The sequence below is a fragment of the Schistocerca piceifrons genome, chromosome 7 (genome assembly GCF_021461385.2).
Source record: "Schistocerca piceifrons isolate TAMUIC-IGC-003096 chromosome 7, iqSchPice1.1, whole genome shotgun sequence".
Classification (NCBI taxonomy): Eukaryota; Metazoa; Arthropoda; class Insecta; order Orthoptera; family Acrididae; genus Schistocerca; species Schistocerca piceifrons.
Window position 1 is genome coordinate 457,176,052 of NC_060144.1, and position 72,089 is coordinate 457,248,140.

A 72,089-nucleotide genomic window follows, 5' to 3' on the forward strand; every position below is an offset into this window, starting at 1 on the left:
GACATTCTGGTGTTACTGCAAGTACAGAGTGTTGCTGTGATGGATCAGAAGCTGCCGATTCCTCAGAGTGCCCTTATGTTTTTCACTCCAATATAATTTAATAGCTAGTGGTTCAAAGCACTTAAATATTAATATAGAACCATCAATAGACAGTGACTGGCGTGCTGTGTTAATGGTCTGAAACGCATAGACAAATGCTAAAATGCTATTTACGGAGCTGGAAAGGGATGAAAAGAGTTGTGCAGAACCTCTCATCGTCAACAAATGACCTCCGCGTATTGTCCATCTTGTTCACCCCTAGACATTTGCTATGCTGGCCTGACAATATCTACAACCTCACTGTACGGTGGAGAAGCACTTATGGTGAGATATGCAGCACTCCACTATTACAAACCTGTTCAGCATACGTATGGTGCCATCTGTTGAGTTGGAAATGATGAACAGATGGCTGCCTTTTGTTCAGACTGTGTATAAAGACATTGTTAACCATATGTGTATGTATAGTGTGCCTGCAGACGATTTAGAACACTGAACCAATACGAGGTCAAAAGAAGCAGCTAAAGCAACACCCATCAGTTTGAGAGAAATACATGCTTAATTCTGTGCATACAAGAAAGATTTATTTGCTAAATTCTGTACAGGAGTGAAGATAAAGACAGATGCAATTGGTTTTTTAAATGTAGTATGCCCAGAGTATGGCTGTTGAATAACCATATGTATATTACCCCATTTTGTTCGTATCTCTCATAATAATGTTCCTGCTTTGAGTATTTTCATAACAGTGCGTAAATGCCACAGCAGCACCAACCTGTCTGAATCATATCATCTCCATAGTCATCATCCTCAGTCATTGTTAACCAAGTGATAGACCAACTTTCACGTGTGTATATACCGTGGAGTCTTGGTGACATACATACTCGAATTATCAATAAAAGTTCATTGCACACCAAAACCAGATGCAGTTGGTATCGTGATGGATTGGGTGAAGCATCCTCAACACGAAGACTTTGTTGGAAGCGACTGATCATGTGATGGGTAAGAAGACCAAAACAAGAAGAAGAAGAAGAAGTAAACTAGAATAGTCCTACCCGATAATATATGGGCCATCATTCTAGGTTCATCCAGCTGTGGCAAGACAAATGTTTTAATGCCATTGCTAACTTACCCAGGGAGAGTCTGCATTGAACATGTATGCATATTTTTAAAAACTCGGTTTCCGCCCCTGTTTCATAATGTCGCTGTAGAAAACCTGGATCAGATTCTATAATTTCTTCATAGAATGAAGGCTTTCAAGGCAGATGTTGTCATCACTTAACATTTCCGGGCTCAGATGCCGTGGTCCATACATAAGACTCTCCCCTGACGTTTCGCCTTTGACTGCGGAAGGCATCCTCCGCAAACAATCGCCGAACTGCAACGAGAGCGCGACTGAGCGCCGTATATACATGCCATCCATGTGCTATGAGCTCTGATATTGCCCACTTTCTCAATTGAAATTAATCGGTTGTCACGCTGTTGCTGCAATGTTGACATCCATATCCTATCCAGCTTAATGCCTTCATCTTATCTATTACAATTATTGCAGTGTTTAGCAATCTCAAAGGCCTCTCTGTACATTCGCGCTTAATAATGCGACGATCACATGAGAGATGACGTATTTTAATTGAGTCAAACGATATAATACAAATTTCATTGCAGCCTTCAAACAAGACTGAGTTTAAATCCCCTTAATCAACTGGCAAGTCATTCAATGCTGCACGGAGTGGCCGCGCTTTTAGATGCGCCATGACACGGATTGCGCGGTCCATCTGACCAGATGTTCGAGTCCTCCCTTAGGCATGGGTGTGTGTGTTGTTCTTAGCATACCTTACCTTAAGTTAGTTTAAGTAGTGTGTACGTCTAAGGACCGATGACCTCAGCAGTTTGGTCCCACAGGACACATTCGAAGATTTTGAACATGTCATTCAATGTATTTGTAAACATATATGGGGATTGCTGGAATCACACACAGTATTGGTTTCTTGGTATTGACAACACGCCAAAACATGTATAGACCCAACTTCCTGACTTATAGCTATGAAAGACGTGGGTACGTTAGTATACACAGCACCATGTACAAGTCTGCACACATCCGAGGCACTCCCCCTGAGGGGATGGGTTCTCAGAGAATTCGTTGAAACGTAGATGGAAAATTTCAGTCTCTCAAACGTAAAACTAAGAATCTAGAGATGGATACTGAGTCTGAGCAGTGCCGGCTTTAGTCGTATAGATTCTCCTCCAGAGATCTTACCCTTTCAGCACTCGAGATGCGGTTGCGAAGTGACGCGCAAGGGGAGAGGTGATCGGCCGGCCAAACGTGAAGAGTGATAGGCAGTGTATAACAGCGTGTGGCTGGTAATGGATACGAGAATCAACCTTGGCGCCGAATACTGTCTCGATGACAACGTCGGCGTTGCTGAATTGGGCTCCTTTTGGGATAGACTGCGTAGCGAAGGAGTTTGGTGATCGTTAGCCGATACATGTTGTCGGAAGTCCAGACTCGTGATTTACATTTCCGGTGCTGTTGGACACAGACTTCCACCTACGTAATAAGGTGATATCGTCGTGATTACGTCATTCATTTTTTGCCCTCCGTGTTGCAAATATAGTGAATCTGAGGCAGATTACGGGCTGATTCTCTATAACGAAACTTGGTGTACAACTGATCTCGTTGTGCCATTCTGACTGTAGTAATTCATATTGGCGTCTGTTATTTCGATATTCTGGTTTAGCGTTTAAAACTTGGGGCTTACTATTTTTATTTCCTGATTTTAGTGTTTTGTCTGTTTCAGAAAGCAATGTCTATCACTGAACAGATCGATGCACCGACATACGCTCATTGAGCCAGATCTTTCTGCGGTCTTGAACGTTTGGGTCCATCATGAACGTGTAATTAGTGAAAGTATAATTTACCATTTTATTCCTTTTCTTGAGGTAATATCACGTTAGTGTGCTTTTAATTGCTTCCTTTAAGTACCTGGGGTTGTAGCGTGATTCTGTTACTGCTTGGAGGCAGTGAAATTCTTGTTCGATGTGTTTTGGTACTAATTTGATGTGGTTTTATCCAGTATTGTTCTAAGTGCACTGCCATTGGTTCATGAGGATAGGATTATTTATTTAAGGACTTTATTGGGACGTACCATTTATTGGATCATAATTTCTTACGATTTGTTGTCTCTTTGAGTCCGGGTTGCAGGTTTGATCTAAGACTTTGGCACCTCGCTTGCTCTCCTCATTTAGTAGGCTCTAACGTTCCGTTTACGTTCCAGGTACACCCAACAACAGTTGCCTGTTTTGAAGTTAATACTGTTTGAGGGAGTATACGTGATACAGTACAACGTCGGTGCGAGACTTGTGTACCTCGCTATATTCGGCATTCCGACAGTTAGTGGTCGAGCGGGACAAATGGCCGACGTCCACGCTGTGTGTTGTGTACGGCATTCGCATCTCTACCTGGTTGGCGCCTGGAGCTCAGATTTAAGTGTCGTTTACTCGTCCAAGATTCACAAACATAAAAAGAAATTTCTGTATATGTAATCATTGCTTATCGTTTCCTGGCGATGGCTAGCTGTTTTTCAGATGAAAGACATGCATGTTTAAAGTTTCGTATTCTATTTATTCAGATACGAATGCACTTGTCAAACATGTCATTTACTGTATGTAAGCCAGTTTTGTCATTGTTCTGTTTGTCTTATGTTTAGTCTAAGAGATACTTGACACTGAAAGCATTTTATTGTAATCCTCTTACTATAATATAATGTAAGTTCATTCAAGCTGCATTAGCGTAAATCGGCTGCTGCCGTCTGAAGGGTAACTAGTGATCACTATAAAGACAAAGTGTGTAGGGAACTGTTATTTCATCCTTGTTTGTTGCTTTTACGGATTGCATCTGTATCAGAATTATTGTCTAAGGGCAAACTTGTGCCAGTTTTGGTATCTGGTACCCACTCATTTGGTAAAATTTTTCGTTATAACTGTTGAATTAATTGTTGACATGAATAAAACATTGTGTGCAATAAAAAGTGAATGAAGTTATCCCTCCCCAATGTCCAGTACCTCCGCTTAGTCATTTATGGGCTTTTACTGAGTATCCCATGTATCCCCTTATACCATTTATTGAAGGGATACATCGGCGCCTTTTAAAACGCCCATTAAGGGCTAGGCGGAAGGACTGAATCTTGGGGTAGGGAGAACGTCATTCATCTTTCATTGCACACACTGTTTTATTTACGTAAAAAAATAATTCAAACAACAATTATAATGAAAAATTTTGCCAAATTTGTTGGTACCAGATATCTAAACAGGCACAAGTTTGCCCTTGGGACAATAAATCTGGCACAAGTGCTTCCAGTAAATCCAGTAAAGATTAAATAACCGTTCCCTGAAAAGCTTGTCGTCATAGTGATTATTAGATACCCATGAGACGGCAGCAGCCGATTTATGTTAATCCAACTTTCATTGGATTATTGTACCATGATTAATAATGGAATGATAGGGATCAATCGTTACAGGTAAAACGGCAGGAACGAATTTACGTTAGTGCAAATTTCATGGGATTATAGTAACGCGATTACTATAAAATGTTTTCAGTGTTAAGTATCTCGTGCACTAGACTGAAGACAAATTGAACGGACAAAATTGACTTACAGACATTAAATGACACGTTTGGCAAATGCATTCGTAACTACATAAATAGAACACGTAACTTTAAACATGCAAATCTATCATCTGACAAATAACTTAACTACGCCTGAAAGGGTAGGCGATAATTACATCTTGTAAATATATCTGACCTCGAGATAAATGATTGTCTCACATCGTAGTTGCTCTGGTTTAGTAGGTGGGGGCGGGTACTCCTTTCCTTGCTAGTTACATTCTTTTCTGAATTGTCTTTTGGTATTTTATACGGATTTCTAATTTTTCACTGTTTGAGGTACATATTATGGAATTATTGATGCCACAACGTGCCCGGGAACGTCTTTTTTACGCTGAGAACATTCGCTGTATGAATTGAGGATATGCCAGAAATCTGGTGAAGAAAGTGAGGCTAACCTGGCAGGTGGATTACATATTGTTCTTGACCAACTGCACATTCTTACGTCTGATTGCACGGTGACGTAAGTCCAACGATGCAATGTTATTCTTCCAATATTCTTGAGTTGGGTAAGGCCGTGGGCTTCCTTCAGGATAGTCAACCTACCCTAAACAGTCGTGAGCAACAACTTACGCATTGGAGTAACCGTCTTAAGGACTTTAAGCAATTGCACTTAACTAAGGAATTCACTGGTGTAGTGGACCGGTTCATTAAATCACTTCAAAGAGGTACAGGTGGCCGTGACTATTCTCGGCTTAGATCAGGACGAGGAAAGCAGTGACGTACCAGACGCGTCTGTCTGTCAGTTATCGCAAGGGCATCTATGCTATTGCGGGAAAGGAAGTGAGTTGTGTGCCACGTGACCACTTTGACAGATTTCATAACCCTATCGTTCATTTATTGCAAGGAATTACCGTACATTCTATTGAAAACATTCCTCAAATTGAAATTTTCCTGTGTTCTACGGTTCGTTTTCAGCATCACGCTGACGCCTTAGGTGTTTCGGAGCAGGTTATTATTCAATAGTTGTACCCTCTAAATCAGCGACGATTGAATAGAGTTCTATCCGAAGTATTGCAAAACTACCGTTCGCTGCAAGATTTGAGGAACCGAGCTATCCAGCCTAAACTGCCGTCGCGTGTTAAAAGGGAGCTAGAACAGAAGCGCTTTTGGAGTGTGTAATCGTCCCAGGAGAATTTCGCCGACTACACTGAGAGCCCACAAAGCACTTAGTGGCTAGGAACTTCAGATAGCTGACAGTGATATCGCGTAGAATTTCTTAGAGGGTATGAAACCGGAGGACCGCTCCTAGGTGATGTTTTCTGGTAGATACACGTCCCTTGTGGAAGTAAATGATTTGGCGGCCGCTATTGAGGGATTTGCGGTTCGCTGACGAAAGGCTTAGTAAACTTCGTGCGCCAGGCTCTTCGCGCTAGTGCAAGCTCGGAGAAGTGTGGTAAACCTTTTGCCCAGTCGATACAAAAGCTGATCATGGTACCGATGCGATGATGGTGGGCGTTTAGTGCTGGACTACCCAGTTAAGCGGGGGGACTCGTCTGAATAGCTGACGCAATAAGAAGCGGGCAGTGGCCAGTGGGTCATGACCGCCCAAGCTTTGTAACCATATTGCGTCAGTTACAGGGCAGACACTACCTTATGTTTGTGCGTAACTAATCCAGGACGCCGTGTGTGTCTTGCTCGACTCTGGTAGTAGTGTTTAGTTGTTGACTATCAACGGTACCTCGAATTTAGAGCGATTTGTCGACTGCCTCCCTTGCGTGTGCCAGAGATTTCGGGCTGTTAATGGACATAATCTACCTCTGGTAGACGAAATGCGAGGTAAATCAAGCATTCTGGTGTTCTCGTGGCACACTAATCTTTTGGTGGTTAGGGATCGTCGGTTAATTTATTGTTAGTTTGTGATTTCATAAGACAAAGGGGGCTTGTTTTGGATTACGCTGGTGGTATTGTTTTCTTTTTTTAAATTTAGTCCTAGTGTCCGGGTGGCGTTATATTCATGCCAAAGTTTTCCCAGAATTAATGCTTTGCAGACCCAGTATCTGGTTTTGATGTCCGTCATCTGGGGGCTGTCGAGTTCAGGAAAATGTTGGGTTTTCTTCAGCGTCTTCGTGATGTTCTAACTAATAAACTTGGCGTCACTAATGAAACTGAGTGCGAGATCAGTTTGATAGATGATGTACCTGTGCAACTATCACCGTTTAGGCTCTCGCCTCCCAAAATGAAAATCTAAAGTGGGGTTTATTAATAGCATCATGTGACATGGGCTCATTACGCCCTCTACATCTCCATAAGCCTCTCCCGTTTTTCTGGTTCCTAAGAAGCAGGAGGGAAAGTACCGTCCTGTTGTTGATTATAGAGTATTGAATGAGAAGATTATGTTGGAGTCCGTTCCTTTGCCAGATCTTCACAACTGTTTTACCTGGTTTTCTGGTGCGTGGTTCTTTACAGTTCTGTATTGAAATCAAGCATATAATCAGATCCCCTTAAGTTCGAAATATGTCACTGCTTTCTGTACTGATTGGAATATATACGTATTTAATAGTGTCCCTTTTGTGCTTTTGATCAGAGCTGCTGTGTTATCTCGCCTTCTGTATAATGTCTTGGGTGACCTCAAGTTAACATCTGTTTACAATTATGTAGATAATGTGTATATTGCCACCTTTGATGAACACTAGGATACCTTCAAGAAGCCTTGTGTCGTACGCAGGAAGCTGGGCTCACAGAAAAGCCATCCAAAATTAGTTTAACCTATCCTCAGATTTCCTTCTTCGGGCATTTAGTTTCTGCTCAGGGTGTCAGGATCAATTATGTGAATACACGCGATTTGCACAGATTGCCTCCCCCCAGTAACAAAAAGGGAGTAGCCCATTTTGTTGGAGTGGTTAGTTTCTTTCGAAAGTTAGTGCCTAATTTCGCTCAGCTGGCGGCCCCCGTAATAAATTACGAAAGAAGGGAGAAGCTTTCGTTTGGGGTGACAGTGAACAAGCCGTGTGAAGTGATTATAGAAGCCTTAAGTAATCCTCCAGTGCTAGCCATTTCTAACTCTTAGTTGCCCTTTATTTTGCAGACAGATGCTTTTACAAGTATTTGAGGGACAGCGACGCCCGATAGCTTATGCCTCTAAGAGACTGTCGCCGGATGAACTCTAATATTCTGAGTGGGCGGTTCCTGCAGTCCTTTCCGGCTTAAAGAAATTTTTTACCTCGAGCAGAGACGGACAACTAGGCCTCGTGCTAGGTGTTGGGGAGGATATCATCCATTGGGCCGTCGGCATTTCCGCGTTTCGGCTTGTGGTTAAGCACTCAGCGGCACAGAGAATGAAATTGCCCAAGCCCTAAGTCGCGTGTTTGAAGAAAAAGCTCTAATCACAGCCGTTTTGAAACTCGGCCTGTAGGTTGCTTTGAGACTGTTCTGGATGACGTACCATCTCTATTTGCAGATCTGAAGAAGAAACAAGTGGGTGATCTTGAACGGGAGCAGGCTGAAGGACACATACTGCACAAGAAACAGGTATGCCCTGAGGAAAAGAAATCTCAAGATTTGTTTACCGAAGGAGTTGATACCGGCCGTCTTTTACTATTTCCACGATTCCTTGGTGGGTCGGCATTTAGTTGTGTATAGAACCATCGCGAAGTTTAAGCACGTGTCACACGGCTCTCCTCGTAAGGGATGTTCGGAGTTTGGTGGAGGAGTGCCGAAAATGTAAGATGGCGAAATCCAATCTGAACTCACGAGAAAAGCTTTTGCATTCACCTTTGAGGAACACCCTGTGCATAAGTTGTACACTGATAATATCGGCCCCCTGCCTAGGACCAAAAATGAGAGGTGTTATATTCTGGTGGTAATCGATGCCTTCTGACAGTTTACCATGTTGGTTCTCAGCCATGAGGTTACCGTTATCTTGTCCATTAAACATCTGACAGGGACACATTCCATGTCTGAAGCCCTTAAACCTTGATATGTGACAATGCCCAATCCAGAGAATTTAAGAAGTTTTGCTTTGAGAATGAAGTGCAACGCATGCTAACCACTTCATATTATCCTCAGCCCTTCATTGCCAAAAGAGTTAACTAGACAGTCAAGCCCGCCTTCATTATCAAGCGAAAGACCAGAAAAGGTGGGATGCTTCGGCTCCCTGGCCAAATTTTCCCTTTAACTCAGCTCAACATGAAGCCATCAAGGCGACATCAGCGTCTTTAAGGTGTGCATAGCCACTCAGTTTTGTCTAACTTGTGGTCATTGGACGAAGTTCTGCTGGGTCCCATCAGTCCCGAGATTATTCAGCGTAACTGGAAAAGGGCGAAATGCAGGATTGAGCTAGGGAATATGAGTAGGATTTATCGCTATCATAAGGGCAGGTGTCCTACTATTAGAAAAGTGGGGATTGCATGTTTTTGCAGAGTTTTGGAAATGGGTCAAAGGGACAGAACGGTCAATCACTGAATTAGCACCCGTGTTTTCTGGAAGCCTGTTGGGTGCTCAAATACCTGAGGCCTGTTAATTTTCTGATACGCAATCTGGCCATGGGGAACACCTCCAAGGATCATATCATCCAGGTTAAGGAAAGTGGTTAAGCTTGGCTTCCATAGCTCCACCGGTTCGGGTAGATGTTCCGGTGGGGGAGGCTGAGCCATGCAAAACGTCGTACCTATTTGAGGCTCATGATGCTGTCACCCGAGCTGGCGTGCACAGGGTGAGGTGATCGGCCGAGCGAAGGTACATAGTGAGATGCAGTGAGTAACATCGTTTGGTTGGTGATGGACATGAGAGGCAACTCTGGCGCTGAATGTTGCCATGATGAAAACGTCCACTCGGGTTGGCGCTGGTAGTATTGCACTCGTTTTGGGACGAACTGGGTAGCGAAGAATTTAGGTAGTCGTCAGACGATACATGTTGTTGGAAGTTACTTCGATACTCATGCTGCTCCTACACCACTACAAAGATCTTTTAAACACTATTGGCCTGGCGTTTAATCATTTAATTCTGTTCTTTGAAATTTGTTTTATACGTACTTGTATGAACTGAAGGGTGCTACTTCTGAACGTTCTGGGAAGCCAGAATGTTAATAAGGGGAGGTGTGTGAGGTAAGGGGCGAGCTGTGGCAGCCTGGAAATATTCTAAGTTCAGAGTTGGCACGGCCGCACTAGCCGCCCGGCAAGCAGGGGCCCGGCAACAAACACGTGGTGCCAAACGCTGGCTGGAGAAGAGGGGTAGCCACACAGTGCATGGTCCAGGCCAAGCATGTGGCTGGGAATTCCTTGGTGACGCTGTGCCGATGAAAGAGACTTGTATGCCGAAAGTGTCAAAGATGGCAGACTTTTTGAAACCATCATGGCAGAAATTTTACAGTTCATACAGAAATTAATGGTAGCCAGATGAACATGACACCTTAAAAAGAAACATCTACCTCACAGGTTTTCAATATCTTTGTTAGTTTAAAGTTTAGTATCTGATGATAAATTATATAAGTAACACCCAGCAACGAATTTCCAAAACCTAAACGGCTCATCCGATTTTGTCGATCAATATGTCTTTAGAAAGCTATTAGTGTGTACCTAAATTGGTATAAATTACAGGCAAGTAACATGAATAGTACATGAGTTATTGGAAATCAAAGTGGCCGATTACTATCGATCGCGTCAGGCCATAAGTATTCCACAGCTACATGGAAAAATGGTAGCAGCATGCTTATAAATATATTTATTCATCTATCTCTTTTTTTATATCCGATACATACTATGCATGAAGAAGTTGGTTAAATATTTACTGTGTTGTAGAAAGCACAGAGACATTAGGCTACTGGCCTACCTTTTGCTTGCTATTTCTTTGATATATCTTTATTTGATTTGTTTATGTATTTAATAATGTGTGTTAGAGCATGTTTGTGGTCCAGCCGTGGGACTATTTATTTAATTTCAGGTTATTCAAATGTAAATCCTGCATTTGGAATGTTTTTCATTATGTTTGTGAGTGTACGTTGGCTTGTAGACAGGGCGGGATCACTCTAGCCAATTACAGCGATCGTTTCCAAAAAGGGACCCATGGAGAGAGGTATGGAGGTGGGGGAGGAGCATCGTTTTCGGAGAGGACAGGGACAGTGGTGAGGGTGGCGGGAGAAAGTTCTTGACGGTACGGCGTGGGACACGGGAGGTGCTGGACGCGACGGCGCTACGGAAGTATGGTCGCAGGATAGACTTGGAGAGTGTGGAGCGGTTTGCGCGTGATCGCGGGAGATACTTCGGAGTGCCGATTTGTGAATGTGTGAGATTTCCGTGGTTTCTACAGTGAAGACGTAGTATGCGTTTATAAGTGAATATCTCGCGAGTTATGTTGTTCATAACTAGTTACGTGAAGTAGGAAACTACTGAGTCCCTGTTATTCAACTTATATTTTATTTAATTGCTGGACCAAAGACACCAATAAGTGTTTTGCAGAAATATACCGCATCCTCAAAAGTAATTCTACTATCGTACTCATCATTTAAAGTCGTTAAGATAGTACCTGCAGATTTTATTTAATTGCAATCTTTTAGTTATAAATATCTAAGCTACATTCGCAGTTGCCAAGTGATAGGAACTTTCGACCATTCGATTCATGTGTATTTTCATATTGTATGCTGTAGATTCAGCAGTATTTGGCCTGTAATGCGGCAACTACGTATCCCAGCCCCTATACAACGAAACCCGCCAAAACATCTAATACTTCAACTCTGAGTCAGAGGATACGTAGTTCAGGTGCACCACAATATCTCATTTATTATTTGAAAGCCTGCGCTAAAAATTTAGCGCCAACTTCAATGCGAGATGCTTATAATAGTTTCTACAACAGAACTTTGTCTCGAAACTGGCAGATAATCCAAAGAGATTCTTGTTGTATGTGAAGTATGTTAGCAGCAAGAAACAATCAATGCTTTCTCTGTGCGATAGCAATGGAAATACTGTCGAAGACAGTGCTGCCAAAGCAGAGTTACTTAACACAGCCTTCCGAAATGCCTTCACAAAAGAAGACGAAGTAAGTATTCCAGAGTACGAATCAAGAACAATTGCCAACACGAGTAACGTAGAAGTAAATGTCCTCGGAGTAGTGAAGCAACATATATCACTTAATAAAAGAGAGTCTTCTGGTCCAGACTGTATACCAATTAGCTTCCTTTCAGAGTATGTTGATGAATTAGCTCCATACTTAACATTCGTATACAACCGTTCGCTCGATGAAAGATCCGTACCCAAATACTGGAAAGTTGCACAGGTCACACCAATATTCAAGATAGGCAGTAGGAGTACTGCACTCAATTACGGGCCCGTATCATTAATGTCGATATGTAGCAGGACTGTGGAAGATATATTGTGTTCGAACATTATGAATTACCTTGAAGCAAACGGTCTATTGACACACAATCAACATGGGTTTAGAAGACATCGTTCTTTTGAAGCACAACTAGTTATATATTCGCATGAAGTGTTGAGTGCTATTGACAAGGGATTTCAGATCGGTTCCGTATTTCTGGAAGGCTTTTGACACTGTACCACTCAAGCGGCTTGTAGTAAAATTGCATGCTTGTGGAGTATCATCTCTGTTGTGTGACTGGATCAGTAGTTACCTGCCAGAGAGGTCACAGTTCGTAGTAATGGACAGAAAGTCATTCAGTAAAACAGAATTGATATCTGGCGTTCCGCAAGGTAGTGTTATAGACCCTTTGCAGTTCCTAAACTATATAAACGATTTGAGAGACAATCGGAGCAGCTGTCTTAGGTTGTTTGCAGATGATGCTGTCGTTTATCGACTAATAGTCATCAGAAGATCAACCACATTGCAAAACGATTTAGAAAAGATATGTGAACGGTGCGAAAATTGGCATCCAAATGAGAGCTAAAAGGAATCCGTTAAACTTCGGTTATACGATAAATCAGTCTAATCTAAAAGCCGTAAATTCAAATAAATACCTAGGAATTACGATCAAGAACCACTTAAATTTGCCGGCTGGTGTGGCCGAGCGGTCCTAGGCGCTTCAGTCTGGAACCGCGCGACCGCTACGGTCGCAGGTTCGAATCCTGCCTCGGGCATGGATGTGTGTGTGATGTCCTTAGGGTAGTTAGGTTTAAGTAGTTCTAATTTCTAGGGGACTGATGACCTCAGATGTTGGCCTGAGATGTTGAGTCTGATCAGTAAAAGAAAACGCACACGGAATTAGTGGATTTCCATGCAGTCTTGAAGAAGTAGTGTTGTCATTCCAACGGAAAGACATTGCTAACTCTTGACATGCAGACAGGTAATGGGCCACAACAGAGCAAACCCACAGCAGAGTCAGTCGAAGTTTTGAAGAATATTGGTAGGTAGGTCGTCACGGAGCAGACCCACTGTATTTCTTGCATAGATGATGGTATTGGTGGGCCACCACAGGTGCAGACCCACTGTAGTTCTTGTAGAGATAGTGGTATTGATGTCCATCAAAGAAGCATACCCACTGTAGTCCTTGTAGAGATGGCCATCTGTTGCGATTGTGCGAGTGCACAATCACCATCGAAGAGTCTTGCGGATAATATAGCAAGGCCATAAACCACCACTTGTGCATCCACAATTTTTTTTAAATATCCTTAAAACCAGCAATGCTGTCAACCAGTCCCTTGCTGAATTATCAACACACATGCGAACGCTAACAGTCGCTTTTTTAACTTCACACATATTATGCATAAACTATGACCAACAGAAACGTGTGCATTGAAATGAAAATACTTAATTTGAAGAACTGGTGTATACACAATTACAAATTTACGACATGAGAATACAATTACAAAGGTCCAAAATACATCATTAAAGAACATAATAGTACAGATAACATTTGTAGTAGTACGGGCTTTACAGAAGAACAGAAATAAACATATTGATCAGTGTTACAGGAATTATGACATAAGTAAATAAGTAAAAAGATTAGAATAGTTTTTGGAACATAAAATTCACACATGAGCAATAAAATAAAACAGAATAAATAATGTTTAAACATCTTTACAAAGTAAATATCATAGTATTAGAAAAATTCTACAACATAACACTTATCAGATAAATACATAAAGACAGGAAGAACACAAATACACAAGGGTACACAAACACATAACGGATTAACTCAAAAGAAAGGACAGGGTATGTTTTAGTGCACAATTTATAGTATTTGATTTCAAACAAAACTTTATTTACTTCTTGGAGATCTCCCTTAGTTCATTATTTCACAGGTCGAAAAACTACAGTAGAAATGCATAGAAATAAAATATCATGAATAGCAGTATTGTGATACATTCACACATGGACGCACATGTCATAACTCTTAAAGTACGATTCTTGGTTTGCAGCATCCTTTTTCACAAACCAGAGTCCCTAACTTCTACTCATTATTCATATACATATACGCACGCAACCACATTCCTCATATAGCATCATCTTATTGATCATAAACATACCTGAAAAGCGTAATAGACATCGTCGTTGCAATAATATCGTAACACCTCAGACAAATCTCAAAAACGTCGTAGCTTTCTTCAATAATTTCAAAACCTAAAAAAATACTCTCTACTCGTTTCAGTAGTGTCAACTAACTACCTGAAACGTACTTCAAAAACTATACTCCCTTACCAAATACTTCACTCAAAGCTCTCATAGTATCACAATGGTTCCAAGAAATATGAACAGTTCACAAAGTACAGGCAAAATATAATTTCATAAGTGTGAAGTTATCCAACTGTGTAATTGCGTAAACAGGTGCCACTGACGTAGTAAAAAAAAATAGTTGTGTCTCTCAGTTAATCTGTGTTAGAGAAATATGGTATCGATGTGTAAAGTTGTATAAGCAAATACCATATTAGCTAGGGCTTCTGGCGCTTGCCATACGTTCAGCAGACAAAACGAACGTGTACCCCAAGAGGATAAATGTAATTATACCCTCAGATGTTACAGATTACAGCAATGAAATGAAGTGTATCACGGAAAACTTTCTTTGTATCTTTGTAATTCAAAAATCTCTAAAAGTAAATGTTTTAACTACAAAAATTAATCACTCAAATGTGTGTCCTGTAGTGCTAAACTGTGCGTCTTGCTGTAAGATAATTCTATCGCAGTGTCGTAGTTAGCGTTCTCTGTAAGCAAAGTTCTGCAGAATTCACTTACCTCATCATAAACAAAAGTGAAATGCTTTACGTTTAGATATCGTAGTTATTACGCTTATTGCCGTGATGAAGAAAATACTGTACTATAATGTATTGTTGTGCTGCGGAAAAGGCTGTTTCATTATAGCTATACCACAAAGTTACTATTAAAACATGTTTTACTTTCCAGAATTACACAGAAAAGTTATGTGGATATAAAACAGATACACTGCAAAAGCAATAATATAAATTGTGTCACTCACTAGTAGCGTCGTGATATAATCGTGTAGCTGTCAAATAAACTAGCCATTGTGTCATCTGGTATCTCTCAGACAGTACATTAAATCCAAAATTTATTTTCAAGTAAACCAAAATGTTGCATTAAAATCTCATTAGCAGTACCAGTATATGTTCTAAGAATGTAAGCCTTCTAGTCGTCACGTAATCGTCCAACGAACAACGAAGACTGTACACACAATAACACTATGTCATCTGTTCACTACAAATATGCATTCGTAATCACTGTCTAAATAAGTTCCCTAGTTTCTTGCCTGTATAGTTGAATTCAAAACATTGTTGCATGTTTACAGTTTCCAGGTGTGACAAAGCATACTAGTAACGTGAAGCGAAAAATCTTATGGCAAAGACTAAGTTAAGAAGCAGATTATCTCTCAATAAATGGTTTTACATGTGAAATGAGGTGTAAACCTTTACTCTTCCTAGTACGCAGAGCTTCGGCTTCAGCGCAATTATCAAGCGGTATACATTGGTAAGGAATGTTCAAACTTTTCTCGAGGTTAGAGTCTATGTTATTTTTCTCTGAGCCAGCTGGCACACGTGGCAGCGTGTGGAGCGAATCATTGTCTGTTACCTTTGTTCTCGCGCGTCATTACTTGGGTTTGGAAATCTAACCTCTACCTTGCCCTCTTTGAATCCCGCCAGTTCTGTTCTTAAGATTATGTCGTCCGTCGTCATGTCGGTTGTTTCTGTAATTTATTTCTTGTCGGTCACTTGGTGGAGAACTTCTCCCTGAGTCGTAACAGCTTGGTGAACCCGTTGCGTCTGAGTTTATTCTGTCTCCCCTGACAATAATTATATTCGTTCCCATATTGTAGGTTTCTCTGAGTATCTCTGCCATAGTAATTACCGTGGAGAGGTGATCTTTCGCTGTAATTATAACTACTCTGCCAATGGTTGTCATACGAGTAGTGTCTGTTTTGGTCATGATTTGCGTTGTAAGAATAGCCTTGTCGTGTTCAGTTATTATTCTTGTCATCGCGGAATTGTGACGGATGTGACCTGTAATTGCTGTGTTCCTCTTTTCACGTACTGCGATTGTCAGCGTCTATTCTCATTTCTTGTAAGAGTCCCTGAAAAGCTTCAATGTCGTCTTTGCAACGTCCTGCCAAAATAATATGTCGTAAATGTTCAGGCAATTTGGTTAAGCAAATGCGAATAAGTTCTGAGGGGCTGTATGGGTTTGACAGATACTGATTGTTATGCAACATGTCTTCAAAATATTTGACAAGACTGGAAAATTCAGATTGTTCGAAATGTTTCATCATTATGTTGCTATATTTTAAGCGAGCTTGAGTAGCTTGAGACCAGTATGCTGAGAGGAAGGCATGATAAAATTATCCTTCAATGTGACAATCATGAATGACCGATCGCATTCTTACAGCTGGTTCATTCTCTAAATGTAGTTGTTATTGTTGTGGTCTTCAGTCCTGAGACTGGTTTGATGCACCTCTCCATGCTACTCTATCCTGTGCAAGCTTCATCTCCCAGTACCTACTGCAATCTACATCCTTCTGAATCTGTTTAGTGTATTCATCTCTTGGTCTCCCCCTACGATTTTTACCCTCCACGCTGCCCTCCAATACTAAATTGGTGATCCCTTGATGCCTCAGAACATGTCCTACCAACCGATCCCTTCTTCTAGTCAAGTTGTACCACAAACTTCTCTTCTCCCAAGTCCTGTTCAATACTTCCTCATTAGTTATGTGATCTACCCATCTAATCTTCAGCATTCTTGTGTAGCACCACATTTCGAATGCTTCTATTCTCCTCTTGTCCAAACTATTTATCGTCCACGTTTCACTTCCATACATGGCTACACTCCATACAAATACTTTCAGAAATGACTTCCTGACACTTAAATCTATACTCGATGTTAACAAATTTCTCTTCTTCAGAAACGCTTTCCTTGCCCTTGCCAGTCTACATTTTATATCCTCTCTACTTCGACCATCATCAGTTATTTTGCTCCACAAATAGCAAAACTCCTTTACTACTTTAAGTGTCCCATTTCCTAATCTAATTCCCTCAGCATCACCCAACTTAATTCGACTACATTCCGTTATCCTCGTTTTGCTTTTGTTGATGTTCATCTTATATCCTCCTTTCAAGACACTGTCCATTCCATTCAACTGCTCTTCTAAGTCCTTTGCTGTCTCTGACAGAATTACAATGTCATCGGCGAACCTCAAACTTTTTATTTCTTCTCCATGGATTTTAATACCTACTCCGAATTTTTCTTTTGTTTCCTTTACTGCTTGCTCAATATACAGATTGAACAACATCGGGGAGAGGCTACAACCCTGTCTTACTCCCTTCCCAACCACTGCTTCCCTTTCATGTCCCTCGACTCTTATAACTGCCATCTGGCTTCTGCACAAATTGTAAATAGCCTTTCGCTCCCTGTATTTTATCCCTGCCACCTTTAGAATTTGAATGAGACTATTCCAGTGAACATTGTCAAAAGCTTTCTCTAAGTCTACAAATGCTAGAAATGTAAATTTGCCTTTCCTTAATCTTTCTTCTAAGATAAGTCATACGGTCAGTATTGCCTCACGTGTTCCAGTGTTTCTACGGAATCCAAACTGATCTTCCCCGAGGTTGGCTTCTACTAGTTTTTCCATTCGTCTGTAAAGAATTCGTGTTAGTATTTTGCAGCTGTGACTTATTAAACTGATAGTTTGGTAATTTTCACATCTGTCAACACCTGCTTTCTTTGGGATTGGAATTATTATATTCTTCTTGAAGTCTGAGGGTATTTCGTCTGTTTCATACATCTTGCTCACCAGATGGTAGAGTTTTGTCAGGACTGGCTCTCCCAAGGCCGTCAATAGTTCCAATGGAATATTGTCTACTCCAGGGGCCATGTTTTGACTCAGGTCTTTCAGTGCTCTGTCAAACTCTTCACGCAGTATCGTATCTCCCATTTCATCCTCATCTACATCCTCTTCCATTCCATAATATTGTCCTCAAGCACATCGCCCGTGTATAGACCCTCTATATACTCCTTCCACCTTTCTGCTTTCCCTTCTTTGCTTAGAACTGGGTTTCCATTTGAGCTCTTGATATTCATACAAGTCGTTCTCTTATCTCCAAAGGTCTCTTTAATTTTCCTGTAGGCAGTATCTATCTTACCCCTAGTGAGATAAGCCTCTACATCCTTACATTTGTCCTCTAGCCATCCCCGCTTAGCCATTTTGCACTTCCTGTCGATCTCATATTTGAGACGTTTGTATTCCTTTTTGCCTGCTTCATTTACTGCATTTTTATATTTTCTCCTTTCATCAATTAAATTCAATATTTCTTCTGTTACCCAAGGATTTCAACCAGCCCTCGTCTTTTTACCTACTTGATCCTCTGCTGCCTTCACTACTTCATCCCTCAAAGCTACCCATTCCTCTTCTACCGTGTTTCATTCCCCCATTCCTGTCAATTGCTCCCTTATGCTCTCCCAGAAACCCTGTACAACTTCTGGTTTAGTCAGTTGATCTAGGTCCCATCTCCTTAAATTCCCACCTTTTTGCAGTTTCTTCAGTTTTAATCTACAGTCATAACCAACAGATTGTGGTCAGAGTCCACATCTGCCCCTGAAAATGTATTACAATTTAAAACCTGGTCCCTAAATCTCTGTCTTACCATTATATAATCTATCTGATACCTTTTAGAATCTCCAGGGTTCTTCCATGTATACAACCTTCTTTCATGATTCTTAAACCAAGTGTTAGCTATGATTATGTTGTGCTCAGTGCAAAATTCTACCAGGCGGCTTCCTCTTTCATTTCTTAGCCCCAATCCATATTCACCGACTATGTATCCTTCTCTCCCTTTTCCTACACTCGAATTCCAGTCACCCATGACTATTATATTTTCGTCTCCCTTCACTATCTGAATAATTTCTTTTATTTCATCATACATTTCTTCAATATCTTCGTCATCTGCAGAGCTAGTTGGCATATAAACTTGTACTACTGTAGTAGGTGTGGGCTTCGTATCTATCTTGGCCACAATAATGCGTTCACTATGCTGTTTGTAGTAGCTTACCCGCATCCCTATTTTCCTATTCATTATTAAACCTACTCCTGCATTCCCCCTATTTGATTTTGTGTTTATAACCCTGTATTCACCTGACCAGAAGTCTTGTTCCTCCTGCCACCGAACTTCAATAATTCCCACTATATCTAACTTCAACCTATCCATTTCCCTTTTTAAATTTTCTAACCTACCTGCCCGATTAAGGGATCTCACATTCCACGCTCCGATCCGTAGAACGCCACTTTTCTTTCTCCTGATAACGACATCCTCCTGAGTAGTCCCCGCCCGGAGATCCGAATGGGGGACTATTTTACCTCCGGAATATTTTACCCAAGAGGACGCCATCATCATTTAATCATACAGTAAAGCTGCATGCCCTCGGGAAAAATTACGGCTGTAGTTTCCCCTTGCTTTCAGCCGTTCGCAGTACCAGCACAGCAAGGCCGTTTTGGTTATTGTTACAAGGCCAGATCAGTCAATCATCCAGACTGTTGCCCTTGCAACTACTGAAAAGGCTGCTGCCCCTCTTCAGGAACCACACGTTTGTGTGGCCTCTTAACAGATACTCCTCCGTTGTGGTTACACCTACGGTACGGCTATCTGTATAGCTGAGGCACGCAGGCCTCCCCACCAACGGCAAGGTCCATGGTTCATGGGGGGGATTCTCTAAATAGCCACACATAAACTCTAATCTGTGCTGTAATGACCAGTTGGGAGGAAAACAATGAGAGAATGATGAAGCCATGCTTGTGGATGAATGTCGTTGCCGGAATTCTTAAATGTTTCTGAATTTACGTGTAGTAATAAACAGCTTATAGTCAAAATCATCATGTCGGCCACTGTTACGTGGTTTCGGCGCTTCCATCTCAAAATTCGGTGTACGATGACAATTTCTGTCGTAATTTCCGAAATGCCCTGTGTTATTATTTTGTGGCTGTTCCGTATATCTACGTCCCTCTTCCCGTATTGGAGCGCGAGTGTTCTCTGAAATATGTAATTCTTGTGTTGTGTATTAATTTGATTTTGATTATGTTTTGTTTCTTAATTTGTTCATACTCTTCTGTGTCAGTAAAGGCTATGGTTCTTGTGTCATTCAGATCATCATTTGCCTTTGCAGATAAGTTAGTGAACTGATCCGAAAGTTCGGCTACTTTCTCTGATAATGAACTGATTTCCTCGGTGTGTTTTTCTGAACCAAGTTTCAGAGTGTCCATATGTGTTGAAAGTGCATCTATTTTGTCTTTTTAAGTTTATCTAAGTTTTTGCAAGTTGCGTATCCGAATCGGTAGATGCAACTGAGTTAATTTTAGCTTGCAAGGTGTGGTGATTTTCATGAACAATAGTTTGCAGCTCTTTTATGGCTGCTTCGTGATTCTGTAATGCATTTTCATGACGCGAAAAAATAGGTTGAAAATGCTCACAAATTTGTTTTTTTTACATTACAGACTTTTTGACATTTAGATTCAATTTTAAGTAACTCTGCAGTTAAATCTTCACGCGTTTGTTCAATCGTTTGTTCCAGTGAGTCTAACTTTTGAAACTGTTGCTGTGTTTGTCTCTGATTTTGTTCCATTGTCTCTAACTTTTGTACCAGTTGCTGTGCTCGCTCCTGATTTTGTTCCATTGCGTCTAACTTTTGAAGCTGTTGTCCCATTTGTTGTATTAATTGTAATAACAATGCACTGGTACCTGAACATGTTCCTCTGTACTTTTCAGCAGTGCATTTGCACCGGCAACATTCGCATTTTGAAAAGCAGAAAATGTGTCTTGACTCGATTGAGAAATGGGTTATGACGCAAAACCTGAATCCACAGTATTTGCAAGATAGTGTCCTGTCATTTCGGGTTCCTGGGGCGAGCTGTTGCCGACCGATCGATCGACAATACTACCCTGAACACTAGCTGTTTCACTGTCTACACCATTATTTATTGCCTGATCCATTCCCCTATGCACAATTACCAAATTACTATGTTGAACATTAGTTAATTCATTACACAGAGCGCTGACACACTTCTCTCGTCTTCACTGTCATTTCTCAGTTTACTTTGGAGCCTAGTATTACATTTTCACATTCCATAATTGTCACAATATTTCACACGACAACACAGAAAAGCACAATTTGAAGACCAAAATAAGATAACACATTAACATTGCACTGAAAACAATATCCAATTAATTCCAAGCACAGCTGCGAAATATTTGGTGCAAATCTACAAGCATGCCACAACTGTTTTACACTACAACAAAGAAAAACTACAACTACAAAGGAGATTCTCTCTACAGTTACGCGCTAGAAATAAACCATAACTACACTAATTACACAAACTACAATTAAAAATCAGAAGATTCAAGTGAGGTATCCTCGGCTAAAGGTCGACATATGAAACGTCCTCTTTGGAAAAATATGTAATACTGTGTTGGTAAACCTTTTACGTTATTTGTTTTTCAAACAGCTGAGCAAAACTGAAAGTACTCAGACATTTCTCTCTTTACTTATTCTGATCATCACTAAACTGACAGACAATATTTTTAGCGCAATGCTATCTGACTTTCAATAATCCCCACAAAGGAATGGCCCTGACTAACAATAACCTATACCTTTCATGAATCACTTACCTCACAAAAATCTTCGTTACTCGAACTACTGCAATACAGCGAGAGCCGATACTGCCAGCTAAATAAAAGATTCTAACTACTGAAGGCACTAACTGCTGATAGGCATAGTTAGCAAATGAAAGATTTTGATAGAGAATAAACAATGTATTTATCTTAATAGTGTTATATATATATGTTGTGGACTGACAAGACAGCCAGTCCACAGTGACGGGTAACCGAAAGGGACGCGCTTAAACTCACGCAGGCTGGCGTGAGATCTGAAACAGGATACGTAATGAATGCTATAAAGAAAGGTACGTAGCTGCTGGAATACTTAACTTTAATCCACAGTTGGTGAACATTCGTCTTGTTACTGTACATGCTTCATTAGATACATAGCAAAGGATAAATGGCGCCTTGCTAGGTCGTACCAATTGACTTAACTGAAGGCTATGCTAACTATCGTCTCGGCAAATGAGAGCGTGATTCCCAGTGAACCTTTCCTAGCAAAGTCGGCTGTACAACTGGGGCGAGTGCTAGTAAGTCTCTCTAGACCTGCCGTGTGGTGGCGCTCGGTCTGCGATCACTGGCAGTGGCGACACGCGGGTCCGACGTATACTAACGGACCGCGGCCGATAAATTTTCTTTTTCTGACGGACACACGTCCAGATCGTCCGCTCTCAAAACTCTGCCATCACTCTTCCCACATCCACCACTGCTGGCGGCTCACCTCCAACTGAGCAACGCTCCGCGCTGTTCACATCCAACTGCCCAACACTACAACTGAGATTATTCCAACAATGCAAACCAGCTACTGCCTGCACACAGCAAAGTCATTGATTTTCATACAGAGCGCTACGTGGCGTTACCAACATAAAAACCTAAACAGCCAATTTGCAACTTGCGCAATGTTAATGGGTTGCGTTGAGGCACATGTAAGTGAAGCTGCACTCTACGTGTTCCACATAAATTGTGTTTCTGTAATCATATTTCTCGTTTTACGTGAGACCTAGCTGTAGAAAGAAATGATACAAATTGTTTTTCTTTAGCTTTTCGTTTTGTGGCAAATGATTTCTCTTAGTCTTCATGAAACCATCTATTTCGTTAGCTATTATTCTGTGAGAGGCTTCTTTCTGGCTATTATTTCGGAACCTATTCTACGTCATCTATATACACTTCTGGAAATTGAAATAAGAACACCGTGAATTCATTGTCCCAGGAAGGGGAAACTTTATAGACACATTCCTGGGGTCAGATACATCACATGATCACACTGACAGAACCACAGGCACATAGACACAGGCAACAGAGGATGCACAATGTCGGCACTAGTACAGTGTATATCCACCTTTCGCAGCAATGCAGGCTGCTATTCTCCCATGGAGACGATCGTAGAGATGCTGGATGTAGTCCTGTGGAACGGCTTGCCATGCCATTTCCACCTGTCGCCTCAGTTGGACCAGCGTTCGTGCTGGACGTACAGACCGCGTGAGACGCCGCTTCATCCAGTCCCAAACATGCTCAATGGGGGACAGATCCGGAGATCTTGCTTGCCAGGGTAGTTGACTTACACCTTCTAGAGCACGTTGGGTGGCACGGGATACATGCGGACGTGCATTGTCCTGTTGGAACAGCAAGTTCCCTTGCCGGTCTAGGAATGGTAGAACGATGGGTTCGATGACGGTTTGGATGTACCGTGCACTATTCAGTGTCCCCTCGACGATCACCAGTGGTGTACGGCCATCGCTCCCCACACCATGATGCCGGGTGTTGGCCCTATGTGCCTCGGTCGTATGCAGTCCTGATTGTGGCGTTCACCTGCACGGCGCCAAACACGCATACGACCATCATTGGCACCAAGGCAGAAGCGACTCTCATCGCTGAAGACGACACGTCTCCATTCGTCCCTCCATTCACGCCTGTCGCGACACCACTGGAGGCGGGCTGCACGATGTTGGGGCGTGAGCGGAAGACGGCCTAACGGTGTGCGGGACCGTAGCCCAGCTTCATGGAGACGGTTGCGAATGGTCCTCGCCGATACCCCAGGAGCAACAGTGTCCCTAATTTGCTGGGAAGTGGCGGTGCGGTCCCCTACGGCACTGCGTAGGATCCTACGGTCTTGGCGTGCATCCGTGCGTCGCTGCGGTCCGGTCCCAGGTCGACGGGTACGTGCACCTTCCGCCGACCACTGGCGACAACATCGATGTACTGTGGAGACCTCACGCCCCACGGGGGAATTCGGTGGTACGTCCACCCGGCCTCCCGCATGCCCACTATACGCCCTCGCTCAAAGTCCGTCAACTGCACATACGGTTCACGTCCACGCTGTCGCGGCATGCTACCAGTGTTAAAGACTGCGATGGAGCTCCGTATGCCACGGCAAACTGGCTGACACTGACGGCGGCGGTGCACAAATGCTGCGCAGCTAGCGCCATTCGACGGCCAACACCGCGGTTCCTGGTGTGTCCGCTGTGCCGTGCGTGTGATCATTGCTTGTACAGCCCTCTCGCAGTGTCCGGAGCAAGTATGGTGGGTCTGACACACCCGTGTCAATGTGTTCTTTTTTCCATTTCCAGGAGTGTATAAAGGCACATTAAGGAATCTATTTACTGGAAATTGAAAGAAAGTCTTTTTATAAAATGTGGCATGATATGATGAAGTAGAAATAACAATACCAGAGGACTAAAGTTTGTGATAAATTTCAAAAACGTATCAATGGTGACTCATAGTAACAGCAACATCTAGGAAATAATAGTATTATCAAACTGGTGCTCAATACTAAAAGCAGTATTGTTAATTTTACTAAAAGAATTAGCAAATTTTAATTTCAGCCACAGTAAAACCCAAGGACGTTTTCCGCATATCATTTGTTGTACAATACCATACGTAGCCAACAAATTCAGTGTGTTCTTTGAAGGATTTTTTTTCCTAATTATTGACAAAAATATCTGCCAGTGAACTACCCGACTGTAATCTATAACTATTCTATACTTATGAAGGGAGATTTGTACAGTTGCCAGTAACTTAATTATTTCAATAATCATCCCGGGGGTGGTGATTTATGTGATAGGAAATTGCTTTAATATTAATGTTATAGTTTAATTTGTAGGAAGTACAACAGGAATTACAACGCTGAATACGCATTAATCAACTAGTCATAGTTACACTTATTAGCTCTCTGAAAGAAAATCAATATATGTGGCCAGTCGCAAAAGCGATAATTCTATGCGTAAGCACGCTTTCTTTGTATTATAAGTATGGATAAATTGAAGAAAAATTTGAGGAAATAATTTTTCGTGACACTGTACAGATATACGATAGTCAGTGTGATTCTGTGTTCTGTGGGTGAATATAAACGAAAATACTGTTCTAACTGGGCCTTGTAGCGGCAGCGAGCACGCAGCGAAATCCTCTCTGCAGTTGTGGCTCTGTTTGTAGCTGCGGTCTCTCCGCCGCAGAAATATTAGCAACGCTGCTCATTTAACCGGTGAGGGCGCAGTTCGCACTGGCCACTCATTTCACCAGACCAGTGGGTGCAGTCACCACACTCATCGTAGCTACATTTTTGCAATCCAGTATTTCAACACGTGTGCCCATCACAAAAGCGTCCACCAGATTCTGCTACGTCTGTCACATATGTGCCGTGCACTGTTTTAGACAACGGCTCTTGCAATTAAAAACGTTTCACTATTCTGACAAGTCGCGAGAACTTTACAATTCGTTTTAAATACAGAACTAGTCTTTTATCATGGTACAACGTTATTCCAAAGTGTATTTATAATTTTACCTGACAAATCTATCAGTTAATTGTATTATTTGAAATAAACTGTACTATGTCATTGAATATATGTTTTACAACAGATGTCAGTACCTAAATGACATATAGGCGCTACGTAGCATTACAAACGGCCCAGTTAAGCATAGTGAACTACAACACTTCATTCATGAAAGCAAAATAAAGAGACTGATGTATAAAAAATGACGTAGCGGTAAAATGCCTATAATAAAGTCTTAGTCTGAAATGTAAGAAGTAACTAGATATCGCAAATCTGAAGCAGTTTGCAGGATAGTAGCATTCCCAGCCTTTTTGTAAGTAATAATGATTATTTCTATGAAACTGATAAAAATAACAAGTAACTTGCATTCCTTGGTCATGAACTTCAACATTTTAGACAAATAAGAGGAAAATTTTGCCAAAACATGAAATAGATGTGAGAGTAACTGTAATGCTTCAAAACTGATTCGTCAGCACTTGCAAGTAATTGCAAACTTGATTTTAATAGTCTGGAAACTACTATCTTCGTAACATATCTGATATATGTATTCGTCTGTGCATGGCACTATTGCCCAGGCTGGCACTATCAGGACTAAGGCAGAGGTGGGTACATTCCTGGTGTCTTGTGTCTACACTCTCTGGTCCCAGAAGGGTGGATCTTGCCACAGTGGAGGTATGGTAGTCTTTAAACAGTCAGAGCAAGGAGACACGACAAAAGGCGGTTACTCTATCGCGGTGGCGGGACCTTGTCTGAAGTTGTGAATGTCGTTTATTCATGAGGCTGGCCGTACACACTGACCGATCGCGAGCCAGCAATAGTGTCGCAGCCCAGCAGTACCGTGGATTCTGGAGGTGGTGCAGTCTTAACTTACGGCAGTGATTGTGCTGTGTCTAACCAAGTGCACTTGATAATGCAAGCCAGACTTAAGAAGAATCAAGATACGTTCAAAGAAATCATAGATGTGATAAAGCGTTTGACAGTTTAAAACGGTGAAAGATGCTCGAGGTTCTGAGGGAAACAGGTGTAGCCTTTAGAGGAAGCCACGTAAGTAACAGTGTGTAGAGTAACTAAGAGGGAAGGATAAAAACAGTAGACCAAAGAGAGACTTTCTAGGGCTAAGAAGGGTGTAAGAAAGGGCTGCAGTCTTTCATCACTACTGTTCAGCCTGTATTCACACTGATGACGTTGCTATCCTTAGTGAAAGTGAAAGAGAGTTACCTGCTCAGAGACGTTGCTGACACCCTCATAATTCCTAATAAAGACTTTGTCAACTTGATGCATGGCCTCCGCTCCACACCGAGCGAGGTGGCGCAGTGGCTAGCACACTGGACTCGCATTCGGGAGGACGACGGTTCAATCCCGCGTCCAGCCATCCTGATTTAGGTTTTCCGTGATTTCCCTAAATCACTCCAGGCAAATGCCGGTATGGTTCCTTTGGAGGGGCACGGCCGACTTCCTTCTCCGTCCTTCCGTAATCCGATGAGACCGATGACCTCGCTGTTTGGTCTCTTCCCCCAAACCAACAAACCAACCTCCGCTCCACGTCACGACATGTGGTTTCCCTCTTATGAGCCTCCTGAATAATCATTTTAGCCAACCTCCACCGTGCGACCATATATTGAGTATGTCCCTTTTCAGACAATAGACCACAAATTTCACAGCGCAGTAACACTGGAGCGAAATGATGTTTGTGGACTGATGATCTTCATTACATGCTGTGTTAAACGCCGTCGTTAACCTAGGAAGTGAGCGATCCCATTTACTTTGGTTACTCTTGTGAGAAGCTAGCAAGGCCAGCCTAATGTTTCTATTACAGCACTCTGCGTAAGATGGTTTAGGATAATAACGTGTTGTTGCTATATTATACCCTCCCGTGCCCAGGAAAATTGCTTGAAACCATGTATGGTAAATGGGGTCGGATCATCAACACAGACTGTAGAAAGTCAAAGGCACCAAAAGTCTCCGGCAAAATTTGGATCATTATTTATGCCATCATCACAAATGCATTAACACGAACCCAATTAAACTTAGTTCCTGCCTTTGATCTGGGAAATGGGCCCACAAAATCGATGTAAATTCTCTAAAAGGGGCTTCCTTCTAGCTTAGACGGCAGTTATCATGTCTGAGTATGCTGGGTCAGTTTAATGACAGTACAACCATCACAACTACCAACTCTTACGACAGTCGTTATCCAGACTTGGTCACATAAAGTACTGTATGATTTTCTCAAACATCCTAATTGCTAAATGTCCTCCCAATCATGGCAGTAATAGAACAGCAATGGAATCAGTTTCTTGAGCACCACTATCTTAAATTCAGTACGTGTGTATCGCATATAGCATACCACATTATCCCCTAAACCATTGTTTCCCTGTTCTGAAGCCTCTCCCTAAATTGCACAGATGTTTTTGTCGTGATGTGACTAACAGGGGATATTTGCGTATACAGAGAAGAGCTGCAGGAATTGTCACAGGTTTGCTTAATCTGTGGGAGAATGCCACAGAGGTACTGAAGGAACTGAACTGTCAAACTCTTGAAGACAGACGTAAACAATCCCGTGAAAGTCTATTAACAAAGTTTCAAGATCCAGCTTAAATGATTACTCTAGGGATACACAACAGCCCGCTACTTATCGCTCCCTACAACTTGTACCACGGGACGTAACTTCAGCCATGCACCTCACGGTGGTTTGCAAAGTGTAGATGTAGGTCTCTGAATTCCCCACTGTCACAAAATAAGTGAGGAATCTGAGTCAGACTCAGAGTGACCTTTGGAACCAAACTACTTTCTTTCACCAGCTGATCGTCTCCTTCGTTATTCTCACGGTAGTCACATGTACGACTCAATTCACCTGTGACCACATCCTCCGAGCCTCAAATGTTATGGACGTCGTATTTAAAGGTGAGAATTCTCGTTGCCCATTTGGCTATACGACAAGTTTTATTTGATCCAGCGGCACCCAGTTAAGCACTTGGTTGTCGATTTTCAGAATGGACATTCAGTGTTCAAGATAATGTGTCGAACAAAACTGACAGAGCTGTTCATTCATAAATAGACTACCTTTTCTCCGATTTACTTAATTCATTCAAGGCATAAGCGCTGCCTTATCCACTTCATGCTACTGCAACGAAACTGCTCCCATCCCTGTAGGTAACACAGTCATCTGAAGAATGAATTCAGTGTTGAAGACCGTTAGTGCTAATACTGGAGCTTACTACAGCTTTAACGCCAAAACTGAGGCTCCCTAGGAAGGACCCTAAACCTTTCTGCATAAACTGTTAGGCGGAGCTGTTTTATCAGCAATATCACAAATGAACGCCAAAACTGAGGCTCCCTAGGAAGGATCCTAAACCTTTCTGCATAACTTGTTAGGTGGAGCTGCTTTCTCAGCAAAACCACTATCGAACTGCCATCCTAACAACTTCCTTGACATTCTGCATTTGTGGGAACTGATGAATGGTTTCCACCCTCTCTGTGTCAATATCAATTCCTTCACCGTAGACTGCATATCCTAGAAACAGAGAGAGAGGAGCAATGACCTTCTAGGGAATGACTGATAATCCTGCCTTTGTTAAGCGTTAAAATGTCTCCTGCCAATACTGTATATGTTCCTGAATCTAGCTACGATACACCACAAAATCATCAAGATAATGATAAGCATACTTAAATTTGTGTAAGGAAACACGGCGTCCATGAGCTGCGAGAGGACGGCAGAAGTAATAGCCAATGCAAAAGCACACAGTTAAGACCATCAGCAATGGTGACAGAAGACTTCCAGCATAATGCGTCACCCTCGTTCTGCCAACAGCCTCGTCAAAGAGAGCAGAGCAGCAGACAGAGATTAAGGACACTCTCTTGCCCTTAAAGTGAGAAACTGCCCCCAAAAGCCAGAAGAAGCAGAAATGATCAACGACATGAGGATGCAGAAGGCAATGGAGACAACTGCATTAAAAGGACACTTGTGTACCCGAAGTATTCCAAGATGGTCGCCTGCACACGCCTGCCAGCTGTCTTTGGTTACGTGCAGGGTTCATTACTCAGTAGTGTCTCCACGTCTGCTGCAAAGCTGACTTCTGTCTTGCGTCAGCAAGGCTGAAAGCTGTCAGTCTCAGCATTTCGCCATCTAGGCATACTCACTTGTCGCCCACTAGCCAGGGCCAGCTTCTGGCTGCAGTTGTTGACCTGCTCTATGATGAGTAGAGAATGCCGTTGTTGAGTAACCATTCATGAGGCCGCACTCGTCGTAGTACTGGATAAACCCATTGCCCAGCTACCGCACACGCCATTCTGGACCAGAAGTTGCCTCCTGCAGCTCCGATCTCTGGAGAGCAGTTAACGCACACTCCACCCTATTACACGTGGTGTCTGATTTCTACACCAGTGTATCAGAACGCAATAACTTTGATAATTGCAGAAGGCATTATACATATCTGGTTAAGCTATTTCTTCAATAGCATTAGTAATAAGTGTTCTGAAATTTTAAAGAAACTTTATGGGCACCTTATAAATCTCAACACTATAGGACTTTTTCAAAACGATTGCAAAGGCTTTACTTTCCCTGAAATACAAAAAAATAGTACGTTGTCGTTACTGCTACGGAATTTAGATGTCAACTTACAAGATAACGTGCTACGTTGTTTGCAGAGCGAAGGCTGCCTCTGCTAATACTTTCAATGCAAAGCTCAAGCAGTGGCTAAATTTGAACCTACGGCTAAAAACGTATCGATTACTAGCCACAGACGGTACTCCCACACCACGGATACCAACACAGTTGAATATGACTGCTAAAAATAGACATATTTCATCAGGCAACTTCGAAAAGCACCTAAGTGATACACAGTCTGGAGAGGCCTACTTGCCTTTATTAAGTTGCTTCGCTACAGCGAAGGTATTTACTTGAAACTTTCGTTATTATTTTCTGCTGTTCTTCATTCAAATTCTGGAATATTTACCGTATATCGTTTGTTGAAGGAATTTATGAAAACCATCTATAGTATCTCCTCTTAAGTAGCGCTGTCGTCGGTACCATTGACATTGCTATTATTCGCAGAGCCGCACGGAGTGGCCGCTCGGTTTGAGGCTTCACGTCACGGACTACGCAGCCCCACCTGCCGGAGGTAGTCCTCCGTCGGGCATGACAGGGGTGTGTGTGTTGTTAGCATAAGTTAGTTTAAGTCTAGGGACCGATGAGCTAAGCAGTTTGGTCCCTTAGGAAGTCACACACATCTGAACATTACTCGCAGAATGTATTGACTGCGCTGGGTAACAATGAAAAAACAGTCCAAGTTCTCCTTATTGATTACTGATATAAAAAAATGACACAGGTTTTGGTCACAGCAAAAATCTGAGCAAATACTATTTTATTTTTTTTTTTTTACAAATTATTTTATACCAAACTTTTTTCAATGCAGACGTTAAATTAACTCAGCTGGAAGATGGTGTAAAAGTAATCCGGATGTACTAGATCTGCAGGGACTAAACAACACACCCTGGTTACTATAATGCAATCGTAAGTGTCACAGGGCGGGCCTACTAGCTTACTTATTATGGTACGCTGACTAGTGACCATGATAAAGCTTTGGTACCACACGTGGTATACAAGGCATGCACGGAGTATATGCGACAGTGAATCAAGGGGAAGAACAGTTCTTGGAAATTTGGAATTCCCATAGTTTGGAGAGTGCCGAGAAACCATGCCACACACAGCTAATTTTGAACTATTGTTGTGACTGCAATGAACTGAAAGAAACGGGACAGCTCCACATAACCTGACCTTGTGTCGGCAAGTCATCCAGCTGCTCATTCTGAGGAAATCCAATTACAGACCTGTGCAGAACTTCCTGACGTCACTAACGAAGATACCGCTGAAAAAACGAATTTGAAGAAGAAATATTAACAAAAGACACAGACCATTACATTTCGTTCAAGGCTCACACTTATATGAAATGGAATTAGCACGCCAAGCTGGTCAGACGAAGAAAAATACCTGTAATTTTCAGACCCAATTTCTAGCCCTGTCCTGTGCCATTCTGTCGCTGGTATACATTACATACGACCAGTATCACTTTGTTTTTTTTCTGCTAGATTTTGCGAAAGAGTTTCGTTGCGGAGGCTCTACAAAGCGCCTCGCTATAAAGTCCGTGCTAAGTGGAAAGAAAGCTTCTCGGTGTAGAATGTGTGTTATCTCTTCTGATTCCATTACATCTTGTACCTACGTAGTTTGCCGCAGTAAATAAAAACAATATCCCTGTTGATATAAGGACGCTGTCAGAGCAAAAATGCTGCTAACTAGTTTCGACCGCATGTAAGTTTTGCAGGTAAAGTGTTCTCTCCAGTCCCAGCTCACTATTTTAGCCACTGTGGCACAACGCAACGAGTCTGGCGCAGTTTTGTCGCTGGGAGCGTTAATGAACTCGTGTCCTGGGTAAGCAGAGGCACTGGTTGGCTGTTGGCTGGCCTGCAGGTGGAAAATACGACCAACAACGGAACACCTGCGCTCTCGCAAGCCAACCCAGCGATCGAGGTGCTGCACGTGAGCGCTCATCGGCCACACGCTCATGCCACCCTGAACCTCGTAGTAAAAAGAGTTTTAACTCCGCGTTCCCCAGGCTAGGTAAGTCTGAGTTGGGAAACGATACAAGCACAAACAGCTGCCACCTGACGTGACTCCAATATCATGTTATACACGGGAGTGGAACAGATGGACATACAAATCAGGTACGCCATTCTAGTTCGCAAGTTGAGCACTGCTACATCCTACACGAGAAAATGGATGAGTTTCCCCGATTTACGTTCTGCGCTACCATGCAAACAACAAAATGTGAAAGTATGGAATACCAGACAGATTTTATGAACGAAACAGAGTGTTCCCAATTCTAGCTTCTGCAAACAACAAAATGTGAAAGTATGGAATATCAGACAGACTTTATGAACAAAACAGAGTGTTCCCAATTCTGGCTTCTGAAAACCAGTTGATTCTGTAGTCTACCAATGCTGATTATCGAACATAAGATCTTACAGCGACGTCAAGCAGCATTTGTGACGGTATACTTCGTTCGATGTACACAACATAGTATCTTGAACAGAGAATCATCGACTAACTTGAAGCGCGCCCATGGGATGTTTGTTGGGATCCCTGCTGTTCAAGCTATATTTTACGGTCCTGGCAGACATTGTTAATAGTAAAATATCAACAGCAGTAGAAAATGTTGAAAAGGGAGTAGGATTCGTTGTAAACTGGAAGGTAGGTTAGAAGGTAGGTTACTATGAGCATTTCTGTGATTTGGACGTTGCCATTAGAGCCCACACTAAAGCAAAGACAAAATACACTGTCCAGTCACTTTAATGTGACTACCTGTCAAAAGCCTTAATAGCCACGATTTGATGCACGGACCACTAAGAAACTTGTAGGAAGAGAGTCAGAGAGGTCCCAAAGGTAAGCACAGGTATGTGAAGCCATGTCGGCTCCTGTGCCGTTAGCCTTCTCCGTTCAAGATCCATGACGCGAGCAGCTCGATCGAGGTAATCTTATTGATACTCGACTGGGTTTAGATGACTAGTGCCTTTCGAACCAGGCGCGTCACTGCAATTCGTGTGATAGATTGCATTATCCTGCTGGTAGGTGCAATTGTTCCGATGAAGAACAAACTGCATTTACGGTTGGACAAGGTCCTTAAACACTGAGGTATACTTTTGTTGATCCATAGTGCTCTCTAAAACGACAAGAACACGCAGAGAGCGCCACGAAAACATTCCCCAGACTATAATGTTTCCTCCTCCGACCTGGACCCTTCTGACGATTGTTACAGTTTGTTTGCATTCAGACGTTTCACGCTGATGGAGTATAAAACGTGATTCATCTGAAAAGGCCACCTGTCACCACGCAGCAACATTCGCTGAACGGTCGTCGACGAGACACTGGGCGGTCAGTATCGCGCTGCTGCTACAGTCCATGCCTCGGCCATGGATGTGTGTGATATCCTTAGGTTAGTCCCAGGTTAGCAGGGGACTGCTGACCTCAGATGTTAGTCCCATAGTGCTCAGAGCCACTTGAACCACTTTGAGTAGTCAGATGCCCAACAGTTGCACGTTTATTCAGCCGTAGAGATATGCGCAGCCATCTTTCACCCTCGTCATGTATGACCCGTGGTGCTCCACAGTTGCCTCGTCGCTAGTTTTTGGATACCGCCATAGGCATGCACGGTATACTTTAGCCATGGCGGCACGCGAACAATTTACAGACTTGGTAGTTTCGGTAACACTTCCGCCCTTGGGCCGAAAAACTTTTGGACATCACATAAATCCGTCTTCGGACTGCACTGTTCTGCACGTCCCTCGAACATGCTTGATGTGCTCTCCACTGTTAGTGCTGCCTCCTACCGGCTGTGAACGGTTATTGCACGTTTGCGTCGAACATAGGCGGTATTTTCACTAGTGTGACTGGACCGTGTAATAGTTCATGTATACATCCCGACGCGGAGACACTGAAAAATTCCAGGTAAATTACATCATGGTCAGACAGATTCCGAAATCGGAAAAGGCATAACGATCAGCATATAGATACACTCAAATCATGATTTAGTAACAGCGAGGAGTAAATTAAAGTCGGAGATAATCGCACGGAAGACCCAGTGAGAAAGGAAGTGGGGTACTGAAGTACTGAGGGATGATGAGATCCGTTTTGAAGTTCTCTCAAGATACCACGATAAGGAATACCGCAGTAGGCACTTCATTTGAAGAGGAGTGGATCTCTATAAGGGGCAGTAACAGATTTGGACAGATAAACATAACTACATGGAAGGTCACTGCGAAAAATCCATAGGCAACTCAAGAAATGCTTCAGCTGAATGACATAAGAAGTCAATGCAAAAATACACAGAGAACACAGGAACACTTAGAGAAAGCTTTTGACAATGTTGATTGGAATACTCTCTTTCAAATTCTGAAGGTGGCAGGGGTGAAATACAGAGAACGAAAGGCTATTTACAATTTGTACAGAAACCAGATGGCAGTTATAAGACTCGAGGGGCATGAAAGGGAAGCAGTGGTTGGGAAGGGAGTGAGACAGGGTTGTAGCCTATCCCCGATGTTATTCAATCTGTATATTGAACAAGCAATAAAGGAAACAAAAGAAAATTTCGGAGCAGGTATTAAAATCCATGGAGAAGAAATAAAAACTTTGAGGTTCGCCGATGAACTTGTAATTCTGTCAGAGACAGCAAAGGACTTGGAAGAGCAGTTGAACGGAATGGACAGTGTCTTGAAAGGAGGGTACAAGATGAACATCAACAAAAGCAAGACGAGGATAATGGAATGTAGTCGAATTAAGTCGGGTGATGCTGAGGGAATTAGATTAGGAAATGACACACTTCAAGTAGTAAAGGAGGTTTGCTATTTGGGGAGCAAAATAACCGATGATGGTCGAAGTGGAGAGGATATAAAATGTAGACTGGCAATGGCAAGGAAAGCGTTTCTTAAGAAGAGAACTCTGTTAACATCGAGCATTGATTTAAGCGCCAGGAAATCGTTTCTCAAAGTATTTGTATGGAGTGTAGCCATGTATGGAAGTGAAACATGGACGATAAATATCTTAGACAAGAAGAGAATAGAAGCTTTCGAAATGTGGTGCTACAGAAGAATGCTGAAGATTAGATGGGTTGATCACATAACTAATGAGTAGGTATTGAATAGAATTGGGGAGAAGAGGAGCTTGTGGCACAACTTAACTAGAAGAAGGGATCGGTTGGTAGGACATGTTCTGGGACATCGAAGGATCACCAATTTAGTATTGGAGGGCAGCGTGGAGGGTAAAAATCTTAGAGGGAGACCAAGAGATGAATACACTAAACAGAATCAGAAGGATGTAGGTTGCAGTAGATACTTGGAGATGAAGAAGCTTGCACAGGATAGAGTAGCATGGAGAGCTCCATCAAACCAGTCTCAGGACTGAAGACCACAACAACAACAACAACAACAACAACACAGGAACACAGAAATACAAATCACTTACGAAAGAAACCGATACTATGTGCAGAATGTCTGCAGATAAACAGTGAAGAAATCGGAAAATGAAATGCTCGTTGGAATGAATGACTCAGCTTCTAAGAAAGTCAAGACAATCTTTCGGTGAAATGATAAGCAATGGTAGCAGCATTAAGAGTGCAGTTGGAGAGCTGATAGCTGGAAGAATACAATGAAAACATATATGAGATGGAAGAATAGTCTGATGACATGATACAGAAAGAATCTGAGAGAGAGTAGAGGGGTTTTTGAGCGCACGACAGCAAGGTCTTCAGCGCCCGTTCAGTAACATAGGGAGACGGGTGTCAAGAAAAATCCCAGAACAGGAATATAAAACGGAACATAAAACACGGGTAACAATCGTTGAAAAATATGTGCTCAAGCTGATATTTAAGACATAGAGGATGCAGGATAAGGCAGAAGGGACGGTTACATTCCATCGGAATTTCTGTAATAAATGGAGATATGGGAACCAAAAGAGTATTCAAGTTCGTACATAGAATCTATGAGACATGCGACATACAATCAGACTTCCGGAAAACTGTTATCCACACAGTATGTGGCAAACAGTAATCAGGATCATAGCACTCGTCGACCCACTTTTATCAGCACTTGGAACTTAACGGTAGGCAAAAGAAAAGAAAAATAAAATAAAAAATACCTCTGACTAATATTTATTAGTGACAGATCAAAAGTTTATGACCTATCCATCGTAATCTACATGAGTGATGATGCGAGCTCACATCAATAACAGGATGGCTGCCATTTGACGTGGCATCAAATCCAGCATTAACTAAAGAATAACCGATATCTTTGACATAAATCCGAAATAATTAGACCAATAAATATATGTATTGTCTTAGCACACAAAGAAATTTACAAACCAGCATAGGCTCTAAAACCTACACGTATAAAATTGGTACTCACGCCAAACAAACAGAACATCATGTTCTCAGCTCACGGTTCTTCAACAAGGAAAATCTATTTCGTACCTCACGAGAGGGTAACGACCCCTATAACACGAAGAAGAGGAAAGGTAATTTACGACGGCATAGGCAGCTCCTATTCAACTAAATCTGAGCATCCTATAAACTTCCATTTTACGAGGCGCAACACATCATCCCATGCGTACGCAGCGAAGCAAGGCCATTCTATCCTCGCCGCTCTCAATAACCACAGCACGTTAAATAAAGTTTTTCTCATCCGGTTCTTTAATCATTGTAGAAACTGGATAAGATCATGGATCTCCTCCAGATAAAAGGCCACCTTCCTCTCAGCATCAGAACACAGTACAGACTAGCCATTCGTTATCAGAAACTAGTATGGCGAATTCTCTCTGAAACGAGCAGAACCACATTATCTGACACCAGCGAACGATTCTTATTAATCGAAATCGAAACTGACTCCCAAAGACTTGGAACAATCAATTAATGGAAACAGTCTACAGCAGATTAACATAGAGTATAGCAATGGTAAACATTGTGATATTCTAGCAACAAAATACGATGGGAAGACACGAAAGTACCGAGAGATAGGCACCTTTCACGATGAAAAAACAAACGAAGCAGAACTTGTTACGTCACTTCTTCTAACAGATAGCGTCTATCTTAATTATGTGTAGGAAGGACTGACCAAATGTCACACAGATATAGCTACACATAAACATGGCTACCTAGAGTCGTCTCGAATTTTCATTACGTGTATCGTGTGAAAATGTATCACAATAGTATAGTTTCGACAGGACTAAATATTAGACTAAATTTTGTGATATTTTAAGTTGAAGTGTTTCCTTTAAAAAATTACAGGATTACGTCTTGGCAAATTTCCTTCCCAATTTGGATGCTCATCGAAAATTACAGGAGGTCTTTAGCTGGTTTTTTTATAGGCTAACAGGAGACCATCAATGAGTATAGGAGGAGGTGCTGATCAAATTTTGGTGTAATACGAGTATGATCTGTGAATCTTTGTCGTTTAGTTTGTGACTGTTTTTTGCCTATAGCGGTACTGAGAAATGGTCGTCATTTATACCTCATAGGACAACAAAAACCTTCCTCGTTACAACTGAAGAATGTCGTCAGTATGAATATAACAGTTACAAGAATGTAGAAAAGATGAAATGTCATTCATGCACAGCGAGAAAATCAATAAATCATAGCTAAGCCCTGGGTTACTCCTGAGAGCACATGTTTCGATGATGTGTCATCTACCAGCAGACAACTAATTCGTGTCACTTTCTTAGCATAATGTAGAACCACAATATTCAACATTTGGGGAAATTCAGCTGTTTCACTTTCATATTGATTATACAGATATTAACAGCATCAAAAGTCTTGCTGAAATGAATCAATGTTAAAGCTGTCGGGTCGCTTCACGATTGTTCATGGTGTGATTGATATCAGTTACCTTGCTGTAGCAGTTGCTGTCCTGTAGTGTTTTCGTAAGTCTGATATTTCTAGCGTATGTTACACGTTTCAAGGAAGCCACTCAGCTGTTCATAAGCGGTGATGAGGAAGGCCTCACACGTTGCAGGTATTGGTATATGCCCTCCAGGTAATTTGGGGCTATGATTCTGGGTATTGGCCGAATTACGTTGTTTCCTGTAGGCAGGATATGTATGACTCTTGTGACAGATTCAACATATTTGTTAGAAACGCATCGTTTTTAATCACACCAATGCCTCAAAACTGTCTGTAGAGATACGTTTCAAGAAAAAGACGCATCTTTTGCCTGACAATTAAGCGCCTACAGGACTTGCGTTTCCCATTCCAAAGCTGCGCCGTTTTTTACACGGCGCTGCGGTACTCAGCTTGTGGCATACGACATAATTTTCGTACTTCCTCGCATTTAACTGGGGCCTCTGAAATTTTCATTTGAGTGAAAGAGTGATGCTAGTACGTTGATTACTGCTTGACTGGAAAATCTGTTAGTAGTGTGTGGACATAGTTGCGTAAATGTATTGCATTTGTAGCATTTCTAAGAAGAGTGCTCTAGTGATTAGGACTGCAAAATACACACACCTGCATCTACATCTACACTCTGCAAATCAACTGAAATACATGACACTCAGTGGCAAGAAGCAAAACCATTCAAATGAGAATGCATGCTCGTTCCGTGACATTGAATATTTATCCTGTCAAAAGCAGCTAACAAGGAGTACTCCATGAAACACGAAAAAGTACGGGAAATGGATTCAAACGGACATTAAGTAAAATGAGAGTAATTTACCCAGGCCGAAATGCATTTATTCAAAGTAATCACTGTCCTGCATAGGCTGCTTTTATTTCTGATATGAAACTTTCATTTCATGGTTTCTCACTATTACCTGGCAGAGCGACAAAAAGCGGATAAGGGTTGTATTTAAGACTTTCGAGGCGGAACTCTTATCTTTGTAGTTTGAAAATGACCAAGAGGGTGGAATTACTTGAAAGCTAAAAATAAAATAAAAACAGCCTATGGAGCACAGTGACTTTCCTGACGAAATTTGCATCAAATGTAGACTAATAAATACAGAAGAATACTGGTACAATGCATGTCAATCGAGCTGTTCACACATGGATTCTTAAGCAGTAAGAAATATGCATAAGACTGCAGACCATCATGCGACGGAATCAGCTTCTGTTTTATATGAAAAAAAAAAAAATCGGAACATTTGCTCTGCCCAACATAGCATATGCTAGCATTAATGGTGCAAAATAAGTGCAACATACCTATAGTGAATTTCACAGTGCAGTATACACCAGAAGTCCCAATCTGAAACATAATGGAATAACATCACCTTGTGTTTACTGCGAACCAAAAGCAAATATGGAAGACATTAAATCACCCAGTACGAATACTAGATGATGAAGGGTCGAGGACTAATAAGCTTGTAGCGCTCCAAGTGGTCTGGCAGTGAACCAAGGTAATATTACAAAAACCCACTATGAGGATGATGATGTTTGGTTTTGTTGGGTGCTCAACTGCGCGGTCATCAGCATCCATACAGAGTCCCAATTTTTCACACAGTCCAATTTCTTTACTCAGTCCAGTTTAGCTGCTGTCGAAATGATGAGGACAACACAAGCACCCAGCCGCCGGACAGAGAAAATCCATAACCCGGCCGGATACGAACTTAGGACCCCGTGATTCAGAGGCAGCAACACTAGCCACTAGACTACGAGCCGTGGTCAAGAAACCCTATTTGAGTGTCACCTCCGCGAGCACCGTTGTCAAGACTGACCTTACCCCATTTCACAGCTGGCGCTTGATCCATGTTGTTGAGACCATAGTTTCCCTCACTCCCAATTCGCCGCTGCTGCGAGAAGTTGCCTGAGTAGGTGCGAATACTCAAGTTCAAAATCAGCCACTTGTTAAGGCCTATTGTAAAACTATATCTCGTTCGTCCAGCTGCTATAGCCTCCTAGCCAGGTTCTAACATTCTGCGAGGTGTCTGTTTGTTCTAAGTCGTGGCTCCCTACCACTTTCGCGCAACGACACTCTGAGCGTGTATTTTAGGGAATTGACTAGTTTGAACCTGGGACCTGTTGCTGGTAAGGAGACGCCAGACCACACATGACATGTAGAGTTCAGAAGAGTTCAATGAGACTAGCGATGATATAATGAAATACTTAATGATTTCAGCGTCAGCTCCACTGCACTCCCTGTAAAAGAATCTTAATACTAACTAAATTTAGTGGAAGGGGTTCAAGGCTTTCCTATTTTTAGTTAGCTGGTAAAATAACATCGAAAAATCAGTTAAGTTTATCATTAGAAATTTTATTTTACTCACAAAACATTGTTCATAAATTGCACTATTGATAAAAGGAAATATTTTAATACAAGATGATAAAAACCAACTGCGTTTTGAAAAATGTGAACGAATAATCCCTGAAGGGGTTTCCAAGCTCTACAATGGATCGAACGGTGACCTAAGCCATATCACATCTATAATCTAGGTTTAAATTAAGTTTCATAAAAGAGAAAACTATCAAAATGGTCTACAGTGACTCTCAATTATCTTTAATTACTTATATAACTTGTCGTAAATTACAGTGGCTGATGTGGCTCCGCAATAATTATATAACAGAAAAATCATCGCATTTCAGATTTTAACTTCTATTAGCAAATGTGAATACCATGAGCTTTAATTGATGATCGACACCAGTATTACGCAAAAAGGGGATGTAACAGACGAGACTTCTGCAGTTCTGAGTGACGCGTTATGCGCTGTTATGCGGCATCGCATGCGTTCATTACCTTGACGGTGTTTAGGCAGCGTCTGGGGGCGGCGCGCGGCGCAGCTCCTCACATCTCGCCGTCTCGGAAGCAAATCTCTTCTAACTTCTCCTTACTACAATTTACCGAAGTTGTTTTAAAAAAGCTATCTGGCTGTGTTTTCAACTGACCAATCAGGGTCTCAATGTTAACCTTTAGCTCCGCCTACAAAAATTCTGTCTATCCAATGAGAAACGTTATACTTTTCGTGGTAGGGCAACGTTTTTAACGTTTGCAACGTAACAGAGACGCGAAAAAGTCTCACGCTAAAACTTGCAGCCGGTGTGGTCCTTTTAGTGTTATCGTAAGATCTATACTGTTCTTCTGGAGGGCTCTATCTTTTAACATGGGCTGGGGGGTGGTCCTGGTGGTCGGCAGGCGATGTGGGTGTCCGTCCCTTATTGTAGGGCCTTCTAGTTTAACACGGTTCTGCTCTCGGCTTCTGTTCTCGTTTCTCCCCTCGGAACTGCGTCTGTTTCACGGTGAGAAGGTATGACATGCATTTAGGCGTTCTTGTGTTAGTATGTGGTATTCCATTTGCTCACTCGTTGATCGTATTAGTTTGGTTAATTTAATGTCAGGATTTATTCGGAGCTATGTGACATATCGCCGGATTTGCTATTATGTCAGGGTTTTCATGGAAGGTGTTGGATTTGCCTGACACCTTACAAGGTCTTGACATACTGTGTTGTTTAGTTTTGATGTCAACAGAAGTACTTTTGGTGTTGCTGCAAGTTTGTTGGCAGGCACAGTTGGTAACATTTCTTTTTAAAGACTGTATCTACCGCTATCGTTACGGAGGTCACGAATATATTGTCATATTTTGTTTTCTTTTTTGCTTTATGATACACTCCTGGAAATTGAAATAAGAACACCGTGAATTCATTGTCCCAGGAAGGGGAAACTTTATTGACACATTCCTGGGGTCAGATACATTACATGATCACACTGACAGAACCACAGGCACATAGACACAGGCAACAGAGCATGCACAATGTCGACACTAGTACAGTGTATATCCACCTTTCGCAGCAATGCAGGCTGCTATTCTCCCATGGAGACGATCGTAGAGATGCTGGATGTAGTCCTGTGGAACGGCTTGCCATGCCATTTCCACCTGGCGACTCAGTTGGACCAGCGTTCGTGCTGGACGTGCAGACCGCGTGAGACGACGCTTCATCCAGTCCCAAACATGCTCAATGGGGGACAGATCCGGAGATCTTGCTGGCCAGGGTAGTTGACTTACACCTTCTAGAGCAAGTTGGGTGGCACGGGATACATGCGGACGTGCATTGTCCTGTTGGAACAGCAAGTTCCCTTGCCGGTCTAGGAATGGTAGAACGATGGGTTCGATGACGGTTTGGATGTACCGTGCACTATTCAGTGTCCCCTCGACGATCACCAGTGGTGTACGGCCAGTGTAGGAGATCGCTCCCCACACCATGATGCCGGGTGTTGGCCCTGTGTGCCTCGGTCGTATGCAGTCCTGATTGTGGGGCTCACCTGCACGGCGCCAAACACGCATACGACCATCATTGGCACCAAGGCAGAAGCGACTCTCATCCCTGAAGACGACACGTCTCCATTCGTCCCTCCATTCACGCCTGTCGCGACAGCACTGGAGGCGGGCTGCACGATGTTGGGGCGTGAGCGGAAGACGGTCTAACGGTGTGCGGGACCGTAGCCCAGCTTCATGGAGACGGTTGCGAATGGTCCTCGCCGATACCCCAGGAGCAACAGTGTCCCTAATTTGCTGGGAAGTGGCGGTGCGGTCCCCTACGGCACTGCGTAGGATCCTACGGTCTTGGCGTGCATCCGTGCGTCGCTGCGGTCCGGTCCCAGGTCCACGGGCACGTGCACCTTCCGCCGACCACTGGCGACAACATCAATGTACTGTGGAGACCTCACGCCCCACGTGTTGAGCAATTTGGTGGTACGTCCACCCGGCCTCCCGCATGCCCACTATACGCCCTCGCTCAAAGTCCGTCAACTGCACTTACGGTTCACGTCCACGCTGTCGCGGCATGCTACCAGTGTTAAAGACTGCGATGGAGCTCCGTATGCCACGGCAAACTGGCTGACACTGACGGCGGCGGTGCACAAATGCTGCGCAGCTAGCGCCATTCGACGGCCAACACCGCGGTTCCTGGTGTGTCCGCTGTGCCGTGCGTGTGATCATTGCTTGTACAGCCCTCTCGCAGTGTCCGGAGCAAGTATGGTGGGTCTGACGCACCGGTGTCAATGTGTTCTTTTTTCCATTTCCAGGAGTGTGTTGCCATGAATAACAGCCGCTACATAGCTCTTTAATGCCTCAGTATATATTGGTGACACATCAGGAGGGTAGCAAGTTGCATGTCTAGGATTCTATCTGCACTGATAGCTTACTTCTTCAGTTAGTCTTGTTAGGATGGATAGGATGTGCAGACACAGAAGGAGCTGGCCGTAGTTTGCCAACGGCTGAGTGCGCTTTTGGCTACATCCAGTTATCTTCTGGCCGGAAAGAATCTGGAGGGTCGCTTGTTTCGTTCATGGGCTTTGCTACTGAGGCACCTAGCATACCCTACTCTGTGCACTCTCCCTCACAGCAGGGTGAGTGTCGGGTGGTAACGCGTTCACGTCGCTCGAGGAGGAGAGCTGATATGGAGACTGGCCGTCTGGTCTCACTCATTCACTCTGTGAGTGGACATGTGGCCGTTGCTTCAGCAGGATCCTAGCAGGTGCGTGGAGAGGAGGGCTTACTAGTTATCGGAAGCGAAAAAGTTAGGCGCGTTATGGAGCCCTTATAGCGTTCAGTGCTGGAAAGAAAGCACTCGGCTTCTCTACTGGGTGGCCTCATCTGAGATGTGGCGGCAGCCCTGCCTGCGGCTATCGAGCGTGAGGGTTGCAGTCGTTTGCAAGTTGTGGCTGATGTCAGCACCAACGACGACGGTCACATGGGTTCTGAGGCCATCCTCAGTTCACACAGCCGGCTCGCGGAGGTAGTGAAGGCTTCTCGCCTCGAACTTGGGACAGAAGCAGAGCTCGCAATTTGCAGCATTGTTCCCGGAGTTGATTCGGGTTCTCTGGTTTGTGGCCGAGTGGAGGGTCTCAACCAAAAGCTTCATCGACTCTGTCTTAGCTGCATTATCGGATGGAGATTTATAGGACTCCCCTTGACTGGTCAGCGGTGCAGTACACAGAGCAAGCAGCTATTCGGAAAGCAGAATGTGTGTGAAGTACCCATTAGGTTTCTTTTAGGCTAGACGGTAGTCTGAGGCAATCTAGAGAATACTCGCCAGTCGTTACACAGCAATGACGTCAGACCCCGAGTGTAGAATAAAGACACTTCGACTGTCAAAATTTTATCAACGAATTGTCGAGGTATTTCTAATAACGATTCCGATTTTAAGCACCTCCGGGAAAATTCTATCTTTCAAATTATTCTTCGGATCTAGAACTGGCTGAAAAGTGAGATGGAAATCTCTTAGATATTTAGCGAGTGGTGAAACGTACATCAGAAAGACAGATTATAGGGCATAGGTAGGGAACTGTTCATTGCAGTTCACAGAAGTATTGTTTCTGTTGAGGTCGATGTTGGGGGGTGACTGTGAAGTTATCTGATCGTGTATAACAGGTGAACGCGAAACTATGTTTATTGTGGGATGTTTCTGCCTTCCACTTGATTCTATTGCTACAGTTCTATGGTCATTCAAAAAATGTCTACGGAGAGTGGCGAGTAAATTGCCAGAACTTGTAATACTGGTTGGAGGTAACTTTAACCTACCGAATACAAACTGGGACGGCTAAGGATTTCAGACAGACAGCAGCGTGAAGTATTTTCGAATACGATTCCGAAAAGTGTCTTGAGCAGCCAGTTCGGCAGCCCACACGCAATGGAAATGTCATAAACGTTGTAGCTACAAATAGGCCGAACCTATTGTACAGTACAGAAACGGGGATTAGGGATCGCAACGTCATTGTAACGACTATTCTTACGAAGGTAATTAAATCAGTGAAGAAAGCTAGGAGAGTGTTTCTGATAGAAAGAGCAGATAAGTATCTCTTAGTATCTCACTTAGACAGTGAACTGACATCAGTTCCAGTAAGATGGAAGCAGAAGAATTGTGGGCAAAGGTTAACCACATTGTAAATCGTGCTCTGGAGAGTTATGTGCTTAGTAAGCGGATTAATGTTGGGAAAGACCCACTATGGTTTAACAACGAAATTCGGAAAATGCTGAGGAAACAAAGGCTGTTGCACTCTCGGTTTAAAAGAGAACGCAGAAATGACATAAGCAGAGATCCATGTGTCTGTGAAAAGTTCTACGCGAGGAAACATGCAAGAACTACCACCGTCATACCTTAGTAAAAGAACTGAAGAGAACTCGAGAAAATTCTGGTAATATGGAAATTCGCTGAGCGCGTCTAAGGCTTCCGTCAAATCGCTTGTTGACCATTCTGGTGTGGCTGTGGGAGAAAGGAAAACGGAGACTAATGTTTTAGATTCCACGTTCAAGAAATAGTTCACGCAGGAGAATCTTGCAAACCTACCGTCATTTGACCATTTCCCGTATGGACGACATAGCAACCAGCGTCCCTGGAGTAGAGAAACAAATAAAAGAAATGATTGCAAATAAGTCACCAGGGCTGGATTGGAACCAATTTCGGTTTTAGAAAGAGTACTCTACGGAAATGGCCCATTACTCAGCTTGCATTTATCGCGAATCTCCCACTCAGCGCAGAGTCTCAAGTGACGGGAAAAAAGTACACATGACTCCTGTATATAAGAAGGGTACTAGAACGAACCCGCGAAATTAAGGACCAAGTACACTAACTTCGGCTTGCTGCAGAAGCCTTGAACATTTTCTCATTTCGAATATAAAAGATTTTCTTGAGACCAAACAGCATATGCACACGAATCAGCATGATTTTAGAAGGTTCAAATGGTTCAAATGGCTCTGAGCACTATGGGACTTCTAAGATCATCAGTCCCCTAGAACTTAGAACTACTTAAACCTAACCAACCTAAGGTCATCACACGCATCCATGCCTTAGGCAGGATTCGAACCTTCGACCACAGCGGTCGCGCGGTTCCAGACTGTAGCGCTCGACCACCCCGGCCAGCTTTTAGAAGGCATCACTCGTGTGAAACTCAGATCACTCTAATCTCACATCATATACTGCGAACTATGAATGAAGGGCAACAGGCAGATTGCAAATCTCCATGATTTCGGAAAGCGTTTGATACGGTCAAGGCCATGTAAGGTAGAGAGAGCCCAAATAAAGTCACTATTGGACATCAGAATAACAGCCGTCATACGTGCCCTAAAATATTTCTGTGTTCTAGAACACACAAACGTTAGCTGTACTAAATCTTTTTACTACAGAATCATCGTACACATTGGTTTGAAGCTTGTGGTTGGTGATGTTGGAAAATCCTCTATAATTAAGAAGATCCGGGCAATGAATTCGCAAACTAAATGAAATTAATCGTGATAAACATGAACACATAACCAATTTTTAGAAGCATTCCTACATCAAAAGAGAACCTCTAGCGTACCTTACAATACAATGATCACAAAACAATTTAGCCTCCAATATTCTGCATTCACAACACTTCAATATGCCCTACTGTCTACGCTACATTAGCTGGACAATTACATATACACTCCTTGAAATTGAAATAAGAACACCGTGAATTCATTGTCCCAGGAAGGGGAAACTTTATTGACACATTCCTGGGGTCAGATACATCACATGATCACACTGACAGAACCACAGGCACATAGACACAGGCAACAGAGCATGCACAATGTCGGCACTAGTACAGTGTATATCCACCTTTCGCAGCAATGCAGGCTGCTATTCTCCCATGGAGACGATCGTAGAGATGCTGGATGTAGTCCTGTGGAACGGCTTGCCATGCCATTTCCACCTGGCGCCTCAGTTGGACCAGCGTTCGTGCTGGACGTGCAGACCGCGTGAGACGACGCTTCATCCAGTCCCAAACATGCTCAATGGGGGACAGATCCGGAGATCTTGCTGGCCAGGGTAGTTGACTTACACCTTCTAGAGCACGTTGGGTGGCACGGGATACATGCGGACGTGCATTGTCCTGTTGGAACAGCAAGTTCCCTTGCCGGTCTAGGAATGGTAGAACGATGGGTTCGATGACGGTTTGGATGTACCGTGCACTATTCAGTGTCCCCTCGACGATCACCAGTGGTGTACGGCCAGTGTAGGAGATCGCTCCCCACACCATGATGCCGGGTGTTGGCCCTGTGTGCCTCGGTCGTATGCAGTCCTGATTGTGGCGCTCACCTGCACGGCGCCAAACACGCATACGACCATCATTGGCACCAAGGCAGAAGCGACTCTCATCGCTGAAGACGACACGTCTCCATTCGTCCCTCCATTCACGCCTGTCGCGACACCACTGGAGGCGAGCTGCACGATGTTGGGGCGTGAGCGGAAGACGGCCGAACGGTGTGCGGGACCGTAGCACAGCTTCATGGAGACGGTTGCGAATGGTCCTCGCCGATACCCCAGGAGCAACAGTGTCCCTAATTTGCTGGGAAGTGGCGGTGCGGTCCCCTACGGCACTGCGTAGGATCCTACGGTCTTGGCGTGCATCCGTGCGTCGCTGCGGTCCGGTCCCAGGTCGACGGGCACGTGCACCTTCCGCCGACCACTGGCGACAACATCGATGTACTGTGGAGACCTCACGCCCCACGTGTTGAGCAATTCGGCGGTACGTCCACCCGGCCTCCCGCATGCCCACTATACGCCCTCGCTCAAAGTCCGTCAACTGCACATACGGTTCACGTCCACGCTGTCGCGGCATACTACCAGTGTTAAAGACTGCGATGGAGCTCCGTATGCCACGGCAAACTGGCTGACACTGACGGCGGCGGTGCACAAATGCTGCGCAGCTAGCGCCATTCGACGGCCAACACCGCGGTTCCTGGTGTGTCCGCTGTGCCGTGCGTGTGATCATTGCTTGTACAGCCCTCTCGCAGTGTCCGGAGCAAGTATGGTGGTTCTGATACACCGGTGTCAATGTGTTCTTTTTTCCATTTCCAGGAGTGTATTTACCGATACCGTCCTCTCCTTTTAAGCTCTATGAACACACACGCGATAAGTGTCTAGCATGGACACAAGGGAATGAGAAGAAAATATGTAACACAACTCCAACCTCCAATAGAACTGAAGTGCACACACAAGCAAGTGACTCCCTTACTGAGCGCCTGAGCAATTACGATATTTGTCATGCTTTAGCGGCGCCTGATGTGATCGGCAGTGGCGTATGATGACGGCGGTGCATCGACGCTATTCTGGCCTCGACTGTATTTGCAGGCGGAAAACTGTCCTAAGTGTTTGTGAAGGGAAAAGTGTTTTTTTTTTCTTCCGTAGCTAAACTATTGGCAATGTCCACTCGCTCTATCTTAGTGACGTGTACACTTCTGCCCTCTTTAAATGTTCTGCGGAATGTAACTAACTCTGGTCGAAGTCCGTAATCTCCACTCCAGAGACGTTAAGAGATTTTCGAACCCTATGAAGTCATGTGTCCACTATAAAGCTCTTGTAGACCGATAGAACAGGAAGTATTCCGACTACACATGGCCCTGGTATGAAGAGACTTCTGTCCCATCTACCCACGGCCCTGGTCAGTATACCTCTTTTGTTCCTTCCACTGTACCTCGTAGCATCCAGTGCAGATTGTGGTACGACTTGCGTCGTTCCTTGGCCCAATGAAGCTTGCGAAGTGTATTTGAGGTGGCAACTGTTTTAGTTGTGGCCTATAGCATTCATGTTTCGCTCCTATACTCTGAGACTGCACCCAACACGAGCTGTCCACGTGCATCCGCGTCTTCTACACGCCTTCATCACGTGACGTGCTAGTATTTGTTAAAAGCAGCGGTGCTTTCCACTGTGGCTTGTTTTCTGTTCATCAAAAAAGAAACATGGTTTTCGTGTTTCTCAAAGACCGCCCGTGGTGATCCTGAAAGCATCCCTTTCCTAGAAGCTCTCCCAGGCATCAGATGTGGTCTCTATGTGTGTTCTGTCCAGTCGTCTCTGACCCCGCTGTTAACTTTATTTTGTGTGACTCAACATTTAAATGCGAATTCCGTGTATTGGTCCTCTAAGAGTAGACACATGGACCCCTACTATTCAAAGATGTTTCTTTCTGTTCCACGCAGGTGTGAGTCAGAGAAGCTCGCTTAGTGGCTTAGTGTTAGGTAATGGTGCCAGCAGCCCCACTGCGAGAGGTCGGCTTTTTTATGGCCACTTGCGAAATGCATTCCATATTCTACTTCTTTCCATGCCTGGAAACTCCCTGCATCCTCTGCAGTTCAAAGTGATTTCGATACTACGTGACTATTAACATGCAAAGTAAGGAATACCTGTTAGTATTGAGTTCATGTTAGCTACATATGAATTGTTAATCTCCGCTCTATACAAATTAGAATCACTTTACTTGAAGTAGAGCATGCGTGGTATCAAACTTCTCAGCTTGGTGAGTAAATTACTTTTCTATATTTAAAATAGTATGTTAAGGGCAAAATTATACTGCCACCTTAATACCACCCAATTAGGATGATAGAATTGCAGAAAGGTTCAAAGGAAATTTGAGTTTTATTTCACACAAGTGCCCAACTCATACAATTATAGTTGGTAGTGACTCTAACTTACCCTGGATAGTTTGGCGAAAATACATGTTGAAATCCTTAGGTACGCTTAAATTGTCCTTAACGCATTCTCTGAAAGTTATTTCGAGCAGTTGGTTCATGACCCCAAGTGAATAGTAAATGGTTGCTTAAACACACTTGACCTCACAGCAACAAAAATAATCCTGAGTTAATAAGGAGCATCAAAACGGATACAGGGATTAATGGACACAGGGTCATTGCAGAGATATTGAACATTGTAACTTCGAAATCCTCCAAAAATAAACGAAAAAGGTACCTATTCAATAAAGCAGATAAAAATTCACTTCTCGCCTTCCTAAGAGACCATCTCCACTCCTGCCAAATTAACAGTGTAAGGATAGACCAGATGTGGCTTGAATTCAAAGAAACAGTATCGGCAGAAATTAAGAAATTTATACCAAAAAATAACAAACGATGGAGGTGATACCACATGGTAAACAAAACTGGTCAGGACACTGTTGCAGAAACAACGAAGAAACATGCCAAGGCGCACTTAGTGGCCGCGTGGTCCGAGGCGCCATGTCACGGATTGCACGGGCTCTTCCACTGGAGTTCGAGTCCTCTCTCGGGTATGGGTGTGAGTGTTGTCAGCATGTTAGTTAAGTAGTGTGTAAGTGTAGGGACCGATGACCGTATTAGTTTTGTCCCTTAGGAATTCACACACATTTGAACATCTGAAACACGCCAAATTTAAACAGACGCAAAATCTCCAAGAGTGGCGGTCTTTTACAAAAGCTCCAAATTTAGGGAGGACTTCAATACGAGATGCTTATAATAGTTTCCACAACGGAACCTTGTCTCGAATCCAGGCAGAAAATCCAAACAGATGCTCGTCGTACGTGAAGTGTGTTAGCAGCAAGACACAATCAATGACTTCTCTGATTGGTAGGAATGGAGATACTATCGAAGACAGTATTGCCAAAACAGAGTTACTAAACATACTCCTTCAAAAATTCCTTCACCAAAGAAGTCAAAGTAAATCTTCCAGAATTTGAATCAAGAACAGCTGCCAACATGAGTAACATAGATGTAGATAACGTCAGAGTAGTGAAGCAACTTATATCACTTAATAAAAGGAAGTCTCCTGGTAAAGACTGAGTACCAATTACATTCCTTTCAAAGTGTGCTGGTACAACAGCTCCATACTTAGCGATCATACACAACCGTTCCCTCGATGAAAGATCCGTACTCAAGGACTGGAAAGTTGCACGGGTCGTACCAATATTCCAGAAAGGTAGTAGGAGTAATCCTCCAAATTACAGGCCCATATCTTTAACGTCCATATGCAGCAGGATTTTGGAACGTATATTGTGTTCGAACATTGTCAATTACAGCGAAGGAAACGGTCTATTTACACACAGTCAAGACGCATTTAGAAAACATCGTTCTTGTGAAACACAACTAGCTCCTTACTCGCACGAAGTGTTGAGTGCTACTGACAAGTGATTTCAAATGTATTCCGTATTTGTAGATTTCTGGATGGTTTTTGACACTGTACCACACAAGCGGCTTGTAGTTAAATTGCGTGCTTGTCGAATATCATCCCTGTTGTGTGAGTGGATTAGTAATTTCCTGTCAGAGAGGTCACAGTTTGTAGTAATTGACGGAAAGTCATCGAGTAAAACAGAAGCGATTTCTTGCGTTCCCACGATGGTGTTATAGGCCCTTTGCTGCTCCTTGTTTATATAAACGATTTGGGAGAGAATCTGGGCAGCCATTTTATGTTGTTTGCAGATGACGCTGTCATTTATCGACTAGTAAAGTCATCAGAAGATGATTTAGAAAAGATATGTTTATGGTGCGCAAACTGACAGTTGATTTTTAATAACGAAAAGTGTGAGGTCATCCACATGAGTGCTAAAAGGAATCCGTTAAATTTCGGTTACACGACAAATCATTCAAATCCAAAGGCCGTTAATTAAACTAAATGCCTAGGAATTACAATTACGAACTACTTATATTGGAAGGAACACATAGAAAATGTTGTGGGGAAGACTGCCTTTTGTTGTGAGGACACTCAGAAAATCTACTAAAGAGACTGCCTACACAATGCTTGTCCGTCATCTTTTAGCGTACTGCTTCACGGTGTGGGTTCCTTACCATACAGGATTGACAGAGTACATCGAATAAGTTCAAAGAAGGCAGCACGTTTTGTAATACGGCGAAATAAGGGAGAGAGTGTCACTGAAATGATACAGGATATCTGGTGGACATTATAAAAACAAAGGCGCTATTCAAAGCGGAGGAATTTTCTAACGAAATTCCAATCACCAACTTTCTCCTCCGGATGCGAAAATATATTGTTGGCGCCTACCTACATAGGGAGAAACGACCACCATGATAAAATAAGGGAAATCAGAACTCGCATGGAAAGATAGGGATGTTCGTTTTTTCCGCGCCCTACCCGAAATTGGAATAATAAGAATTGTGAAGGTGGTTCGGTGAAACCTCTGCCAGGCACTTAAATGTGATCTGCAGAGCATCCATGTAAATGTAGATGTAGAAATATGTCTACACGCCACAATACACAGCTTGATCTACTGCCTTGGGTCGTATTAGAGTCTGGTCGTAGCTCACGTTTCTTTTCCCTATGTCCCAAGCTTCTCGTTTACTTACGACTTCTTACTTGTACATCTCATGAGTTTTACAATTTTGAATATATTCAAGGGCGAGTTCGAGAACTCGAAACATATGACGACGCTGAAATGGAGAACGCTAGGAGTAAGTAGCAGAAGAAGAACAAAAAGAAGAAGAAGAGGCTGAGGGATAGGAAAACATTGTCTTTTTTTGTTTTATTCGAGTAACTAGGCATCTGCTCTTGTAATGAAAAGAAGTTCGTCGCATTCCAAGGAAATATTTGCTGCTGAAAGACAGATAGGCTCTGGAAGCGGGGTTTACTCCGGTTTTGAGGGGTAAGATGTGGACGCCTATCTAGAGAGAAAGGTCTCCACGGTGCTTAATAACAAGGTTTCTAGAGCAGGTCAGGTCTACGGCACGTGCTCGACGTTTCCTGGTACGGTACAGAGATTGTTGCCATCTCCTGCCGACAGTGGATCGAGCGCAGCGGCAGAGAAAGAAAGTCTCGAGCAGCGACACAATTGCTGTTCCTCTTTTATTGCCGGGGGAGATCGTCGTTTGGCGCAATTCTGCTGGTGCGGCGAAACATTATCGTCCGCAGCGGCTTGAATTTCTCGCACATCGCACGGAGTAATTTCCTTTCTACCGTCGGTATATTATGCTACAGTAAGGGAAACAACGACGTGATACCGGCGCTCGAGATTGGACGGAGTGAGCGCTAAAACGGTTCTCTCGCTTCTGGGCAGATCTGCAGCAACGAGAAGATTTTTAGTCAGAAAATTTCAGTGCCAAAGGAAATAGAACCTTGCGAAATTTATTCCACCGGCGTGCAGTTGTGGATCTCCACCACATTACATGAAATATGTGAACTGTAAATCTCCCTACTTATTACTACCATCTTTTTCAATTAATATTATTTTTACGAAATCACTCTTTCGTCTGGTTTTGAACCTCCTATATATTCCTGACGCGCACATCTCTTTTCATCTTTACTGGCCTAAGTGAATGTCCTTAATAATCTATCATCATCAACAACAACATTCTGTGTTGTGTAAGGGTGAACGCTTGTCTTATCCGAAGGCGTACCTCGCGACGGACATTAAGGAAAGCTGTTACCTCGTCACGCCCAATCATAATTAAAATCCTCTTTGGGTAGCCAAACAGACGAATCAGCTGGAAGAAAGCTATAAACTTGAATGGATACTGACATGTAGCAAGTGTACCCAGTGCTATATCTCAAAAACTAGTCCTTCACACACGACAAAAGTAATATGACTCGTCGCCAACTACCACCCCGAACACAAACATATAAATATTCATGGTAACTTTTTTGACCTCTACCATGCCCTCTGAGGTCATGGTGCCGCTCTTTCTTTGTCTCTTGAAATCCGGCAAGGAAAGCCCTTTGTGAACGTACCACTTTTGATTACTTTTATAAGACTTACAGTTAACACTTTTAAAGCCTTTTTTCGTTTTGTGCCATAAAGGTTTTATAAGATACTTTGTTTCCTGTAATAATTAATTCACAATCTGCATTCGGTATGTTAAATCTATTTTGATAAGGGAGGTGTACGTGAGCTTATTGCATAGATTGAGATCTTCGCTTTCAATGTAGGAAACAAATAAAATCATCCGCCAGCTATTGGCTATGTCATACACTACAATGTCAACTGCATCCTCAGAAGCAAGTGAGTACCGATATCCAGGATTTCTCCAGTGGGATACTGGTACATAGCCATTTGTGGACGTTACGACATCTTAATGAAGTGCAAGTTGCAAGGACAGTCTGTTTTATCCAAGAAGTAAGGACTTTCGGTCATGTTGCCGCAGATGCCAATGCCTCTCCACGTATCATCCGCTTGTTGTGGACAGAATACATGGAGACAGGTCAGTACACACGTTGCGTTGAACAACGTTGCTGACGCGTTAAAACCCCACGTAATGACCGGTATCTATCTGTGCGTTGCGCTGTCGTGCGGATACCGCGAGAGCGGGCCGGAAGGGCCACTGGAGGCGCTGTTTGGTCAGACCTCAACGAACAGCTTACTATAAAGGAAATTACGACCCGGACTTCCTGTTCGATCATGCCGCTTGACACGACAGCGTCTCGCATCTCGCCTGCAGTTCTGCCGTTCTCATGTCAACAGGCAGCTTATCTAGCGAAAAGTGTTAGTCACAGACGAGCCCAGATATCCTCTGACCCAAGCTAATGTCTGTGTTCGTGTGCGGAAACAAGTGGTGAGTGGTACCTGCCAAATATTGTCCAGGAATTCTAAGATTCTCCTGTGTTGTGGGGAGGCTTACGCCGTATGGATATTGTCGTTGTCCATGATCACCTTCCCGTTAGGTAAAACATCGAACAGATGCTGTTGTGCCATGTGGTCACTGATGCATGTGGTGTGGGTCCTGTATTACTTCTAACCCCAAGGTCCATGTTTTGGGCGTCAGCAAGAAAGTCTTGCGAATCATAGCCATTAAAGTAACGTAATGGCCAGAAGTGTGTCCCTTCCTAAACCCAACTGCGCATGTGGAGGGCATGCTTGACAGACGTGTTCATGGACGTCCTGTTCCACCGCAGACGCTCCAAAAACTGTTCAAATGGTTCAAATGGCTCTGAACACTATGGGACATAACTTCTGAGGTCATCAGTTCCCTAGAACGTAGAACTACTTAAACCTAACTAACCTAAGGACATCACACACATCCATGCCCGAGGCAGGATTCGTACCTGCGGTCGCGCGGTTCCAGACTGTAGAGCCTAGAACCGCTCGGCCACTCCGGCCGGCTCAAAAAATTGTCATGGCTTCTCGTTAAAGTAATGGGACGGATAACACAGGATGTATATGGACTTACACGGAGCATGTCACGTAGGTGTCAGACGGTGATAGACGCTCACGGAGAGCATACACGTTATTGAAGCTCTCAGAGTCCAATAAAAAGCCCCCAGGATGACGGGGTGAATGACCTTTCAAGCGTTTCAGCTCTTTCTTATTAAACTTTCATGGATGTAATGATTTTTTGTTGTGTACTTAAATTCTGATAGATGAAAGTATAATTAGGTAAAATAGAAGATCCTCAGTTACTGCTCAGTGGAGTATGGCAGACAACCAAATTCATGTTTCCTTAGATATTTTTAGCTGTGTATAACGTGGAATGAATGTGCTAATTGTGTGGATAGTATTGCTGCTTGCCACATGCACTGACAGTTCAAGATCACCCATGTGGCCTATATAACACATCAAAAAAAGTTTTTCATCACCTCGGTTCCGAGAGTTCCGGAACCTGTACAGAAAATTGGAATAGAGATCAACATAAGCATCACTTCCGCCCTTTTTATTGCTCATAAACCACACATTGCATGTAGTACCACCGTACAGCGAGACCTTCAGAGGTGGTGGTCCAGACTGCTATACACACTGATACCCCTAATACCCAGTAGCACGTCCTCCTGCATTGATGCATGCCGTATTCGTTGTGGCATACTATGAACAAGTTCAACAAGCCACTGTTGGTCCGGATTAACCTACTCAACGGCGATTCAGCGTAGATCCCTCAGAGAGGTAGGTGGGTCGCGTCGTCCTTAAAAATCCCTTTTCAATCTTTTGCAGGCATGTTCGATAGGTTTAATGTCTGGAGAATATGCTGGTCACTCTAGTCGAGCAATGTCGTTATCCTGAAGGAAGTTATTCACAAGATGTGCACGATGGGGGCGCGAATTTTCGTCCAAGAAGACGAATGCCTCGCCAATATGCTGCCGATATGGTTGCACTATCGGTCGGAGGATGGCATTCACGTATCATACAGCCGTTACGGCGCCTTCCATGACCACCACCAGCGTACGTCGGCCCCACATAATGCCACCCCAAAACAGCAGGGAACCTCCACCTTGCGGCACTTGCTGGACAGTGTGTCTAATGCGTTCATCCTGACCTTAACCTCAAACTCGTCTCTGACAATCGTCTGGTTAAAGGCATATGTGGCAATCATGGATGAAGAGAATGTGATGCCAATCCTGAGCGGTCCATTCGACATGTTGTTGGGCCCATCTGCACCATGCAGCATGGTGGTGTGGCTGCAAAGATGGACCTCATCATGGACGTCGGGAGTGAAGTTGCGCTTCATGCAGCCTATTGCGCACAGTTGGAGTCGTAACACGACGTCCTGTGGCTACACGAAAAGCATTATTCGACATGGTGGCGCTGCTATCAGGATTCCTCGGAGCCATAATCCGTAAGTAGCGGTCATCCACTGCAGTAGTAGCCCTAGAGCGACCTGAACGAGGCGTGTCATCAACGGTTCCTGTCCCTCTGTATCTCCTCCATGACCGAATAACATCGCTTTGTTTCACTCCGAGACGCTTGGACACTTCCCTTGTTGACAGCCATTCCTAGCACAAAGTAACAATGCGGACGCGATCAAACCACGATATTGAACGCTAGGCGTGGTTGAACTACAGACAACACGAGCCGTGTACCTCCTTCCTGGTGGAACGACTCTAACTGATCGGCTGTCAGATCCCCTCCGTCTAATTAGGCGCTGATCATGCATGGTTGTTTACTTCTTCGGGTGGGGTTTAGTGACATCTCTGAACAGTAGAATGGGACTGTGTCTGTGATACAATATCCACTGTCAAAGTCTTCAAGAGTTCTGGTAACTGGGATGATACAAAACTTTTTTTCATATATTTATATAGGAATCGTGGCAACCCCTTCCGCATAAAGTACAGCCTGAAAATGTCGCATAGCAGCGGCGGAACTGGTTGCAACAAAATAAATAAAATAATGAGGACGGCTATAGGAATTTCATTTTCTCGCAATTACGGAGGGTGGCTCTAAAAACCGCATGAAATAAGTGAAATGAATCACTTGTTAGTTTCAAAATGCTACTAGCTGTCAGACTAGAATAGTGATTGTGGGTAGGGAGTTACAGGGATGGTATGTAACGGTCTCTCCATAAGCCACAGATTTGGCGGTCAGCCCTAGCAGACGCTCGAGATGGTGTAAAGAGCGACTCCACTGGGCAGTCCATCACTGGATTTGGACTGATGAATCACACTATGCTGTGGTAATCAAGTGAAAGTATTTAGCTTTAGGGGGCCCTTGGAGATGGTTACCATCCATAATATTTAGTGCCAACAGTGAAGAAAGAGGTGTCATTTCGACAGTGGGGTGTTTCCCGTGATGAATGTTTGGTACCAGTAGTGCGGTTTGAAATACCTAAATGCCAAAGGATAAGAACAACTTTGACAGTAACATGTACTGCGTGCAGCAGAGGAACAGTTCAGAGACGATGAACTGTATAAGCATGACAGTGCATATGACTTAAACCATCATCTATCAGACAATGCTTTGTGGACAATACCATTCCTGATATGGACTGGCCTACCAAGAGTTCCGACAATAACCCAAAGCAACACTGATGAGATGAGCTACAACTTAATGGTTCCCAACACACATCCTTTCTTACTTTTATATTTCAAACTAGCTGAGTACCCGCATCACCCCAGTATGTCTTTATTTTATTAGTCCATCTGCTTCTTTCCTACCTCTCTGTCCATCCCCACCACCCTTACCCTCTATCCACATCCTCAACCCCCCACTCTCTGACCATCTTTTCATACTCCTCTGTCTGAAACATTTCCTCCTACTACTGTCTCCATTCCCCCCCCCCGTCCGTCAGCTTCTGTCCTCTCTGTCCATCACCTCTTTCCCACTCTGATCCCATCTCCTCCTCCTCTCTCTACACACGTCCTGATGCCCCCTCTCTCTTTGAATTTGCTCCTCCCACTATCCATCCGCTCCTTCCCCTACCCCATTTCCTCCTTCCCCTCTATCTCCTCCTCCTCTCTCCATCTTTATGTTTCCCCCTCCTGATTATTAATCATCTCCTCGAGTCTGTATCTGTCTTGTGCTTCCCCCGGCAGTCTGTCCATCTCCTCGTTCTCCCTTCTCTCTTCACGTTATCACACTCAACCAGTAGGAGGCTCGTGTTTCTTAACCCTGCACTGTCTCTTTCCAAATTGTAAATAATATGTGTACAAATTTTGTAGAAATCGGTCCAGTGGTTTAGGATCAACATTTTACCCGTGACTTTGCCTACATATGTACAGGGTTATTACAAATGATTGAAGCGATTTCACAGCTCTACAATAACTTTATTATTTGAGATATTTTCACAATGCTTTGCACACACATACAAAAACTCAAAAGGTTTTTTTAGGCATTCACAAATGTTTGATATGTGCCCCTTTAGTGATTCGGCAGACATCAAGCCGATAATCAAGTTCCTCCCACACTCGGCGCAGCATGTCCCCATCAATGAGTTCGAAAGCATCGTTGATGCGAGCTCGCAATTCTGGCACGTTTCTTGGTAGATGAGGTTTAAACACTGAATCTTTCACATAACCCCACAGAAAGAAATTGCGTGGGGTTAAGTCGGGAGAGCGTGGAGGCCATGACATGAATTGCTGATCATGATCTCCACCACGACCGATCCATCGGTTTTCCAATCTCCTGTTTAAGAAATGCCGAACATCATGATGGAAGTGCGGTGGAGCACCATCCTGTGGTACGTTTAGCTCCCTGCTTGCTATATTCGTCGACTTCCGCGGGCTGCGCGTGAAACTAACCCGCAAGCGTTCAACCGTTTCTTCGCTCACTGCAGGCCGACCCGTTGATTTCCCCTTACAGAGGCATCCAGAAGCTTTAAACTGCGCATATCATCGCCGAATGGAGTTAGCAGTTTGTGGATCTTTGTTGAACTTCGTCCTGAAGTGTCGTTGCACTTTTATGACTGACTGATGTGACTGCATTTCAAGCACGACATACGCTTTCTCGGCTCCTGTCGCCATTTTGTCTCACTGTGCTCTCGAGCGCTCTGGCGGCAGGAACCTGAAGTGCGGCTTCAGCCGAATAAAACTTTATGAGTTTTTCTACATATCTGTAGTGTGTTGTGACCATATGTCAATGAATGGAGCTACAGTGAATTTATGAAATCGCTTCAATCATTTGTAATAGCCCTGTACATGCCAAAGTTTTATCGCACATATTTGACTAATGTCACGCTTATTTGTCCACTTAAGCCACTTGTATGTCTAGCGAATTTTGTATAACAGTTTCATATTGTTGCAGTTCGTTGTTTAGGACGTCGACTCTCCTGAACTATGTCCTGTGCAATGATATAATTTTGCAGCTACATACGGTGGTATATGTGCCTGACGTCTGCAAAATGTGTTGTGAATAGAGTTCGAAGTAAAGATGTACTATATTAAACAGCCATGCTTGATGCTGCAGTTTTTCACACAATTCAGTGTTTATGACGTCATGTTTCCTGAACTACAAGTCGTACAAAGATATATTTTTCTAGGTACGTTCAGTGACACATGTGGATACTGCTTATGAAATATGTTGTGAATAGAGTTAGTAGCAAAGAAGTTTCAAGTTAACACTTCAGGCACGATGGTCAGTTTCTCACGTATTTCAGTATTTGATGTTATACCTCCTAAACTATGTGTGGTAGAATGATATATTTTTGTACGCACACTTGGAGTTGCAAATATACTTAATAGCAACGAAGTAATAAACTTAAGCTTCTTGCATGATGCAGCAGTAATTCACGGATCTCAGTGTTTATAACGTCATACCTACTGAACTAAGAGTCGTACAACGATGTGTTTATTCTTGTTCATCCAGTGATATATGTGAATACTGTCCGCAAAATGTGTCACAAATACTTACAATCTTAAACATGACCGTTTCTCAGCAACAGTATATCAGTCTCAACATAGGAACCACGCACCCAACTGTTTGCAAATAAGTGTTTGGTACACTGACCTACGTTTAGACACTTCTAAGGATGTCCTCATCAGAATGAAATTTTGAGAAACCGTGAAATTACACTGCGAGAAGGCAATGGTCAAAGCTTATAGCAGTTATTCTCAGGTCAGAAAACAAAATATTTTATACTTCACTTCAGCATAATTTTTCCGTTTCTCAAAATTTCATTCTGATGAAGACATCCTTAGAGGTGTCGAAACCTAGGTCAGTGTACCAAACAGTTATTTGCAACCGGTGGGCTATGTGATCGCTATGTTGTCACGAGTGAGTAGTAAAGAAGTAATGAATTCAAACGTCATGCTTCACGTTGCAGTTTTACAGCATGAACAGCGAAAATGTAAAAGTAATAAATTTTCTTTCCTTTCGTCATTTTCTGGGTGTTGTCAGCAAGAAAAGTTTCGTACAGGTTCGAAATCAAGTGTAAGGTCTCTAAGCACTATCATTCTCAGATACGGGAAGACTAAGGTATGGGAACCCTCTTATCACGGGCTACATTGCTTCTTTACTCCCCCCCCCCCCCCTTCCATCCACAGAGATTATTTCCAGACAGCAAGCGATATGTGGACCAAGTTTGGTTGGAATCTGTCCATTGGCTTAGGAGCAGATGTGGTACCTCCATTTTTTAAAATTCAGATGGGTTTGGCAGTCCAGATTATTATAGACCTTTATAGATACATTTCATCTAACGGTAATGGAGATTAAAGCCTACTTATAAACTTATTCTACGAAGTTCCTTAACATACTTATCTGAAATAGAATTTTGCAGTACAAAGTCTACCAGCATTTCAATTATTCTGCTGTTTTGTGTGCATGAAACTTGTCATACTTCTGCTATTTCTTCCAGTAACAATTCACTACCCTTTTCACTCACGTCACCTTTTTGTTTATGTATATTGTTTTTCAGACACTTTTTTTCTCTTTCTTTTTCATTAGTCCCTGATCATTTCGTTCTTTATGAGTCCATTCAGATTTTGTAGTCTTCCTACAACGAAATTTAAGATGTAAATCCAAGATTTAGATGTATTCTGAATAACATTACCTTACTACATGATTTTCACTACTACCTTTTCTGTCTACATTGCTTCTCTGCAAGAGGCCAATATTTGCATTCTGTTACTGTTCCGATTAGAAGCCTTAAGTCGGTAACTATATATTCGATTTATCCGAAGATACTAATAAAGATTACAATGTCAGTGATAAAATTCAACAGTTAAACGCAATCCACTTGTTATCTAGTGAATTAGTTTTACGAATGAGAAATTACTAACGAAATGATATTGCATGTGTTGTTGCTTTAATACATAGGAATACTAATTTGGTGCCTTACCTCTCAAATATTTAAAACAAACTGATTCTGCCTTTGATCACTGTGCTCACATGGGGAGGTGAAAGTATAGCCTTAGCGTTCTCTTTGTAGGGAACTACGAAGATATCTCCGTCTATGATACAGAAAATCAAAATACTCTTACTGCGATATTCTGGAACGCCTTCATCTAAATTTCATTTTTGTCTTGATCGAATTAATTTATTATTCAGTTGCTTCTTCGCTTTCTTCGTACAATTTAGAGTTGTTTTCTGCATCAATAACTGAAAATTTCGTCTCGAACACTCAAAAATAACCGATTAAATTAATAAATAAGTTTTTAAGATTAAATTTATTTTATTTGTAGTGTATTTTATTTAATTTATTTTGTATGGGATAACATTCAGTACACGACTGAGCAATAATAGTAACTAGAAACCTGAATTCAGGTGGTCCATCTACTAGCCACAGAGAATGGCTCTTGCAGGCGGTTATTGTGTTCACCTGGTGGCCTTGTCGTGTCAGACCAGATGATTTTTACTTTTTTTGAACAGAGCACACATTCATCAGTGAATATTATTGTTAGATTGGGTTCCTAAAAGCGAATAGACATGTAACAAGTGAGGGGTCAATTTAGACATAAAATAAACCAGCCTTACATGAATAAGACGCTACAGGAATACAACAATGTATCTTCCACATGTACTGTTCTTTGCACTATTGCAACGCGATTAAATTCATTCTGTAATCGAATGGGGCTACCGTATAAGAGATGATATGTGTTCAGCAGAGTAAGGATCGCGACGAATGTCATCTTGAACTCTTGTCTGCTCTGTCGTTCCTAGCGGATCAATGGTAAACAACAATATTGATATCCAAAATGAATTTTCACTCTGTGGCAAAGTGCGAGCTATTTTGAAAGCAGCCAAATTAAAACTGTATGCCAAAACAGAATTCTGATCCGGAACCTTAGCTTTCTCGGGAAATCGTGTTAACAAACTGAACTAAACAAACCAAATTGTTACAAGCAATGCCCATGAAAGCAAGGATCCTGATCAAGTTTCGGAGGGTAACATAGCTTTAATTTAATGTGCCATGCGGTTCTGTAATTTAATTGGTGTGTTCCATTTACTCGTCGGTGCTCAACGTCTATATAAATGATGTGCTAAAACTTTATGCAACATATTTGATCGTGCCAACGTTAGCAACTGAAGAACATACTCATAAAATAAAAATATCCGCTTCCGTTTGAAGCTATTTTTTATTCATTGTATGATCGGTTTCGAAGCCTTAAGCTCCATCATCATCACGTGTCACCAAATAATTGTGGAAACATAAATGTGTAGCTGTGATCACCCTGATCTAGAGATGGTCCCTAGTAAATATGAAAGATTTTTCCGTAATCTGTGTAGCATGAGAATAAACAAACGAAAGACTAAAGTAGAGGAATGCAGTGCTGAAGCAGGATGTAAAAGTTAAAGAATAATCATAGAATGAAAGAAGCGAGAAATGACAGAGGAATTTACTTATGTGAGATGGATTGCTAGGGATGATAGCATCCGGAAATATATTGTGAGCAGAATACAATCGGACAAAATTGCATTTCGTTTAAGAAAGAACTTACTCATCAACAAGAACATCAGCCTGATAATAAGGGAACATATTATGAAAACATTTGTTTGTATTATGGCCCTATAAGGGTGTGTAACGTGGACAATAGGACAACGAAACGAAAGGTGGCTAGAAGCCCTGGAGATTTGGTGCTACAGAAGGATGATGATTAGCTGGAGAGACAGAGCTACCAATAAAGAGATGCTGAGAATATTACAAGAAATCAGATCTCTTTGGAGGCACATCGAAAGAAGAGGAAATAAAATCGAGGTACACATTTTAAGGCACAGTAACATCACTGGTACGATAGTAGAAAGCTTCCGGGGGAATGAACCCCCGCGGTCGACCAAGGATGTTATACATTCAGCATATTATGAAAGATCTGCGATGCAACGGGTCTACTAATGAGACTGCCTACACTACACTTGCACGTCCCCTTCTGGATCATTGCTGTGCGGTATTGGATCAGCATCAGATAGGATCGACAGAGGACACAGGAAAATTTTTAAAAAGGCCTCTCGTTTTGTACTATAGTGAAACAGGGGAGAGAGCGCCACGGATGTGATGATTGAATTTGAAAGGCAATCATTAATACAAGGGCGTATTTCCTAGTGGTAGGATCTTGTCATGAAATTCAATCACCAACTTTCCCCCCAGAGTGCGAAGTATTTTGTTGACACCAACTAACACAGGGAGGAATGATCACAATAATAAAATCAGAGCTCGCACACAAAGATTTAAGTGTTCGTTTTTCCCGCTCGCCGTTCGAAAGTAGACCGGTAGAGGAATAGCTTGAAGGTGGTTCGACGAACCTTCTTCCACACACTGAATTGTGAATTGGAGAGTAATCATCTAGATTTATCTGTAGATGTAGTATTACATACGCGAAAACGAAGACGAAAGCAAACAGAAGAGGTATAGGACAAGCAACCTAGGCGCCCGCCTCGACAGCACAACACGGTGCCTAGGAAATCTAGAAGTGTAAGAAATGCTACGAAGTAAAATACTGTATATTGATCCTAGGAAATGACCATAGGCAAAATTTAAGCCCTAAGTGGCAGGAATCGCTAGGATCAGAGCACTGGGTCACTGAAGTTATTAAACATAGCGTAGGATGGTGGAGTGATGACTTAGGGCCTTTATACAGGAATTTAACAAGTGAGTATGAGATAGTAATAGTAGCTGGGTCAGGGAAAGTTCGAATAGGGACTGGAAATTTGATATTATCGTGTAGGCACTGCCAAATAGCTTCCCAGAGTTGTGGCACCAACGTGGATATTCATGATTTTTTCTAGGGCCATGATTGAACATGCTTTAATAACGTTTGAAAGAGTATAAATGCAGGGTTGCGAATGATTCTAAAGACGACTCGCTTTGGGTTTGTTGCATTGGTGCTGGGAAGGATTTTTGTCAGATCTGTGACTACACTTTAATAGGAGTAGGAAATTGAGGGTGGTGGAGATGATATGTGAAAGAAAACTGACTGGGTCTTGTGCCTTACATTATCAACTACCTGTTGTTATTGGCAGGAGGACCAGGCCGTTCTCAGAAATAACAACGAATGATGCCACTGCTCAAGAAATGTCCCCATATGTATAGAAAATCCTCCAGTCATAGCAGAATAGACTCTAACCACAAGATAAAGTCGCACTGGAATTCATGTAAATCTAAAAATGTTTCAACAAAACTTCAGTCTATAAAAACATATAACAAAAAAATTTTTTCCATAGAACTTCCTTGAAATCAGCGCCGCAAACCACTGTCCCGCCGACAGGAGAAGAAGTTCCACAATAGTCTGCACTGTTATATAAAATGTAAGATAGCACGTAATTCAGGTACAGTTCGCATGCTTATCACAGAGCTCTCGTCCCAAGTGTTCAAGATGTCGATCTTGAGCATTGCTACCATAATTAAGTTGCGTCTTTGTTTACATTTGGGGTAACAGAACGGACGTTTTTGGAACCTATAGCAAGGCCCATTTTAACGAAATCATAAGACATATTTTTTCTGCAAACTCGGTGTTTGAATTGAAAAGAATAAGAAACTTCAGTCTATCGATATCTTAACACCAATGTATATCAATAACACGAAGAGACTGAGAGGTATTGAAGCTAATCCATGAATTTGCGTATCTGTAAAGTGATTGATCAAATATGCCTGTAAAAATGTTTCTCCATTTCCTATTGGCTCCAGTGGCAGATATAGTGTAAGTTCAAAATTTTGTGCTGTTGCTCCTAATTTGTAATAGCTTTTGTCAAAATGTAAGTAATCGAGGGCAAGCGCTGTATTCTTTCCTTTAATCAGCCACTAAGCCCAAACATTAAATTTAATTTTTAAAATCTTTGTTATGGTAGCTGAAATGCCTAATCATTGAATTCATATTACCTCTTGTTATAAGGGCTGTTGTGTCTGCTTAGAAATACAAATTTTATGGTAAAGTGGCTGCTGTGCATAGCTGCTTCAGATGTCACTTTCAAATTGTACCCACTGGAGGAGATTAAGTTTCTTCCAGTTCATACACTGTAATAAAAGTTCGAAAAAGTAGCCCACTCAATCAAGTAGCCCTTCCACTCCCTTGCCATTCAAATATATATTCAAGTTGTGGGCTACTTCTTGATTTGCCACGGCAAGAACAATGACGCTTCATAGTTGCCTCTGGCAAGTATGCATAGGTCATTCAAGAAGAGCACTATTGTCTATGTTATGACACTTTCCGTGTATAACATAAGTTGAATATGTTTTCTAGTATCATTGGGTATTACAATGTCTGTGCTTTTTCACTGTCTGTACCTTACATAACAATGTCCTTCGGAAATGTATACAAGTATGGAAGAAGATACACTGTCTTGATCATTACAGGTGTTGTTAATATCAAGAAATTTTGTGCTTTGCAGCTTATGGGAAAGAAACGCAAATGGTTGCTGCAAAGAGTGTTCATATTGTATCCCTTTTCACATGAAAATTATTGCTACTTTATGTTAGCCCATTCATGATTCTATATTTCTATAAACTGTAGTCTTTAATTGTAACTAACTGAAATTCATTGTTAAAGTGAACTAATATGCGTCCAATAAAATTTTGTACTCAGTATTATTCTTATCAAAGAATTTCAGCTTGTTTTTCATGTTTTATTCTAACTTAAACGCTAAATTTGAGTGATGGAGGTTTGAATTTCGTTCCACATTACAGTAAGTAATATATATATATATATATATATATATATATATATATATATATATATATATATATATATATATATATATATATATATAGGCCCAACAAGACCACGCGAGGTACAATCGATCAATATCGCTTTTGATGGTTGGCCTACCTTTGTATCCAAATTTGCTTCATCCCTTCAGAATGAAGTCCCTTTCTTTCATCAGACCACGGTATTCAAGTCCGTTTTCTAATTTCCCTTTGACCAACTTTCCAATCAAATATCTTTTGTCAGAATGTTTTTCTATCTAAAGTGTGACGAGCTACAACAGCTACTTTTTAAGATCCTCCTTAAGCGCAGTGATGCATTTAACTTGCACATTTTTGGCCTCACTGCGATTGATGTAGAGTTCTATTTGCCTTTTCAACCTAGTGTGCTCCACTCTTTTGGTGTGTTCATAAAATTTAAGTCTTCGCTTTCTCATGTTACCATGTGTGTCTGGGTATTCTTCTATTTCATTACTACTCCTCAGCCTACAAGTTTCTCCTTGGTAATTTTGGGGCCTGGTAATTTCATAATAATATTTCTTTCTCTCTTTTTCATTACTTGAATATCCCTCATTTACTAAAGTTTAAAGTTTCTGCTCCATGAGGATATTCAGGTCTGGTTAGTGTTGTAATGCCTAAGTTTACTAGGTTGGAAAGCAATTTTTAATAATAAACATTCTGTGTTAATCTAAATGCAGTTGCTATTTTTTGACAGCAACCGTCGTTTGCTGCTTTTTCCAGGCTGTTCTCTTGTATGATCTCCCTCAGATATTTAAACTGAGAAACCCTTTTTACTTTCCCATATTTCGTGTTCAAAAGCTTTGGTGCTTGTCTGTTGGTCATGTATTACATTTTTTCGAATGGTATTTGTAGTACTCCTTTTTCCGATACTACTTTAACAAATTCAAATTGTTATAGAACGGTGGTAATATCCCTTGTTAAAATAGCTGGATCATCAGCAAAGGTGAATCAATCTACTCTAGTATTATTTCTACCTAACTTCATTGATTGGTGTATATTTTTACTCGACTTTTGTACTCGCCATTCTGTAATTAGCTTTTTCAAAAGCACAGTTAAACAGTAATGGGGAGAGTCCATCTCTCAGTCTAACTGCAGTCTTTATATCAAGTGGTTCTGAAATTTCTCCCATGAATTTCTCATTTGAGGTAGTGTCGGTTAACATTTCCTTAATCAGTGTTACAATTTTTATCATCCAGTGCTTGTTCCTTTGAAATTTGGAAAAGAGATTCACGATCAACTGAGTAGTAGGTCAAATTTACATACAACACTGTTACTAGAAGTACTTTGATGCCTGAAGATTAGTTTTAAATTAAGAATTTGTACCGGACAGAATCTACATGGTCCAAATCCTGCTTTGTGCTCACCAGTTTTAGGTCCTAACTGTTCTTGGGATCGATCAAGTGAAAACTGAGACAGAATTTTTTATGAGAGCGGGAGAAGAGGGATTCCTCAGCAATTATTAATTTTTTTATGCATTGGATGAATTAGGGCAGCATTCCAGTCCCCAGGTATTTTCTCAGTTTGCCAAATATGTCCTATTAGTTGAATGATCTCTTTTATAGTCTTAGGGTCACCTGATTTTAATAGTTCTGCAATTATACTGTCGTCTCTTCATGCTTTATTGTCTTACAAGTATCTTAATTTGTTTAGTTATTTCGATTTCGTCAGGTTCTTTAGAGTTAGGGTTGGTGTTGTTAGTTTGCTGTGTTGGAATTTATTCGTTGGTTCTGAACAGTTTAATAGCTTTTAAAAGTAATTAGCAAATACCTTACAATTTTCCTTGTTGCAAAGGGCCAAATTACCATTTTCATTTTTGAACCAAAGACTCTTTGGCAGGTAACCGATTAGTTTTGCTCTAAATTTTTCATAAAAGTTTCTGTATATTTCTTTGGGAAGTCTTTTTCCATTTCTAGATGTTGGGAATTATCTCAGTTTCTATTAGTATTTCGGATTAATTTAGATGTTTCATTCTTACAGTTGTATCGGGTGTTGTATGTGTTTTCAGTTCTGTACTTACTGCAATTTTTCGATTCCTCGTGACGTGACTTAACTGTTGTTTCACAATCTGCGTTCACCAAGGGAGTGTAAAATTTTGGGATAATATTTTGTGTTTTGAAGAGATTTTGAGGTTGAAGTTTTACTTTTATTCGCTTTAAATTGTCAGAACCAATAATAGCCCCTTTTCTAACTTGGGCATTTAAAATTTCTTTCAGTTAGCATATGAAACAGCGAAATTTTTGCACATGTCAGCAATTCTTTGGCCATTTTGGTTTGTCCAGTTATGTGCTGGAAGTCGACCCACTGTTTTATTATATTTTTGCTCTTTACCTAATTGAGCACTAAAATCACGCATTAAATTTTTAACATGGTCTGAGAGAATTTTAGAGATGATCCTTTCTAACGTTTTCCAAGCTTCACTAACTTCTTCATGTTTTTTACGGTTATCCTCATTGACTGGCATATGGGCGTTAACTAAAATGTATGCTTTATTTGCGCATTGAAGAGAAATTGTCTTTATTCTATTATTAATGGCTTTTATCCCCATTACTGAATTTCCAAATGTTTACGAAATTCAGTATTACTTTAAAGAAAAAACGATTAATTGTAGAACCCCATGGTGTTATTGCCCGTCATTCGTGTTTTTGGAATGCCAATACTTGAATCTTCTGCTCTTTTAATATATCTCTCAGTTTACATACTTTACTTGGTTGCAAAAATGTTTCTATATTAAGTGCTGTAAAAGAAGTATTTGTTTTGGTTTTAAGTTTTTCCAAGGACTCTGGATTCCTCTCTTGAGTCACACTGCATTTTAACCTGGCCACCACAGAATCCTTAAGACCAGATGCTCCAGTAATACTGGCCATCTGGAGCAATACTGTTATTATCACAATGCTCCATGATGATTGTACCTGGAATCAGGTGGAGTTGATTAGACTCATTGCGTGAACTCAGAGTGTGAAGATTGGAAGGGTTAGTTCCAGAAAATAAATTTCAGCCACACCACTGCTGAACAGACGCTGAACACTTTGCCCCTTGTTACAAAACAGACGCAAAGTAGCTTTCATATTGTTTTGCCTTGGTCTGGGACTGCTTATTCTGTATCCGGAGCTGTCCACCATATCTGATGGAGCGGTCACTATCTACCACCTGTGACCCGTCCAGTGTCTAATACCTTAGATTTTTAGTTATAAAGTTACATATATAGGGTATCCCATTTATCTTGACCACCCTAAAGTTTGGAAGGTAGGAGACGAGTTACTGGCGGAATTAAAGCTGTGAGGACGCAGCGTGAGTCGTGCTCGGGTATATCAGTTGGTAGAGCACTTGTCTGCGAAAGAAAAAGGTCCCGAGTTCGAGTCTCGGTCCGGCACACAGTTTTAATCTTCCAGGAAGTTTCATATCAGCGCACACTCCGCTGTAGAGTGAAAATTTCTTTCTACCCTAAACAATTGTTTGTACAAGTGCAAATTACAAAATACTTCAAGCATATATTCTTTAGCCGTCAGGGGGACATCAATCAGCATGATTGCCTTCGTTGTAGTTTTGATTTTACAAAGATATGAACAGCGGTATGAATTTTTTTAATGGCGCCCTGTATGTTTTATTTGGTAATTCATTTCCTCTCATAAAGATCTAATCAAAAATGTATTACAGTGGACCATTCACTAAAACACAAAGTTATTAATTACATAGCACGACACTCTCAAATATACCTAATTGGAATTTAGAGAACTCTTAAGTCGACTTCTCTCAACTATTGTATTTTTGTTGTATCACTATTCTCGCCGGTGTGAGCTACTTCTCAGAGATTTGCAACAAACTTGGACATGGCTGCTTGTGTCCTACTTAATTCTGGATCATCATGTGTTCTATCATGGCTTCTCTGAATATTCCCGATACTAATGAGACTCATGAGATGCGTTTCTTGTACACCCGCTGTCTGTTTCAAAAATTCTGTTTGAATTTTCTTATACTCTCTTAGGTGTATTCACAACACTTAAAGGGCACTTACATGTTGCCTACTTAATAAATCTGGGTATGGTTAAATACACACAAAACAGTATCAGTAAGGAGTCAGTAACTTCAGCTTACCGCTGTAAATTGAGGAAGTCTTGGATATCACACTGATTTATAAACACAGATGTGTATCACAATGTACGTTACTTCTTACTATCATAAAGTGCAGACACGTTCCGTTGCTGCGACAACGTAAAAAAGAGACACTACTTCGTCCGCGCCGACAACTCAGCACATAAATTTACATTATCTAGCAACTAAGTTTTCAGCTAAGTTTCATTACATCTGGACAAACTACCTCTCTGAGCCATTGGCATTTGGCCACACATTACTTTCCTGATACAAAATCTCGAAATTGCAATTTTTGACATTTCAACCTTTCCCATGTAAATTCCTCAATTTTCGCTTTGTTGAAAATTACGTTAGTTCCCAAAAGTTTCAGAATGTTTTTGTAACTGCTGTTGGATAATACTTCTTCTTAATTTGATTTCACTTACTGGTAAATGGTCTGTAGCAGAATAAAATGACACATCGATTATTAAATGAAAGATTGAAACTATTTTCTCGATTGCAATTCTTTAAAATTTGAATACAATATTTGTTCTTTGGTAAGCGAACATACTGTTCATCGGACTGTTTCTCACATTCGAAAAAACCTTAGTTTTCCAGAGGAATTTTTCTAATTTCAGAAAGGGACAGCAGCTCATATCATTCGAAAATGGAATAAAAAATATATATTAATCTATTACAGGGCTGGCTAGAGATGACAGTCTGAAAATTATTCCAAAGTAGAACACTCTCCCCTACGAAAATGAAGAAATGAGGCTTCAGCAGGCCTAGATAACAGACCAAGCTGTAGTCTTAAAGAAGGCATTGGCAGTAATTTTCTAAGAACGTTTTTTGTGTCACTAGTCTTCTGACTGTTTAGATGCGGCCTGTCAAGGAGTTCATTACTGTTGCAGTCTCTGACCATCAGTGTAGTTCTTACTTACTTTATATGTGGTAAGAGCCTTAAAGACTGTATGCCTGCTCTACAAGCCTCTTCCATTTCTCATTGTAGAGTATACTGTTTGTCCATTTGGTGTTGATGTTCGTCCTAACTGCTTCTTCCGGCTGTTGTCTCGCCGCGTAATTCTTGGTCTTCTTCCTCCTCTCGTTGCATGTATTGTTCTGCAGAATGCTATTCCAAGTTGTCTATTCTCTGTCATTCTTACAATATGGGCTACCCAATTCAGCCATTTCTTCTTTAGCACTTCGATGAGATAAAATCGTTTGAACAACTCTTTATTTCTTCTTTTATCAATGCTAAATTCCATGTTATTTGCATCAAAAACCGTAGATGTCCTAAAATTGTAACTGAATTGTGATACAAAGTCTTCCACATTTTCTGCATATTTCTGTTGTTATCCTTTATAAACTGTTCCCGTTAAGTGAATTTACCAAAATAATTTTTTATATTTACGTGCATCTGCCTTGTCCTATGATGCTTTAAAGCAGGTTCTGCTTCTTCTACCATATTGTTGTAGTTTAACATTTTCTCTTGTCTTAGGGTTCGTTGTGTTTCCTCGCGAAATATCTTTTCTATAGTGTCGCATTGTTCCTTTCTTGAATCCATTGTTTCCTTGCGTGTATTCTCTCTGACATCTTTTCTTGGTGCTTTGTGTTAAAATTAATTTTGTTAGGTCGTTTTCTTTTTCCTATGACATTGAAAGTTGTGTCATGAATATTGTTGTCATGTACCTCCTCGTGCTTCCACATATCGTTTTTGCCTATTGGGCAATCTAGTTTTTGTTAGGTTACATTCTATTTCTTCTGTAAATATTTCTTTTATATTTTTTCCGATAGGTAGCTGCTAATTTCCTAGTTATTTCTATTTAGTTTCCTTTCGAAATGATTAGCATATTGTCCCTTTGAGTTGATTAACATATTTTATGTGTCATAATCTGCATGCCTAAATGTTCAAGCATCATTAATTCTATTTAATTATATTTTGGAACCTTTTTTGCATAGCTGTATGGTCCTTCTCATTGACTACATGGCCATCTGGTGAGTCTATGTCCTTAAATAAA